Source organism: Phoenix dactylifera, unplaced genomic scaffold, assembly GCF_009389715.1.
Source record: "Phoenix dactylifera cultivar Barhee BC4 unplaced genomic scaffold, palm_55x_up_171113_PBpolish2nd_filt_p 000877F, whole genome shotgun sequence".
NCBI lineage: Eukaryota > Viridiplantae > Streptophyta > Magnoliopsida > Arecales > Arecaceae > Phoenix > Phoenix dactylifera.
The window spans coordinates 38,968-110,876 of NW_024068240.1; the positions used below are offsets into that span (position 1 = coordinate 38,968).

The 71,909-nt window shown below is 38.6% G+C and overlaps 4 protein-coding genes across 7 annotated transcripts; 2 read left to right on the plus strand and 2 right to left on the minus strand.

Annotated features, from left to right (window-relative positions):
* The first annotated feature begins 24,611 nt into the window (after positions 1-24,611).
* On the plus strand, positions 24,612-33,734 carry LOC103711400 (squamosa promoter-binding-like protein 14). Of its 3 annotated transcripts, none has more exons than XM_008797530.4 (3): positions 24,625-25,821; positions 32,676-32,812; positions 32,930-33,734. In XM_008797530.4, the coding sequence occupies exons 1-3, from the start codon at positions 25,439-25,441 to the stop codon at positions 33,523-33,525; spliced, it is 1,116 nt and encodes a 371-aa protein (XP_008795752.1). In that variant the 5' UTR covers positions 24,625-25,438; the 3' UTR covers positions 33,526-33,734. The 3 variants fall into 3 exon arrangements, with proteins under 3 accessions (XP_038976686.1, XP_008795752.1, XP_008795751.1); XM_008797529.4 differs by having other exon boundaries at positions 24,630-25,821; positions 32,927-33,734; XM_039120758.1 differs by having other exon boundaries at positions 24,612-25,821; positions 32,676-33,734.
* A 795-nt stretch (positions 33,735-34,529) lies between these two features.
* LOC103711399 (G patch domain-containing protein 11) lies at positions 34,530-39,469 on the minus strand. The gene is made up of 4 exons (XM_008797528.4): positions 39,175-39,469; positions 38,502-39,041; positions 35,692-35,757; positions 34,530-35,157 (listed from the first exon to the last, which is right to left on the minus strand). The coding sequence occupies exons 1-4, from the start codon at positions 39,265-39,267 to the stop codon at positions 35,098-35,100; spliced, it is 759 nt and encodes a 252-aa protein (XP_008795750.1). The 5' UTR covers positions 39,268-39,469; the 3' UTR covers positions 34,530-35,097.
* A 3,420-nt stretch (positions 39,470-42,889) lies between these two features.
* Positions 42,890-50,863, minus strand: LOC103711398 (CDK5RAP3-like protein). 2 transcript variants are annotated; one of them, XM_008797527.4, is made up of 10 exons: positions 50,708-50,863; positions 50,447-50,581; positions 48,293-48,387; positions 48,110-48,204; positions 47,884-48,019; positions 47,597-47,746; positions 46,864-47,433; positions 44,389-44,597; positions 44,023-44,155; positions 42,890-43,199 (listed from the first exon to the last, which is right to left on the minus strand). In XM_008797527.4, exons 1-10 carry the CDS (start codon positions 50,829-50,831, stop codon positions 43,068-43,070), a joined length of 1,779 nt encoding a protein of 592 aa, XP_008795749.3. In that variant the 5' UTR covers positions 50,832-50,863; the 3' UTR covers positions 42,890-43,067. The 2 variants fall into 2 exon arrangements, with proteins under 2 accessions (XP_008795749.3, XP_038976688.1); XM_039120760.1 differs by having other exon boundaries at positions 50,447-50,606; positions 50,708-50,825.
* Positions 50,864-64,341: 13,478 nt separating this feature from the next.
* LOC103711397 (O-fucosyltransferase 20-like) lies at positions 64,342-67,764 on the plus strand. The gene is made up of 5 exons (XM_008797526.4): positions 64,342-65,068; positions 65,458-65,626; positions 66,183-66,272; positions 66,382-66,665; positions 66,763-67,764. The coding sequence occupies exons 1-5, from the start codon at positions 64,485-64,487 to the stop codon at positions 67,250-67,252; spliced, it is 1,617 nt and encodes a 538-aa protein (XP_008795748.3). The 5' UTR covers positions 64,342-64,484; the 3' UTR covers positions 67,253-67,764.
* The last annotated feature ends 4,145 nt before the right edge of the window (positions 67,765-71,909 follow it).

Genomic DNA, 71,909 nt, shown 5'->3' on the forward strand with positions numbered 1-71,909 from the left:
TTTGCAGGTTAATCTAATGAAAGTGGGGTCCTTCAAATTGATTTGGGTTTCACCAGATTCAAGTAAAATTTCCTAGTTGCCTTTCGAGGATTTGAAAATAATTTGTAAGGCTCAATATGTGTTTTCAAGGGGCATAGGCTTTTTTAAAAGTAAGGTCCTATCTCAAACCGACAACATGAAGTGAAACAATAATAATCTAAAGATAAGCTAGTTTATAGGGAAAGGCTGAAAAATAATTATTTAAAGGAAAGATACGACCTCTTCTTGCAGATCTGAATCAGTGGATGAGTTTGGATGTCAAAATGTAGAATGCAGAACCGGAACCCGACGATTTGTAGAAAATGCTGCTGGAAGATGTGTTGCCCAAGGTGACAAGCCAAGAGGGGGGGTGAATTGGTTTCTTCTAAATTTTGGTGCTTTAAACGTTTTCTTAATTAAGTGCGGTGGATGCTTCCTTAAACTATTTGAATGATTTAAACTAGTGCAAAGATAGAAGATGATGCAAGAATAAACGTAAGCACAAGCACAACACAAACACAACAATATATAGTGGTTCGGTGCTCTCCTTAGCACCTACGTCCACTCCCCAAGCGTCCCCTTGGGAATTCACTATAATCCCGCGGATTACAGTTGGATTGTTTTCCGGGCTCACAATCCAAAAACCTATGTTGGTTTTACGGGCTCACCAACGAACCTATACACTTTGGTTTTCCGGGTTCACCAAAAACCTATGTTGGTTTTACGGGCTCACCAACGAACCTATACAATTGGTTTTACGGGTTCACCAACAACCTACGTTGGTTTTACGGGCTTACCAACAACCTATGTTGGTTTTACGGGCTTACCAACGAACCTTTACAATTAGTTTTCCGGGTTCACCAATCAACCTATTCCGTTGGTTTTGCGGGCTAACCAACCAACTTTTACAAGTAGTTTAATAAACAAAGGAAGAAGATTTAAACTCCTAGATGAGCAAATATAACAATATAATCTACAAAGAAGAGTTTAGAGAATATTTATCGCTTGATGTGACTTCTCTCTTCTTTGTCAAGGATGCTTCACTCTTCAAGGGTGGATGGAGCTCTTGATGACTCTTTGAATCTGCTCAACCACTTTCTTTTGATTCTTGAATGAAGCACTTGGATGAAGCTTGCCTTGCTAGGGTTCTCTCTTGAATGCACTTGATGTATTTTCCCAAAGCTTGCTTCCTCTAATGAATACTCCCTCTGAAATACTTTTCCAACCTCCAAATAGTCCTTTCTGACCGTTGGATTGAAGAAACTAGCCGTTTATAGCCGTTGGGAGTCCAAAAAGCATTTCTGCACAACTAGCCGTTATGTTCAGCCCGTGTTTGGGTCGGCTCAACCTGTCCTTGGGTCGACCCAACCTTCACTTGGGTCGACTCAAACATTCCTTGGGTCGACCCTCTCAGAAAACACAGAAACTTGAAATTCAGCCTTCCTTCCCTTGGGTCAGCTCAAACTTTTCTTGGGTCGACCCAACCTTGGGTCAGCTCAAACTTTTCTTGGGTCGACCCAACTTTCAGAAAATTCAGAATCTTGAATTTCAGCCTTTCTTCATTTGGGTCGACTCAACCTTTCTTTGGGTCGACTCAAGGCTTACTTGGGTCGACTCAACTTCTTCTTGGGTCGACCCTCTCAGTAAATCCAGAGAACCATTTTCTGAGTTGTTTGAGGATCTTGATGTTTGGGTCGACTCATGTTTTCCTTGGGTCGACCCAACTCACTGTTCATCTGTGCCATTTTTGCAGAAGTGTGCCAAATGATTTCTTGATGTGCCGGGGTCGACCTAATCATCCTTTGGGTCGACTCATTCCACACTTTGCTGCATCTCAAGGTTAGATTCATTCAAATGAACAAGGTCATGTATCTATTTTCAATTAACCAAATATACTGAGAGTAATGAACTTATAAATGAAGTATCAATTTAACTTATAGCATACTCTAGATAATTGCTTGTTAATCATCAAAATAACACTATCATCCTCAATCTCCCCCTTTTTGATGATTACAAAATAAAGAGTATAAGTCTATTGATACTTGTCTTTAAAATCAGTTTATAAAAGGGATTAAGTTGCTGAATTTCAGCTTTTCATATATACTTGTGAAATCTCCCCCTATATCATTCAAATGTTGCCAATTTGACTTTTTGAATTGCTCCCCCTTTCATTTATAATTCATTAGCAATGAAACTTCAAAAATTTGAGATAAACTCTGAGTTTCAGGTTATGTATCGGGGTGCGAGAGGTGCGTGCCAAATTCTGAATTTATATGTGCCAAATTCTGAACTTTGATGGAAATTTTTGATTTAGTCAATTTCATTGTTGCAAATTGCTCCCCCTTAGATGTATAAGCTTTCTTATATGATTTTCAATTTGTTTGCCCATATATTTCTCTTTTTGTTTCATAACTTCTTTACTCACTCTTTCTCACAAAGTTAATACTCTTTCTTTAAACACTATCTTTATTTCTCCCAAAATTAATACTCTTTCTTAACTTCTCAAATGAAATACTCTTTCTTTTCTTAAAGTGAATATTCTATCTTTTCTTCTCCCCCTTTATATACTCTTTTCTCCTCTTCTCCTTTATATACTCTTTCTTTACTTCTCAAATAAAATACTTTTTCTTTTCTTAAATTGATATACTCTTTCTTTTCTTCTCCCCCTTTTTGTTATCATCAAAAATATATATATGGGAAAAGATGCAATAAAGAACAAACTGCAGACTACATTGATCAAAATAGGAACATTTTCATACATTAATGCCCAAAATAAAGATAAGTACAATGTTCCTCAATCAAGATTTAAAGATGCATGATAACCACTAAATACATATGAGAACTAGATACATATCCTAGTCTCTAAACAAGATCGTGAGACTCTCTCGGATCGCTTGGCTACGGCTCTCTCGGGTCCCATTTCTCCAAGATCTTGAAGTAATCTACTGTTTGGAGATGATTGGAGAAGATTTGAGAGTGGGAAATAGGGTTTTCGGAAGAGGACAAAGGGTAAACAGTGCCCTAGATAGCTCACGGGTCCCCCTTTTAACAGTGGGGTCCCGACGTTGGGTCGACTCAAGAATTTTCTTGGGTCGACTCAACGTTGGGTCGACCCTATTCTTGGGTCGACCCAAGTGCAGAATTTTTCTTTTCTCTTCCTTTTTGCTTCTAAAAATTTTTCTTGCTTCCAATCCTTATAAATTCTTTCTGGGACAATGATACATGAGTAAGGAATCTATAGATTACAAGTTTGACTCATGTTTCATAGGTTTTTAGAAATGGGAGGAATGTATCATGAGACTGCTTGCTTCCTTTTATATCTCTTCAATAAAACGGATCACATATGCCTAATTTCCTCCTTAGCGTGCAGAATCTATCTTCACTCAAGGGTTTTGTGAATATGTCGGCTAATTGTTTTTCAGTGCATATATGCTCATATGTTTCCATTTTGCACATGATCCCTAATAAAATGATATCTTATTTCTATGTGTTTGGCTTTAGGAATGAGATATTTAGAATGTAAGCCAGAAGTGATCTCTAAATGTAGATTCCAAAGATAGTTTTGAAATCAAGTGTAGATGGAATCTTTTTCAAGTTATTTCAAGGAGTATTAAGAATAATATTCAAAGAAAGCATGAATGAAAATCCAATATCCTCCTTTTTTTTTTAATATATTAAGTATATAGCAACATGAGAGCAATCTAATTAATTTTTAGAGTATAGTATAAGAGCAGATAAAGATCAAAACTTATATACTCAAAAAATATAAGATTATGTTGAATCCTTAATTCTTAATGACTTCAAAGTTCTTTCATGATATAAAAGTATTGGAGTATAGATACCAAGACATGAATTTATGCAATGTAGGATATATAAAATTCAGGGCTTTGAAAGTTCTTTTAAACCTCTCTTAAAGACTTTCTTTTACTCCTTTAAAGATCATAGCATCAAAATCAATTAAAATGAATTGGCTCATGATTGAAACACTAAAGTGCTAGCCAATAAGAGCTCATTAGTAGATTCCAAAGTAAATTTCCAATACTAAGACAAATGGAATCCTTTTCACTTAATTTTCAAAACAAGTGATTTACCAATTAAGTACAGATAAAAATCCAACTTTCAAAAGATATTCAATGAAGCACAAAGTTTAATACCACTTTACATTTAGTATTCTTTCTCTTATCTTTAGTTGAATTTCAGATTTTAATGATAAACGTGAATAAAACTGAACCTTTATGATATCAAGAATGTAGAGTGATCTAGAATTATTCAAAATTTATAGCAATCACTCTTTTTAATCTTTTAAGAACAAGTTATGCTTCCTCTTAATCTTTGAGAAAATGTACTAAAATATTAATCAGAAAATGATTCATTTGAAGCTCAAATTCTTTCAAAAGCATTTACATTTTCTTTCTTTTAAGAATCATTTGAGTGAGCTGAAATATTTCTAGACTTGAGATCATTCACTCTTTTAATAATATATATACATATATATTTTGATGAAAGTCTTTAACAATGTAGGAGAGAAAGAAAATATATAGATGATCATTGAAGTATATGTATTTATAGAACTCAATTTCTTAATCAAGGTTTTTCAGCAATGTATGTATGAAGCACAATAAATCTTTTCAATATCAAAATAAAATCATATATTAAAAATATTTGTTTGCAATCAAGATCATCAAAAGACACATCATTCAGACCAATATTAGTACACTTTGAAGATAAGAAATGATATGTTTCAGATGCGTATCGGGGCAAGCAATCAAGGCATCAGAATTATTCTATTTTTCTTAAGCTGTAATTTTATCTAGAAATTCATATTGAGTTTAAGCTTTTATATAAAATCAGATTCTGAATTTCATAAAGATTCTCAAGGAGGCTTTCAAAGTTGTAATTTGAGATATGTATCTTCTCATTGTAGCTCATCTTAAATCATTACGATTGAAAATACATATTTCAAGAACATTAGAGCACATCCAGAATCTTTGTAATTCATATTGAATTTTGGTACAAATTGGAGGACATGATGTTCTAATGTTAGGCAAGATAAAAGATAAATCAGAATCAATTCATTTTGCCTAATTTGCAAATTCAAATTATGCTTTTCTTTTATTTTTCAAAATATATTCATTAAAACAGAATGATGTTGTTGTTGGTAATACCATGTTTCAATCAAATTTTATAGGCCTGAAGCATTACCAGTTATATTTAGGAAAGATCTTTGTTATTTGAATATTGAAGACACATAATTCAAAATATCATGTCACATGCAAAACATAATATGCATTAAGTCATAACATCATGTATTAAAACATTAAGAGCAAGCATGTCAAAGATCAAAATTTATTCTTTTCAAATAAACTCTCCCTATTTATATATAATTCTACACTGATTTTATCCTTAAGGTGTGTTTTCAAGTGATCGAAACTTCATTTGGCTTTTCACAAGCTTTTTATATACTTTCATTTATCTTGTCATTCATTTTCTTATTTTTGAATTTCTTCCTTTAACCATTTAGTGAACATTCTAATCTTCATTTCTTTTGGTATTACTTTTCTATGCTCTATACTCTATTTGCTCCCTATCCGGTGGAGTTGGAAGGGGCACGAGGTACTACCACTAGCCTCCCTCTTGTGCCGTCCCTAATATGCCCTATACCGAATAGTTGGGTCAAATAGTGTCGGGTACTACCACTAGCCTCCCCATTGACACCATCCCTATGATGAGCAATATAGAAGGTTTAAAATGTTCACTTCAAACCTTTTTTTTTTTGTAATTAATTACGGATTTTATCTCTTCCAAAGGAATGTTCATATTAGTCTCACAATTGTGCCGAATGTATTATGCTTGTTTTGCTTTTTCTTAAGATTGAAGTATTTGTCTTTACTTAGATTTTACTTCTCTTGAATAATATCCATTCTCTTTTCTTTATCTCTCTCTCTTTTTGTTATTCTCAAGTAATTTACATGAAAGAGCAGAATAAAGAAATAATCTTATATGCTGCATATGCATGTATATCATGCAAACAACATTTTCATTATGTCCAATGATTCATAGCTTATCACAAGTTATTTTGAATTAGAAATTTGAGGCATAAACTTGTGTATTTCATGGTTATGCATTATATAGGAAAAAGTAAACTTCAATTTAATCACACCATGAAACAATCATCACTAGCATGAGAATGAAGCATGATATCAAGATGATCAGCAATTAAGGGTTTAATCATGCTACCATATAATTTCAGACTATTGATTTTGCTCAACTAACTCACAAGAGAAGAGTTTAGATTACCCGTGCATTTAGCATTCTTCAAGCCAAATACCTTTTAGATTCTTTACACCCTTGGCTGAAGAAAATCTTCCTCTTTTTTTTTGTTTCCAAGAGAATGTTTATTGTATCTTTCATCGAGGTGTCCTTCAAGTTGAAATTTCTTGCTCACAAATCCTGTATCATTAGCAAAATCTTTTTCTTTTCTTGAAGGCAATTCATTAGGTTCTCTAGGATACAAAAACATTCATACAACATATTTCTTAACTAGATGACTCAACATAAGATATGACAATAATTGAATATTAAGTCACTTCACTTAAGAGATTGTCTAAATATAAGCAAGCACAAGTCACTTGAACTAAAGAGATAACTTCATTAAGTAAAATGGTTCAAGGACAAGCATGTGAGGTAATAGAAGGATTCATCAAGGTCAAATCAATTTTTTTTTTATTTTCAGAATTAATTTAGCTTAGATTCTATTTGCTTAAGATAATTATCAATAAGATATACAAGTTGAGTTTTAATCAAATTATCTTAAACAATTGTTTCTATCAAAATTCAGATTGTTACATAGAATCAAAGTGATAAACTATATTCTCAATAAAAGATCTAGTTTTAATAAGAATAATATAAATTGATCTTTCTACAACTAGTATCTTTTCATTGAATATTCTATATGCATTGTTCAAAGAGTAATATCCAAAGAAATACTTATTTTATCAGATTTGGCATATATTTCATTCTTGAGAACATAATATGTATAACTGAAAAACATGAAGGTATGCAACATTTGATTCTCTGTTTTTCATGAGTTCACATGGGGTTTTCTTTAAAAATAGATTTAATAGAAACCTTATAATATGACAAGCTGTGATGATAGTATTAATCAACTGCTATCACAAAGCATTGTCCTTACACAACAAAGGTTCTATATTTTTTTTTTATATATTTTTATAACCCCTATATGCAATAGTGTTCTTGGTGCAAGCACAATTGTATTCAATACCATTTTATCAACAAATTGGTTTTCAAGGCTGTGCCATGAATTTTCACAGTTTGCAAACCTTTTTCATTTGAAACCTTTTGTAAGTTTGTGCCAAAGCAGAAAATATTTCAATTTAAGTGCCAAGAATAAAACCAACATTAGCTTTGAGAAATCATCCATAATTACAAAATTAGAGAGCTTATCTCCTAGGTTCACAATCCTAGAGATCCAAATAAGTTCTTATGAAGAGTTTTCAAAGGCTAAAAGGTGAAAACAATATTTTCAGATTTAGAAATGATTCTAGTTTGTTTTTCTAGATGACATACATAGCAAACTTTGACCTTGCAAAGAATAATCTAAGTGAACCAATGACAAGGTCTTTTGAGATCAAGTCCATACTAGTATGAGTTGATTTTATATGCCAAAACTAGACTCTTTAATTTTGGTATTCTTAATGCATATATTTAAAAAAAAATTATACCAAGTAGACATTCTTATGTTTGTGATCAATAGAAGATAATGTCATGGATAAGACCTCTCAATCAAGCATATAGAGAATTTAAAGAGTTATTCTAAGAGTATTGATTAAGCAAGTTATCCATCAATAACTGAAGCATAATATAGAAAGATGGAGTGATTTGGATATATTTTCTTTTCATGCCAAAAGTATCACTTATATCACAGAAATGATTAATACCTGCAATTTATGTTTTAATTGGATACTAAGGCAAAGAGAATGATGATATGCAAGGATTACTAATTTCATTATTCTTTTCATTTCAATTACTTTTCTTAAGTATATTTTAAGTTTCATTCTTTAATATATGTCTAGAGCACCCAATGTCTAAATTAACATCTTTTGGTTGGAGCCTTGAGTGCTAGATACACTTACAGAAAATATTCAGATTTTTAACTTAGGAACCCAAGCTCTTTTGGGTCCTTGTAGGTTAGCTATTATTGTTCCTTTTGGAACCCATATTTTCTTAATAGCTATTTTGTCCATAGACTTGCAAATTTTAGGATTACAAGGAGTGAATTTCTGCATCATCTTGTTAAATTTAACAAACATAGATTTAACATGAGTAGTAGATAAACTTACAATTTTCTGTTTTTGCCTATTAGGTTCATCAGATAAATTAGAATCTGTTTTAGGACAGATAGTAGAGGATTTAACACACATGTCATTAAGGGATTTTTGTGTGTACCAAGATTGATATCCTAATCCATCCTTTTCAAATTCAGCTCTTTGATTATTTATCATTAAGTTCAGCTTTTCAGAGCTAATAGTAAATTTTTTAACTATAGGCTTAAATTTGTTAACTTCTTTAGTTAACCTTTCATTGTCTTTTGAAAGCAATTTGTTATTTTTCTTAAGTTTATCATAGCTTTCAGTGAGAAGTTGGTTTTTCTGATTTAGTTCTTTATTTTTCTCAATTAAGATTTTAGTTTCATTAGTATGTTTCTTAATTAGTGTTTCATAATGATTAGACAGTTTCATTTTTTCATTTACTAGGATTTTCTTTTCATTCTTCAGGTTCTTATTTTTACAAATGAGTTTCTTATGTTCTTTCATTAGATCAAGAAATGCATCATGTAACTCATTAAGTGTAAAATCATCTTCAGTTTTATCATATACTTCATATTCAGAAGAGGAGACACTTTGTGTTTCAACACATACCTCGTTCTTGTGTGCCACAAGGCATAGGTTTTCAATATCTGCTTGCCTCTCATCTTCTTCAAAGCTAATTTTTGATTTGCTAAAAATGTTAGTGCTTTCATATTTAACCTCAAGCATATTCCATATGTCTTTAGCAGTTATGCAAGAAGATATGTAATTAAATTCACTATCATCTAATGCACAAAATAGAATATTCATGGCTTTTGCATTTTGCTGAGCCCTTTCTTTATCATGATTAGTGTTTGTGTGTAGCCCATTGACTATGATACTCCATAAATCGTAGTCATGTGCTTGAATGAAAATGCGCATGCGTGCTTTCCAATATGTGTAGTTTATACCATCAAATAGTGGAGGTCTATCAATTAATTGTCCCTCACTCATAGAACATCCCACTTGGGTTGTCATGATCTTTAACTCTTGATTGTGAGATCAATGAGTACTATTAGAGCACCTTGCTCTGATACCACTTGTTGCCCAAGGTGACAAGCCAAGAGGGGGGGTGAATTGGTTTCTTCTAAATTTTGGTGCTTTAAACGTTTTCTTAATTAAGTGCGGTGGATGCTTCCTTAAACTATTTGAATGATTTAAACTAGTGCAAAGATAGAAGATGATGCAAGAATAAACGTAAGCACAAGCACAACACAAACACAACAATATATAGTGGTTCGGTGCTCTCCTTAGCACCTACGTCCACTCCCCAAGCGTCCCCTTGGGAATTCACTATAATCCCGCGGATTACAGTTGAATTGTTTTCCGGGCTCACAATCCAAAAACCTATGTTGGTTTTACGGGCTCACCAACGAACCTATACACTTTGGTTTTCCGGGTTCACCAAAAACCTATGTTGGTTTTACGGGCTCACCAACGAACCTATACAATTGGTTTTACGGGTTCACCAACAACCTACGTTGGTTTTACGGGCTTACCAACAACCTATGTTGGTTTTACGGGCTTACCAACGAACCTTTACAATTGGTTTTCCGGGTTCACCAATCAACCTATTCCGTTGGTTTTGCGGGCTAACCAACCAACCTTTACAAGTAGTTTAATAAACAAAGGAAGAAGATTTAAACTCCTAGATGAGCAAATATAACAATATAATCTACAAAGAAGAGTTTAGAGAATATTTATCGCTTGATGTGACTTCTCTCTTCTTTGTCAAGGATGCTTCACTCTTCAAGGGTGGATGGAGCTCTTGATGACTCTTTGAATCTGCTCAACCACTTTCTTTTGATTCTTGAATGAAGCACTTGGATGAAGCTTGCCTTGCTAGGGTTCTCTCTTGAATGCACTTGATGTATTTTCCCAAAGCTTGCTTCCTCTAATGAATACTCCTTCTTAAATACTTTTCCAACCTCCAAATAGTCCTTTCTGACCGTTGGATTGAAGAAACTAGCCGTTTATAGCCGTTGGGAGTCCAAAAAGCATTTCTGCACAACTAGCCGTTATGTTCAGCCCGTGTTTGGGTCGGCTCAACCTGTCCTTGGGTCGACCCAACCTTCACTTGGGTCGACTCAAACATTCCTTGGGTCGACCCTCTCAGAAAACACAGAAACTTGAAATTCAGCCTTCCTTCCCTTGGGTCAGCTCAAACTTTTCTTGGGTCGACCCAACCTTGGGTCAGCTCAAACTTTTCTTGGGTCGACCCAACTTTCAGAAAATTCAGAATCTTGAATTTCAGCCTTTCTTCATTTGGGTCGACTCAACCTTTCTTTGGGTCGACTCAAGGCTTACTTGGGTCGACTCAACTTCTTCTTGGGTCGACCCTCTCAGTAAATCCAGAGAACCATTTTCTGAGTTGTTTGAGGATCTTGATGTTTGGGTCGACTCATGTTTTCCTTGGGTCGACCCAACTCACTGTTCATCTGTGCCATTTTTGCAGAAGTGTGCCAAATGATTTCTTGATGTGCCGGGGTCGACCTAATCATCCTTTGGGTCGACTCATTCCACACTTTGCTGCATCTCAAGGTTAGATTCATTCAAATGAACAAGGTCATGTATCTATTTTCAATTAACCAAATATACTGAGAGTAATGAACTTATAAATGAAGTATCAATTTAACTTATAGCATACTCTAGATAATTGCTTGTTAATCATCAAAATAACACTATCATCCTCAAGATGGCTGACTGCAGCGTCGTTGTAGAAGTCCAACTCACGGCAGGGTCTGGATCCAGGTGCAGGGCTTGAAAGCTGGGCCCGCAAGATACTGGGCCAGAGGATTAGCTGGGTCCGCAAGACGCTGAACCGGCCCACTCACCCGAAAGATTAGCTGGGCCCGCAAGGCGCTGAACCGGCCCACTCGCCCGAATGCAGTAGAAGGGACCCGAAGCTTCTGGATGGCTTCGGTCCTTCGGATCCCTCTGTGTGATCGGGAGGGGAGTTGAGGGAGACACCGGGTGAGTCGGAAAGGGAAGGAGCGATGTCGGAGGGTGGATCCCTCGTTCTGGGGAGCGAGGGGGTCGGCGAAGGCGGAGGATGGAGTCGGCAGCGGAACTCGGAGGTGGCGGCACAGAAGAAGAAGGGGTCTTGGTGAGATGAAAGGGAGAAAAAATGGGAGAACTCGAGGGTTGAGGAAACGGAGAAGATGAAAGAGGGGGAAAGGGGAGGGTGGCGGTGTGATTGAAGCAGCGGTGCGTGGTCGCAGAGGAAAGCAGCGGCAGCGAGCGAGAAGGACCTGGCTGCGGAAGGGAGAGGCGGCTCGGCGGCAGCAACAGGGAGCGGCGACAGTGGCGGTGGAGGCGTGGCAGCGAAGCGTCGACGGCGGCAGTGGTGGCGGAACCCTAGATCTAGGGTTCTTCTCCGTCGAGCAACAGGTACGATCTGGTATCTTTCTTTTTTTTTCTCTTTTTTTTTTTTTTTTTTTTTGCTTGAACAGCACGTGCAAGTCACGTGCTGCATCTGGGGCGGTCACGTGTGAAATCACGTGCGAGGCTCACGTGAGAGTCATGTGACCCTTTTTTTTTTTTTTTTTTCTGGGGCGGATCTGGCTAATGAACTGGTAACGGGTGAGGGACTTACCCGTTAACTGGTGTTTCTGCAACCTCCCGGCGGTTTCGGGAGGTGGTACCGGGCTCTGCGGCTACGGTTGTCAAGTGGTCCCTGTGACCTGCTGCAGTGGATGGCAATTGGTTACAAACCCCCTGACTGGTTGGAGAGATCAGAGGAGAAGAAATTTCTCCTTGCTCCTTCTGGTGATAGCCGATCGAGAGGGAGGTGAACAGAGACGTAAGACTCTTCCTCTTCTTCACACTGCGCGCTGGTCGTCGGCACTCATCATGCTCCGGCGTCCGTGGTGCAAAGTCTTCCGTGAAGAACTCGTGCGGCATACGAAGCAGGGGCAGCCTGTCCATACACCAGGTCTTTGGGGATTAGGACGGCTACTGGTGTACCGAGAGGGAGTCAGGAAGGAAATAGACTGACAGGATCAGGGCGTTGGCACAGAGGCAAAGCCCTCCGTCAGATGATACTTGGATTAGCAGAGATGAGCTTCAGCGACTTGCTTCAGACCTGTTGGAGCATTACCAGACATCCGTTTCGCCAGAGGCGAACTCTTCTCCGCTGAGGGGAGTTGGTGGGGACACAAACCACCGTTTCCAGCATGTATACAGGCGTCGCCGGCGTGCATAGCACTTTGACCACCCTAGTTTTATTTTCATGCGTATTTTCATTTATTTCTTATGTATTTTCGTATTTTATTAGTTGCTGGCTTGTTTGATTGTATTTAGCTAGTGTAGTGGCCCATGATGTCGTTGGATCATGGGTAGTTACATGATCTCATTTGTGGGGATCATGGGTAGTTGTATTGGGGCTATATATGGCACCCCCTTATCTACTGTTGGGCAGAATATTTTGGATTAAAAAAGGACTTTTGCTTTGGCATCTGGTGGACTCCAGACTCCTCCCTCCTCCTTCCCCTTCTTAATTTCTTCTCTAAATTAGCTGTCCCGCATCAGAGCTTCCATGGTTCTTCTCTTTAAATATCTTCATATTTATTACTCGATTTTAAGCTCCTTGCATGTATTCATTAAGGAGTGAAAACTCAATTCTGATAATATTATTCATTACATCTTTGCTTAAGAAACATGGAGCTGTTTTATAGAACCACCATATGATGTTAACAAACAGTCAAATATATGATTCTCAACCTTTTGATTTTGTAGTCCTGTAGCTACTCTGAGTAGAAAACTGAAATATAACCAGAATCTATCAAATCAAGCACGAAAAAAATATTTATTGATGATCTAATAGGCAGTACTTTCTGTCTGAGTTGTTGACAGATTCACTGTCGATGAGCCAAAGTATCAGCTGGATGTTGTTGACCCTGTTCAACCCATAGATATCTGCCGCTATATCCCAATGCTGCTTTAGCTTTTTCTGAAGGGATTTTATTAGGTATGCCGACTTATTTCATTAAATGATAAATTGTAACTTCTAGCAAAAAAATGATAAACTGTAACTAGGAGATTAGGTCTTCTTAGTCACCTTGTAGATCTGCGGCCCTGTAGTTAGTGTTTTTTTTCAGGATCATCCAATATTAGACTGCTCCCGGAAGCCGTAATTCTTCTTCCCATAGATTGCAGATCTTTGCGCTCTCCATGGGAGTATTCACTTGGAAGATTTGACATCAACCTAGTGTAGCTCGAATGGAATCAGTTTCATCCAGTAAGGTAGGAACTTAGGGGGTGGTTGGTTGAGTGTGGATATTATTATTAGGCATCCAAAGTATTCTCCTTTGCATTTGTGCCTATGAAAGAGTGGACAGTTGTTGCTTTTCTTGCCATGATTGCTAATTTGCCACTATTTAATCCACCTAGCAGTAGGTGAAATCTGAGAAGGACCAATTGGTGGGTTGAACTAGGTGATCCATCCTAGTTTACTCCAGTTGACTATTATTTGTTAGCCACATTTATAGTGAACCAAACGTTTTCTCGTGGTCTCTGTGACTAACATTTGGAGCTAAACGAGCCTTCAGAATGCATCAACTAGGAGTCGTGGATTTATGTTTAATTATTTGATGGCCACTTGGATTTGAAAATATGTTGTTCATCAGTTTACATCGAAGTGAACGGTTGCCCGACCAAGTCATGTGGTTTTTTCCCATGCCCAAAGCGATCATCTGTTGGATCATTAATGCTGCTCGACGGATACTTTGACCCATCTCTATTATTATGCTGCATATTCCTAAGCTCAGCATATCATTAATTGTCACACTCTCTCAATCCAGATGTTGCTTCTCCCCGAAAAGAACATGCGGACACCAGTACTGGACCGTCTGTTATGCGAGGCCATGGTCGTCGCAGGAGGGCGGTTTAGCCACTTTCGTTGTGACTGAATTGATTTATTTTAGTTTTATTTTATATTGATTGGGCTTGTTTGCATATTATCATTTTAGAATTTTTATGAAATTATTTTTTTTAAAAATCTTTTTGTTATTTTTTGACTCTATATATATATATATATATATATGAGTCTGTACATTGTTTAGGATTATGCTATGATGAATGAAAATTGAGTTTCTTTCTTTCTGTCCTGGTGTGAAGCCAAGAGCAAGAGCTAGGTATGAAGCCTAGCTCTCTTCCTCCCCCTTTCTCTTTTTTTTCTCCTCTCTCCTCTCTCTTCTCACTTTCTCCCTCTTTTTCCTACCGTCATGCATTAAAGTCGACAGCAGCAAAGAAGAGAGAGAACTGAGAAATTTCCATGTGTTTGGTTGAGCTACAAAGCTGCAGGGAATGATTTGGGTATGGTTTTGTTATGTAGAAATATTTTTGTTTTCCCATATGATTGGTTCTTGAGAGGTTAGAATTGTAGCCCATCCATCGAGAGATAAGATTTGATGTTTTAATTTCTCCTATTTCTAGTAAAGATATCCTTCAGACTTCCTATATCTTTTTTTTATTTTTTATTTCAAGCAACCAAGGGAGGGTAAAAGGAAGAGAAACCGGAGGCGTCCACCAAGAAAATGCGAGCATCCATTTGCCAATTACGTAAGCAATGAGAAATTTAATCAAATATGATGGCACTTTAACTCATCAGGCATAACCTATTTCAAACCAAGGATAAGTAAGTTTCCCGTCATATTACTAGTTAAATCTAATTATATATCTCATGGAAAATTTTTTTGCGCATAACCAAATCTTATTATTATTATTATTTTTGTTAAGATAGTTATATTATAAAGCCTAAGTACAAATACCGTAAGCATTCGGCATAATCAAATCATGATGGTGCTAAGGTAGCTCCGATATGGACACCCATACTATTTTGCGAGTGTGCTCTAAGATGCCATTCAATCAACCGTACTGCTACTCTTCTTATATGCATGCTTGATCGGGCAACAAGTGAATCGATCGATGAGTCCCCCTGGTCGGCAAGGGAAGTTGGACCTCAGGGTGATCTGAGTCGGTGGACAACCATGATACCACCATCCTGGAGTCACTCTCCAAGATCATTCTATCAGCTCGTAATGTAGAAACATCGTACACCTGATCCTCCTCTCATCAACCATGACTTTGTTAAACCTTCGAAAACAGCACTTGCCAGTCCTTCAAATGGCACTTCTATCTGTTCTCTTTGCTACAAATCAGGTGGTGGTCAGGGTCTGGCCGACTGCACCATCTGACTCTGCGTTAAAGAAAAATATTGATGAGCAACACTGGAGCAAAATATACTCTTATTTCTGGGCGGAAGCTCTTAACAGTCGGGTACTCTCCTAAGCGCCACTTATATCCCTCATCTATTTCTTAGGGGAGAGGTCGAGAGAGATTTAAAGACTATTTCGGTGTCGGAAGTGCTGGATTCTCGTAAAAGCTGCAATTAAAGCCAAAAAAATTAAAGCTCCATGGACCCAAGTGGGTCAGCCAGGCATGAATTCCATCCTGAGGTTGTCCGTTGGTAGCAAAGCAAGACCATTATTCCAATTGGGTTGGTATGAACCTTGCAGAATTACCTTTAGCTTAGCCAATTGATCCGCAACCGAGCTCTTCGGACCCTAAAACATTAATTTAAGTACCTGATCTAACACCTTAAATCGAAGAAAGAAGATGGCACTGGAGGAGCGATACATACACATGAACATGAGAGGGACTATTGCTTGGCAATGATCAAGACCTGACCTTAAAAGGAGAATCCATCGGGTCAAACTGCATCCAGAATAGAGATAGTAATAATCCAACCCATTGTAGATATGATCAGGTTACCTATTTAATAAAATGATCACATTCAAATTTAGATTTTTGACCCACTTAATAAAAAAAATCAGATTCGGATTGATATATCCGACCCATCCCATTGCCACCCTTAATGGAGAACCAATTTGATCCACTTGTTGCCCTGACTTGAATTCCTTGGAATTGGATTGGTGTGAGCTGAAATTACTAGATTTCCAGCCAGTCTTTACCTTGGAAACTGTGTGGTACTTAGAGGGAAGGGACCATTTCAATCAAGTTTTGGGACCAAATGCAGGTCTTCCGCCCGCCGGGGTCCCATTACACGGAGCATGTTTCTCGTGAGAGCTCCATTTCCAACGGACAGCCGTGATGATCCATCAAAGAGGCACTTTCTTCTGATCACGACGTCCGGCTCTCGGTCCATCCGTCCATGTGATATGGTCCACGGGACCACGGCGCTGCGTGATCCGTGCATTAATTGTTCAGGGATGATGGCTGATGGACCCAATGTTTCAGACCCAACTGCGAACATTGAAGCGGCTCGTCATCATTTGGACGGCCTGACTTGGTGATTAGCTACTGTAATCCGTCAAAAGGGCCCCACAGAGATTTGTGCCGTGGAATTGGCGGTCCCAATGATCCCAGCCGAGATGGGGGTGTACTCAGGAGCGTTAGGCTTCTAGCGGGTTTGTGACCCACTGATTCGGCGTTTCTTAGAGACTTAAACGTACCGGAGAGACCGGGGGGCACCATCCCTATCATCATTTTCTTGAGTAATCTTAAAGTGTTAGCATTTCCTTTTGTATTCGATGATTACATCTATTTAATTTATGTAATTTTGGCAATCACATTATGAGCATGAGCATAAGCTGGTTGTGTTGCTAAAACAAGAGCGAGCAGGCGGTAGAAGATGGAGTTGCTTGGATAAATAAAGAGGTGCTAGTTTAGATGTGGCTTGATTTGATGAACTCAAAAGAGTTGGAGGAAAAATTTTGAATCTCATTGGGTCAGGTGCTGTCTGGCCAATTTGTAACCTAATCCTTCGGCATATTTAATAATAATTTTTTTTTTTACATTTTTTCTTTGTATCTCGATAAAGTATCTTTTATTTAAATCTGGCTTGAAAAAAATTATTTATTTTTCCATTGAATGAGCAGCAGTATAAGTAAGATATCTTTTTAAAATAATCATTGAATTAATAATATTTATTTTCAAATAGATCTAATTTATGCTAAACCATTACAAATGCCATCTTTGAAGCCATTTCCCGCCTGACTAATGCCGAGAATATATCATAAAAAACGCCGAGCAAAAATATAATTTGCTTGTATTTAAATTTTAAATTCTAAAATTCTTTTATTAAAAAAAGGAATTTAAGAGAAAAGGAAATGGGACCGCGCGCGATGAAGGGGGGCTTCTGCCGAGAAAAGTAAACAAAGGGAAATCTACTGACGACCCGTGACCCACAGCCCCATGGTGCTCTGAATGGAGACCGCGGCGCTTTTTGCCCGTTCATGGACTGACGCCTCACGGCGCCGTGCCTGCTCCAAAATAATGCAAGGAGAGAGATTTCTAGCATTTTAAACCCAAGTGGGACCATTTTTTAACCCACCGATGCACTACTGGTACAGGGCATCTTGGTTGTCCTCCTTGGGTGCTGTTTCCCGATTGGACTGACGGGGCGTTGAAAGCAATGGCGAGAGAGACCTGATGGTAGAAACTTCAGTCTCAGCAAAACGGGATGCTGCATAGAGAAGAGAAGCCAAGCCCCCTTCGCGCGCCGAGTACGTAGTATGGGACACCTGCATCTTTACATATTTGAGCAAGGAATATATAAAGTAGAAATCATCATAAAAAGATTTATATATAAAGCAATAGCAAGAGTCTCTCTCATTGGTGATATTTCTATAAACATTGAGTTAAACAACAAATGTGATTTTTGCTAGAGTTTTAACTTAAAAAAAATTCAAATAAATAAATAAATTATTTTTATTTTTTAAATTTTAGATAGTTTAAAAATTTTAAAATTCTTATCATTTTTTTTCATACGCTTTTTTCCAGAAGAGTCGTACTCTTCTGAAAAGAACGTTAGTTTGGATTTTTGTAGGAATGAGATGCTTCTGAAATATCGCATCTTATCGGTCATCAGACAGTTTATAATAGGCTTTGGGTCCAGTATTTTAGATTACTCATTCCGCATTACTATTTCTTTGTTTTTGAGACGAGATAGAATTCTTCTCTCTTTTATTCTTTTCTTTTTTCTAAGCTTTTTTTTTGATTTTTTTTTTTTTAATCTAGGCATATGAAGGATTCGGTCAGATCAAGCTCCTCCAGCAATCATGCTCGTTAGAGAAGGATCGAGCTAAACCGAATTATTGTACCTCGGGGACGGAATCGTCACAGACCTACACGTAAGGAGCGAATCACGTTCTTAGGGCAATATATATCATATATCTCGATCCAGGCAAGCTCTTTTTATTTTTTTAATTTTATTCTAATATATTATTTTTTATAATATTTTTATAAAATAAAGATATAGTAGTTTTTAGACAAAAAAATTTCAACATTTTACCCTAAATTTTTTTATTATTATATGGATAAAAGCTTCATGATGCATATAAGGTTGCCAAGCAAGAGAAGTAATCACAAATCATTTTTTTTTCCTGAATTTTGGCTCTCACTTGTAGCAAACAAGTCATGCTAGAGCTTGAGATTGGCTAGATTAAACCTGAAATATAAATATATAAATAATCAATACAAATCATATCTTATTTTTTTAATTATCATTTTACAAGAATTAAATAAAAATATTTTGTTTATGGGAATAAAATATTAATAGGATAGGCATCTGAAAAAATCTAAATGAAACTTTTGAGAGATTTAAAATTTTTCTAATACCTCTTAAAAGAACTATTTACGAATAACTCTGATTTGGGTCTCTATTAAACGAAATCCAGTTTGAGCTAGCCTTTGCTTGCTCGTATTTGGCTAGTTTATACTGCTATATCCATAATTAAATGGAGTAAAACAAAATTTTCTTTTTTTAGAAAAAAGGGTTAGCCTGGAGGCATTTACGGTGTGGTACGATGATGAATGGATTCAAGAGGAAAAAGAGAACGGAAGGAAGAATATAGATTGGCATGAAAGAAAAGTCAGTTGGTATTAATTTAGAAGAATTTTCTACAGACTCCCCTTTGTAGCGACCAAATTCCATTTTGTCGATCATTTAGGCACTCAGAAGTATATGGAAAAAAGAAGAGTATTCATCACATTTCCCATGTCCTTGAATCCCATCCAATCATGTTTATGTATAGTTGAATTACATGCTTTTTGATTAACTCCTTCAAAAAGAAGTTAGCGTTTTAAAATCATTGGTTGAGTATTCAAATTCAAAATCCAAGCTACTCAATATGACTTACATTACAGAAAAATATCTAAATCAAAATTCATATTTAGATGTATGGTTTAATAGCATGATACTATATTTTACTATGATTTAATAATCAAAGTCTGATGAATTTAAATCTACCCATATTTTAAGATATATAAATCACGATCTATAAAGTAGATTTTTAATTTATATGTTTTGTCGTATATTTTATTGTACTAGTACAATTGTGTTGTGGCTGAAATCTGGCTTGAGGAAGCCAAGAAGACATCGGCCGGGGATGGAGAAAGAGGGCCACCTTCGGTGCTCCGGGGTACCTCCGAGAAGACGCCGGCTGGGACGGAGAAAGAGGGCCACCTCCTACGCTCCAGGGTACCTGCACAAAGCCTTAGCCGGAGATTATGGCAAAGACCCTCCGATGGCTAAGTTAGCCGGACCTTTTTAGGGGTTTCTTAGTGCTTTTGATGGCCTCTTGTCGCTTAAGAATGCTTGTAATAACTTATAACAGCCTGTAAAAGCTTACCGAGGGTCTTTTCCTACCTTCTTTTTATAGGGTGAGGGTGACGGTCGTTACCTGAAATCTCGAGCTGAGCTGTGATTAGCTGGCCAATAGCTGGAGACGGCGTGTGTTGGCAGGTGTGGCAAGGTATGGCCTTTGACAAGTGTGGCAGGGTATGGCCCTTGACAGCAAGCATGGCTGGGGCAGCAAAGCATGATTCTTGATTGGCATGTCATGGCGTGACTAGCAAGCAATGGTTCGTAGAAAGGAGCTGGCCAGGTTGGAATGTTTGGCCACATGTGTGGGTGTGGGCGGGCGCGCAGGTGCAGCTGCGGGCAAGGTCGAGCAGGCTTGGAGGCCGCGGCATGTGCTTGGCGAGGTTGGCTCGGCCTTCGGCAAGCTGAGGTCGGCTTGGCCTCTGGTCGAGGTCGGCTCGACCTTTGGCAGGCTGAGATTGGCCTGGCCCTTGGCAGGACCGAGGTCTGACTTGCTCGGCTCTGAGGTCTGCTCGGCTGGAATTGGGTGGCTCCATACTGAAATAGGACGATCCATTTTGCCTCCTGAACATTGGTTTTTCAAATCATTAAAAAAATATTAACTTCTTTTGTCAAGAGTTAACACAAAGGATGGAGTCCAATTCACATACGCATACTTACATACAAATATATATGTTCATATATATAGAGAGAGGATAGAATATATCCTCTCGATTGCAACATCAATTACAAAGCATCCAAATCGAACTTTCAGATCTTGATTTGTATTATTACAATTATCTGGAGACAAAGAATCATATATTTTAGTAGTTTCTAACCTATGCATCATATTGATACAAAAATAATACTAGTCTGCTAAAATACATGACAAAGCATTTAACTTGACGATCCATATTATTAATTTATTTACAAGTATCATACTAAATATAATAAATTTTAATGCTTAGATATTGTACTAAAACAAGGTCTAATAATATCTTAACAGTTTAAATTTGTACCACTTGTACATAGGTAAAAGATCACCGCTAAAATTTACAATTTTTGATTTCTATAGATTTTTAGTAGTATAGATCTTGATCAACTGTTTTTGATTTGAATGCTCCATTATTGATTTTGAAATTAAAAAAAATGGATACTCTTCTTTAAATAGAAGGATAGGCAATCTATTTTTTTATATATAGGAGATGGACTATATTCCTCTTATAAAGAATAAGTATGTACTTTTCTCCATTTTAAAATTAATAATAGAGCACGTAAATTAAAGATCCATATTATTAAAAATGCTTAAAAATAAAAAAAAAATTACACATGTTGGTGGTCTCCAAACTATATGTTATATGGATACAAAAATGAACAGTTCTTATTGTGCTAATATGCTAAAATACATGATAAAATATTTAAATCAAATCTACCTTAATTATGATGATATTCATATCATCAAGCATGTGTGAAACAAAAATTAATTGATTTCAATGCTCAGATCATGCGAAACATGACCTTGTATCATTTTAACCATTTATTTTTACATCTACTTGATACATAGGTTAGAAAATACATATTTTTTGGTCTCCATGCATTTTCAATGATATATATTATAATTAACATTGTGAATATTCGATTTGGACATCTTATTATTGTTTTTAGAATTGAGAGCAGCTACCCTCTCCTCTTGAGAGAAGTATAGTCTATCTATATAGAGAGACTTGTGTGCACTATATTCGATGTTAAAAAAGAAAAAAAATCCTTGTTAAACCTAGGCATTTAGTAATGATTTACATTTGTCATGACTTTTCCTACTTCAAGCTTGTTTCTTTTTGAGTTTGGTGTAATGAAAAGGATGAGACATAGAGTTCACATGTTGTTTTCGTTTGTTTGGCTTGCTTTGGAGTGAGAAACTTTGCTACACCTCATGATATAGTGACTGTTGCCTTCATTCTTTTCTATATGGATGGGCATCTCTTTGGACTGGACTTGACCTATAAAGCTATAATATAATTGATACCTAGATCATATTAGGTGTCAAATTTTCATCCTATTCTTATATTCAATTGGCTACTTCTAGGTGTATTGTATCTTGCTCGGTTAGATAAGATTGGTTCGAATTAAGTGTTGTGGTTATACGTTATCTAAAATTTAAGCAACTTAGCTTGCTCCCAAATCCAGCTCTACTACCGATCTATGCAAGATTTTGGCATATATCCTATGTATGCTAACGCAATGGCAAAGACAAGCACATACAATTTTCGTCCACGGTAGACTAACTGACGATTTCCATTTTCTTGCATCAATTCTCAGCCAGTGGAGAGTTATTTGATTTGTGGCGACCTGAGGCTGCAAGTTTAAGCTCTTCAAATGTTGATAAGCTTCATCATGGTTTATTGGTTAACTTGCAAGCTGCCAACGAAAAGCAAAGGGAGAGTGATACCCAACATCCATTAGTTAAAACATTAGTTCCAGAAAAAAAAAAATATTTAGACTAGTTTCATAGGTCAATTTATGAACGGGTCTTTGCTTTTGAAACAAAAAAAACTGAGCTCAAAATAATCTGTAGCTGTTGTCTCTTTTGTTTTGTTACTTCAAACTAATTTGGAAACATGACCAAGGCGAGCATCTCCCCTTGAACATGCAAAAGAACGGACAAGTTGTAGGAAATAATTTTGCAACCATCGGTTCTACGTACTACGATTGCCTATAACGAGTCGTTGAGGGCCAAGAAAGAACAAAGAGCTTCTATTCCAACTAATTATTTGACTTCAAACCCCAAGTTGCTTATAATTAATTAGGATATATTCTAGCTACCATCTTCCTAACCTTGATTATCCAAAACTCTAATCATTGAATTAAAAATGAGCAAACTGTTTTGCTTCATGGTGGCCCATATTACAAGCGATGGAACCACCTCTAATTTTTCTCATATAATCTCGTGCTTTCTTCTGCTCCAAAAAAAAGCAATTGTTCAGGGACCACAATATCTTTTGAAGCAACAATACAGAAGCACCCAGAGATCTTATCTTAGGATGCACTTTAAGAGTCATTTGGGACCATTACCTAACCATTCAGATACAATAAAAGCTGAGTTTATTGTCAATGATTTAAAATTTTGCTTGGCATTATGATCGCTTTTATATTTCTCTACAAACTAGTGAAATACCACAAGGAGACCGATGCTAATTAAGATAGCATCTGCATAGAATTTTTGTTATTTCATCTTACATATCTATCGGTTAGTTCATTTTTCTTCTTGGATTTTTGTAAACTATAGCTACATCAGATGGGCCCTAATTAAATAATCACAACTAATGCCAATAAAGATTACGTTTTACTAAACTTAAGCTGACATGACAACATCAATTAAACCAATAACCTGGCACTACTATCTTGAAGATGCCTGATTGAATTTTTTTTTTTTTTTTTTGTGTAGAAGTGCTGTTTAAAAAGTCATTTTATCCTTAATTGAGGGGCTTGTGTTATCCACGAAAACCTTGTCATATGCTGTAAAGCTTTCTACTTTCTTTAAGCTTTTCTTAGTTAAATATATCCTACGAATAACGTAGTACCTAACTTAGATTTGTTAATATGATCATGTGTCATTTTCCCACCCAAGCAACTTAAGTTGTCAGGGAACTACAACTGTACTTCGGAAGATAAATGGTACAGCTAGCGAGTTGTTATCTCGTTGCAGATGAACGTTGGAGGTCAGAAAGTTTTGACCCATAGCTTACTATTTAAAAGCATAACAAAGAAATAACAGTAAAAGGACCTCTCTGTTGCCTCAGGTTTTCGAAGCTAACAGACCCTAAAATGAAAAACTATATTAAAATTTTGAAGGTCGCTTACACTCATTCCAAATTTAGAATGTAAAGGGGAGCCACATCCTGAGTAAATAAATGTACTCAGCCGAAAGTAGCTCAAAACTTTTCTCCATGGATCACATACTAAATAGCCATTTCCTCATGCTCCTTAGCTAACTTGGCGCCTGTACTTGGCACTGACCTAGTTGTTTTCTTTCATTCTTTTTTATTAGCCCTTTTGTCAGTCTATCTTTATGATTGCATTACTTCATCAGTAACAAAAAATCAACCCCCTGAAGTCTTAGAGTACTTAACCTTGCACCAAGTCCTAACTACTTCCATATTTAATAAACCTCCGCCTAACACCCCTTTGCCTAGCCCAATGAGGAATCAAACCCTTCCCTTCCAAAAACTATAGCCTTCAACCCTTGACAGCCGCTTTTGAGATTGAGATGCGATGTACTCAAACTGTATACTTTGGGAATAAGAATACTAGAGTAGATGATAGAATAGAAAAAGTTAATGCCTAGCAGAATCATTATACCACAACTTGTTTCTTTTCTTTTTAAATTACAATCCCGAAGCAATTTCTAATTGGTGTTCTTCTTATCTATATGTTAAAAAAAAAAAAAGTTAGACATAAAACATGATTCGGTGCTTGACATAAATAAATTTGATTAGAATGTATATTTTTAATTTACACTGGATTTGAAAGGAAAAAAAAAAAGGCATAACCTCTTTAGTAATTACATAAAAGATATAGGGGCAGCCTTGGGAGGAAGTTCCTCACCATCAAATCAAGTCATTGGTTTTGCTAGATTTTGTAGCCAATTTCCAAGAAGTTTCGTCCCCGCTCTCGAGAGCCCAAGGCCCCATGAGAATAAGTGCTCGGGCAATCCAAGGCTCACTCGAAAAGATTCTCACCCAATAAAAATCCCTATCCTCACACAACTCCACGTTAAAATCTTTTTAAGAGCTCCCCATCTTGTCAAGGTGGAGCAGAGAGAGATCTACCAGAAGCCACATTTCCAAGACTGCCGCACACCAAAACCCAAGCGAGAAGAAGAGAAAAGCCCCCTCAATCCTAAAGCAAAAACGCCTCGTATAATCCCCGTACCAAATCAGAATTACCTCGAGTTCAAGGTGATCTTTTTATGCATAAAACGGAAGGAAGGGAAGAAGCCGGCTGAGGTGCAGCTCAAGAAAAGCTCCATGACCTTATCAGTTAAAACTTTAAAAAATCCCACAATCTCTATTACGGTGCGAGCCGGTATAAAAGAAGACCCAGAATCTGAGACACTTCGGCAAGGAAAGGGCAGTCCATTGCCAGAAAAAAAAGAAAGAAAAAAAAGAAAGAAAAAAAGGTTTTTTAGATATTTTAAGCATGTTCCGCCATTACGTCCTCCCTCTCCCCCTCGCTGAGAAAAGTACCATGCCCAATATGGCATGGCCCAGATGTCAGGTGTCGGCTTTATGCTAGTAAAATAGTGCACCACAGGGAGAGCAGCAGCGGCTAAAGGAACCCACCTTCCTTTGTTTTACATTTTCCAAACTTGTTTTAAAGACACCCACTTCCCTAACCGGCCCCTCCCCTGTCTCACAGAGTCCATGGAGGGGCTGTAGAGAGGTGTGGAGAAATGGAGTCGGGATCGAGCTCTCCGGCGGTCTCCGGGGCCGGCGGTGCCGGCGACTCCCTCCACGGGCTCAAGTTCGGCAAAAAGATCTACTTTGAGGACGGGGCCGGGGGCGGCGGCGGCGGCGGCGGCGGGAGCTCCTCCTCCTCCTCCTCCTCCTCCAAGGCTCAGGAACCCGCGGCGCCGCCGCCGCCGCCGGCGAGGAAGGGGAAGGGGGCGGGGCAGGGGGGGCAGGGGCCGCCCAGGTGTCAGGTGGAGGGGTGCAAGGCGGATCTGACGGGTGCTAAGGCTTACTACTGCCGGCACAAGGTCTGCGGTATGCACTCCAAGGCTCCCAAGGTCATCGTGGGAGGGCTCGAGCAGAGGTTCTGCCAGCAGTGCAGCAGGTATCTGTTGTTTAGATGTTGGATTCTTGGTTTCTTGACTGCTTGGTCTATTTAGGGGCTTCTCGGGGCTTTGGGTGGCTTTGGAGGGGAAAAGCTGAGTTCTTTTTGGATTTTCCTCCCTTTTGAGGTCGAGATTTGTCAAAAGTGTGGGAGTACTGGTGGATGTGTTTATGATTGTGACCATCACTTGGAGATTTGTGGTTTTGGATGGTTGTTTTTTTTGTTATTGGGTTGGGCGATTTCTCATGGACTTAGATTTGATGATGAAAACTTTTGGACTTTGCTTGGTGTGTGTATATATATATATACATATATATATTTCTCCATCCATGATGGCATTTTATTTGTTTTATTTAAACAAGGATTTTTTTTTTCATTGTATAATTTTTTTGCTTGCATGCTTGCTTGAAAAAAAATTATAGGTTTGTTTTTGACCATCAGTTTGTTTTTCTTATTTTGGATTAGCCAAAAATTTGTGCTTTAGTTAGGTCTCTCTTCTTGATTTAATGTCAAGGTTTTTATTGTTCATGGGGTTGGGAGTTTGTGTTTAAACTTTTTTTTAAAAAAATGTTGATCTGCAGGGTTTGTGTGGTGTGTTTGACTGTCGTAGTTAGGTTTAGATCTCTCTTATTGTTGTTGCAAGTAGATGGCTTCTTTACTGTTTATAGTTAAGGGCTCTGTTTTAAACTGGATTTAATATGGGATGGTGTGCGCTGTCTGGTATGTCAGATTGCCATGGATGTAGGTATTTTTGAGTCTGTATGCATTGTTGCGCTTTAAAAAGAGGTTAGATTTCTGGTTGAAAAATTCAGACACTTCTTCACTTCGGTATGTTTAATTGCCTTGAAACTTGTATGATTAATTGTGTTTCTGCTGTTGATATTTGAGTGTTCAAGGTTTTGGCTGCTAGAATTAAGACTTCTACTTAATTTTTGTTGTGATATTCTTGTGGCTGTAGATGTGCTTAGAGTAGCTTAATTTATATACGTTTCATGGGATGCAACTTTCATGCTTTTTATCAATGATGCTTGAGGAGGAGTATGTATGTGTCTGTATATATATATTTATCTATTTCAGATTGGGAGGGGCTCTAACCCCACCTTCTACCCTATGCCCACAATCCTCTCCACCCGAGCCGAACGCCCAGGTCCTGGGTGGACCAAGCCTAATGCTTGCGGAACCAAGGTAACGGGTTCCGAAAGGAGGGTCTACACACTTGATAATCAAAGCCCTGCCCCTTGCCTTAAGTGGCAAATCGTAGTACCATGCAAACTAAAGATCGGTGGTTCAGAAAAGAATTTGACAAGTCAATTTTTATATATTTGATATTCCTTTTATTTTTGACTTTGTTATAGAATGTTTCTGCTATTTTTACTTTTATAGTGGTTTAACATGGATGGTTTCAGAGGTTAACCTTGTAATGTCTAATGGAATTTTCTAATATTTGCATCAGTTATTGTTGTAACTGTCCAATGGAACTAGCTGAATGTTTGGTTTTGATGAAGAAATAGGTTTGGCATTCTGTGGCTTATGTTGAATTTGCTTTTTCTTCTGTCCCTATGGTGCGAGGTGTTTTCTATTTCTAAAAGATCTGCTTATTGGGTTATTGTTGTTTGATAAAGATGCTAAGGCAGTTGAATGCTGAAGCTAGGAAAAATAAGACTTGAGAAAACAAGGAAAACTTTGGGAGTTGAGAGTTAGCCTTTCAAAGAAGTTCAATTCATGGGTTCGTGCAATGATGTTGTGTGAATGCGTTTTCTTTACTTTCACCGATATGAATTAAAAAAAAACTAGGCTCAACTAGTTGGGGTTCATGCTCTCCTATGAATGATATATAAATTTGGATGTGAAGCTTAAGATGAGGCTCATCTTTTCAGATGACTTCCACATATAGATGTTGCCACAAGATTTTGGGATGCCAATGAGCATCGCTGCCAACAAATTAAGAGGGAGGCTATAGATAGTAGATCAACTTGCAAGCGATGGTCACATGACAAATTGTGAACTCTTAAAACATTTATGGACTTAGTTTATTGACGTATCATTTTTGCCCATCAATTTCTTATGCAGTCAGAGAGATTTATTCATCTCACGTCAACTATAGATTGTTTGACATTGAATTTAGTTACTTGAGAGTTGAGACCAATTCTCTATAGTGTTTCTTTTCTATCATTTTTACATATATTTATGTACCAAAAAAAATTACATTTATTCAAAAAGCAATTTGTTTTAGTTCTTAATGCCATGAAGTCAACTAGAATAGTTACTTTAATGCTTAGGCAGCTTGCAGAAATATCTTTAGATAAATAGACAAAGTCTATGCAATGACATTATTTATATGTAGAAAGTATGTACCATGATAGGTTATTTGGTGGATGTTAAAGAAGAAAGCTAAACAAAAGGAGGTTTCCCCATAGTTCTAAACCCTAAGAAGTATTTGCTCATATTTAGTTCTATATTTTGTGAAGTCATGTGAAATATGAGTTTTTTAGTGCTCCACTGGTTTATGAAAGCATCTGCAATTTTAAAAGATGGAAGAATAATGAGATATTAAGTATGAGTATGGCGGACATCTTTTAGTTGTGGTTGCCAGCCACATGGGATGTTGATTTAAATTACCATAGGGCTGTTGATTCTTGTGGCTGTGAGGGATCAAAACACTGAATGGTTCATTTCAGTCATAAATATGCCCAAATAGTTCAGTGTGCCATTGACACACATTATGCCATCAACATACTGACATGTTCGGTAGCAGGTGTATAACACTGGGCATGCATTGGTGGGAATTTAAATAAAAGGAAGGCTTTCAGAACGGGTATTAAAAACAAAAGCACTTGAGGATGCCCTAGGGTGATGACATTGTTTAGATGGTGAAATTAATTGAGACCACACTAAGGGGTAGGAGGTGGGAGCAGACTTAAACCTTCATCATGATTCAGGACTAGAGAAGGCAAAAAGGGCAGAATATGGCGATTAGGGTTGGAAGGGTTAGATTATAAAGGTAGGAACACAGATAATTCAAATTGGTAGCCTTGTCTGTATCAGATCCATAAGGATTCCGATACTTGTAGAATAATTCAAGGATACATGTCAAATATTTGAAATATCTTATTTTTCAGATCTAATTATGCTTCAGATGCATCCTAGCTAAGCCTGAGATATTTCCATGATTTCTCGAAGGTTGAGTGGGAGAGCTTTATTTCATTTATGTTTCAAGATGTGTTGGGCTTTTAATGATAAATGGTTAATTTGGAGCTTGTGGTGTTGATATTATTGTATGGAGTATGGATTATGGTCTGTTCGATTTGAATGATAACTAGTGATGACTGCATTGTTTTGATAAGCTACCATAATGTATAAAAGTTATTATATGTTTTGAAACATCTATATTTATTCATTGTTGTATCCTAGTTATATCGTAATCTGCTTTTCCAAGACTTGTCATAATGGTGATTCTGTATCGTGTCAAATATGCATCTCATATCTGTGTATTCTTCATAGTCAGTAAGAGGGATCCTAAGCAAAAGCAGAGGGACTAACAAACTTTAACCTGCACTGCTAACACAAATTGACTGAATCTTCTTTCAATTAGGTATACCTTTGGGTTGGCACTTTGCAGGTCATGTTAAGGGTAACAGCATCATACTCTTTTCAACATGTTGAGCTTGAGTTGTTTATTTAAAGTGTAACTGGGAGCAAGGACAAAATATATACACCTAAAGGGTGAAGGTGCTTGAAAGAGTAAAGATGGGTCCAAAGCTAGCACTCATGAAGAGCAGGGGAGGTACAGTTGATTGAAAATCTAAGGTTAGCATGTATTTGAACCAAAATTTTTCATGCACAGAAGTACGAATGAGTATGGGTTTAAATGGATTTCGACTTTGTGTGTGTACGTGTGTGTGTGTGTGGAACTGTATGGAGGGGCGGAGAACAGAATCGCACTGCCAACTTATGGAGCATGATTAATTTTGATGAAGAGGAGAGCACAATTGATTAAAAATATTAAAGTTATCGTGGATTTGAATCAAAACTCTTCATGAAATGAGTGCATGAATTTAGATGGAGTTTGATTCTCTCTCTCTCTCTCTCTCTCTCTCTCTGTGTGTGTGCGCGCGCGTGTGTGGACTTGTACACAAGGGTGAATAACAGAATCACATTGCCAGATTATAGAGCACAATCAGTGTTGATGACGAGAACCACCATCTTTCTGGATCCGCTAACAACTAGCTTTGTTCTATGACTATAATGTAATGCTTTGCTTTGTTGGGTTGATTGACTACTTTTTGGTGTTCAGCACTTGTAAAAGTAAAAAGCAACAGAGAAACATCCATTAGTTAGATGTCTATAGTTTGTGTATGTATACTATAATTGGAATAGGTGATAAATCATTGTTTGTAATGAAATATCTGATGAACCAACATCGTACTCTTTGTTCATAGAAGTCACGCATCCTGAATATTATGGAATGAACACTTCTGTACAGCCTTCCCTGGGCAACATAGCATGCGCTATTTAGCTTAGTGATGATCAAGTAAAGCATGATTCAGTGTACTAATTATGTGAACCTTTTGTAGCATGTATAGTATTCGATTCACTAACGCAACTATACTGCTTAATTTATATTTTGCTTTGACCAACATTCAAAACATTATTCTGTGCATAACATAAATTCATTTCTTTGTTTCCAGTTTGATGCATAGATGAGTCATTGTCACACTACGTATTAAGATAAGAACATGCTTAAGTTAAGCCACAAATTACGTATCTAGTAGCCTACAAGAAGTTGACTCCCATCATAGAGACATTTGAAAAGCAAAATGAGCATTCTATTTTGATTTCAATGAGAAACTCAACATCAAAAACAGTGCAAGACATTTTCTAATCAGGTTTCATATTTGAATATGCTGACAATGAATATATTGAATGAATACTTATTTCTTTTACTAGCTAGATACCAGTGCTAGATACATTTTTTCACATGTATCATTATAAATTTTTTCACATGCATCATTATAAATGCAGAACCTTTTTGAATCTTCCTTATACAGAATCTTGCTTTCTGGGAGAGAACCTAGAACTCCATAGATCAAAGCTCAGAGAACAAGATAGTTTCTTTTGTTCTTTTGCCATCTTGGTATTATCAAGTTAACAAAACATATGTACCAGAAAAAAGCATGCTGAACAAAATCCACAAAATGGATATATCTCCTTGACTTTGAGCCAGTATGGATCTATATCCTGATGGATCATTTGCATCAGAAAAGCATCTCTTGTGTTAATTAGTTTTGTCATATTCTAGCTCAATCTGCAAAAATGTTTTGTAGATTGTCTTGGATGAATGTTCTTTTAGAAAGCTATAAGACTGTTGACATTGTAAAGCTCAAAATATTGAGAAATGAATATGATCCAAGAAAATACAACTGGCATAGCATAAATGAGTATGTTTAGATGGATGTATAGTAAAACTATGAAGGGTATGCGTTGTTAATAAGAATTGTAGGAATTAAATTGATTAAGAACAATGTGATGGAGAACTGACTGTGATGGGATGGGACAAAAAAATCAACGAAATTCTCAAATCTTTGTTCAAGGATTTAGGAAGAAGAGAAAAAGACCAAAGCCAACATGGATGGAAGTTGGGTAACCCAAGGAGTCTAATGCATGGGGTCTAAAGGAGGCCAAATTTTCGCATTACTAATTTAGGAGACTTTTTAGTTCCATTTGGTAAGTTAGTTTTTGTACAAGGTTTTTATTCTTTACGTAAACATGTAATGGGAGATATCAGTTCACAACAAACTTAGATAAAACACGAGAGGTCTCTCCTCTTTTCTCTGTGGTGAACTATCCGGGCCTGTCCCCTAGAATGTGATAACTGTTTAATTAGTCTTGGTGAGAATGGCAGGAACCTTGTATCGAATTTCTGAGACATTTATTTGGGGTGATTATTTCTTTGTCATATCTTCTCTGCTGGTTATTATTCTTTTCCTTTTTTTTAATACAAAAACCTTGAAAAAATTTTCTATAAAAGCCTGGATTCCTAAATCTTAACCCTAACCCTGTTATTTCCGCAAGTCCCATTGTTTTTTTTTTGCCTTTATTTTTAATTTAATAATCAATTAGTCGTCTTCCTGAAAATTCCTGCAGCTTGTGACTTTGATCACTATTACAACCCTACATTGACCCATATGATATTGTCACCAACAAAATTAATACCCAATCGGCTTTTTTGAACCTATCCTTTGTTGATTTTGTTCATCAAACTTTTATATCCATTACAGGTGGTACTCTCTTTGTTTACCTGCATCGGTCATACCAAGGTTTCTGTACAATGCAACCAGTATCATGCTAGGCATATCTAGTTCCGAGTAGTTTTCACTGAAGTCTAAGAAGGTTTTCTGCATTATTCACTATAACTAACATTGAACTTTACCTATTCATGTATGGTCACAGAGCTCCATGGAATTGATGTATTATTGTTAAAAGGGCTCTAAAATCAAGAAGATTATGATCTGCATAAAATATTTACCTTGCTCCAAGGAAGCTCTTGCAATGTTGGTATCCAGTGACAATGCTGACATCAAAAAGTCTGCCTGCTGAAGTCCTTCAAATCACTATTAGGACTTGGGAAATCAACAACTGTTTTGCAGTGCTGCCTCCTCCTACCTTTGGTTATAAGTACTGTTAGTTTAATATTCTCCTGTGATGAGTATATCAGCTCACATAATTTGCTCTGATTTATTTTAGCTCACTATGTTGCATCTGATGCATCCCAGAAATGTCCAGCCATAGTTGCATATAAGCAATATTTCATTCACGACTCTCATGATCACTTAACCCATCTTGAACAACAACAGGTTCCACCAGTTACCTGAATTTGATCAAGGAAAACGCAGTTGCCGCAGACGTCTGGCAGGCCACAACGAGCGGCGAAGGAAGCCACCTCCCGGGCCGCTGTTGTCGCGCTATGGCCGCCTGGCCACCTCCTTCCATGGTCCTTTTTTTTTTTTTACAATCATCTTTCTTTTTAAAGCTTCAGGCCTTTTAGATGCTGTCCTTCTGTTTCTTCCAAGAGACCATGATTTCATGCAATTCTACACTGTTGCAGAAGACCCCAGCAGGTTCAGAAGCTTTCTTATGGACTTCGGCTATCCCCGTCTTCCAAGTAATGCAAGAGATGTGTGGCCGACCATTAGGGCTGGCGATCGGGTGGCTAGCAACCAATGGCAGGGGGGTTTAGACCCTCCAACTAGTGCAGTTATGGTGCAGGGCCCCCACCAATACTTGCAGGGTTCTGCAGCGGGGGGGCTCTTCTCTTCAGCAGAGGTTCCGCCGGGTGAGTGTCTTTCGGGAGTCTCTGACTCCAGCTGTGCTCTCTCTCTTCTGTCAACTCAGCCATGGGGCAGCAATTCTACCAGAAACAGAGCTCCAGTGATCCCAGCAAGCAGTAGCTTTGATGGTGTCCCGACAGCTCAGTCAGTCGCCAACGATTACATGAACAGTCCCTGGGGTCTCAGGGGGCATGGAGGTAGGAGCAGCTCACATGAAATCCATCACGACATAGGACTAGGACCGGTCACCGAGGCCGGTAGTAGTCAGTTTTCAGGCGAACTTGAGTTAGCTCTGCAGGGGAATGGCCAATGCCTGGACCACGGCTCAGACAGAGCATACGACGGTTCAGGACATGTGATGCACTGGTCTCTGTAGACCGGTGGATCTATTCTGTTCCAAAATTGTGGATCGTGTGACCGTTTTGTTATCTCCAATGTTTTGGATATCGATGACATTGGCTAAATCTCTATGGTGGTCTTTTGTAAGATCTTTCAGAACTTAAACTCATCCATTTGCTCTGTTTTGAACCTAGACCATTAAAAGCACTAGTGTGTTGGAGGTGTTTTTGGTTAATGTTTCAACTTCATGGTGGTGTCTTTTTCTTATGGATGTTAGCGTAGGTGATATCAATTTTCTTTTCGTGGCTAACGTTTTTCATGGAATCATGGGTCGGCCATTGCAAAATAGAGGAGGCATAATCCTACTCATTTAACGTTTGGCTTCAAACGAAGTTTGAGGTGATTTTCTATGTTTTGATTATAATTTCTGGGGTTCTGTGGTCGTACCAATAACTTATGTTGCTTGCCCAGATGATATGGGACATATTACTTTTAACTTTTTGCATCAGACATTTTTGGATGTACATGACAACCTTGTTTGCCATTTGTGCTGTATCTTATCATATACAAAGACTCCATTTGTAGATAATATTAGATACTGCTATGTACAATGTATATTTTGAAAACAAAGAAAGATCTAATCATTTGAAAGTCGAATTCGTGGAAAACTGGAAATATGAAGTCCAATCTGTTTGGAAGTTACATAAAAGAAGTGACTAAAAGGAGATAGCGCATATCGTTAGCATGGACTAGAAAATTAATGAGATAATTAACAAATTTACAGAATATAAAAAACATATTTTAACTGCAAAACTATTATCTTTATATGTAGCATAAATGCTCAAAAGCATAAGATGATCTCCGTTTTTATCTCTCATGTTTTTATGCATCAACGATAACATCTCCCTGTGAAGAAATCCACCAAATTCTTTTTGGAGGTTTTTTTTGTTGTTGTTGTTGGATCCCCTAATATTGTCAGTTTGACAGCTTTCTCTGTGAAACAAATAACAAAACATGACAGTGCATTCTAAGGCCACAAGCAGCAGACAATTCGAAATGTTCGAAATGGTATCTGTTTAATTGCAAAAAATTTTAGAAATGAGAAGCATGTAACAACTTGTTAGATTACGTCTCATGTATAGGTAAACAGAGATTGACACCTAGCTTGCGTTCTAGCTTGGTCCTGGTTCTATTGGTGCTCCAGCAGCAATTGAATCCCTGTCAAGGCTATTACATCTGGTGAGGCCATGATTTCCATCTGTCCACAGCTGAAGGATGATCAGGCTTATTGTAGCCGTAAATATATTACCTTTATCCATGCAAGCTACAGGCTTCTTGGTTGACAGATTAAACCACCTCTGTTTCGTCATGAGTGTGGAGATCTACTTTATGACATCAACTGACATAATATGCACAGAATTTAGATCTACCATCTGCTTAAGGGTGATGACCTCATGCATTGCCTGTCAATCTTTGGATCCTCTGGGTTCTTGTAAACAGTCAAGTCCGTTCCGGGATTTCTTTTGGCATATCTAGTGTGCAGCCATCCTCATAAGATGTGAACATACAACATCACATGTATGAGTCCAAGCTGCCAAAAGATTCGCTTTCAGTGGTCCTCTTCGTCAGGTCCAGGACAATCAATTGCAAGTGCCTCTGCTGATTCAAACTGGAGGGGGGGAAGAATGATTAATCAAAATCAAGGACACAGCAGTAATGTATAATACAGTTTTAGATTATTGACTTTTTAGTGAAGCAGATCATACATCAACTATGTGAAAAATGACAGAAATGATATGCATATCCTTAAAATTTATTATCAATACCACCGAGCACTTGCTCGAATGGTCTTCCCTCTTGTCGTTTGGGCAAGAGAATTGGGGTTCGATTCCAGGGGTACCGACCCTTGCTGCAACCCCTGATTAACCTGTTTCGACAGCTTTGACTCAGTCTGCTTGAGGGCCTAGGCTCTAGTCTAGGTAGGGTGTGGTGGGTACAGGTGGCGGGTGGGGATTAGCCCCTCCTGGTCTCAAAAAATAAAAGGGGAAAAAAAACAGTTATGGCCATCAATTAGCAACTAGATTACCATCAAAGGAACGCCACATGCGGCAGTTTAAATGTGAACAGATCACTATTTGCCACAGCATAGATTGCATAGTACTAATTCTGATAAAAAAAGAGCCTTTTAAAATGCCCTACTCACCTTACATCCACAATAGAGACAGTAATGATGTTCATCCCGCAGCTTCATCAATATATCATGCAAATCCTGCAAGAAAGGTTGGTATCTATCACTTGTCAAGCATGCATGCAAATCAATCTCATAGATCAAACAATACGACAAAATTCCCAAGGCAAAAGATTAAATCAGGATTGAACTTCTACATAAAGAGGATACTATGCGACATTACACAGAATTTACATAACTGTCACAGGCAAAACAATGATGGTCTGAGGCTTTATATAAACTTCGATTTATATTAATTTTACAGGATTAGATATAGACCTGAAAATGTTAATTACACATCTTATTATCTTCCATATACAGTAACACAAAGCAATACCATATCATCTCATGCTTTAGCACATTGCAGGGTTGATAGATGATATATTGAACAATCTTTGACACATGAACATGGAATACTAGCGATAAGCATGCTCTAGTTAAACTGCACTATATGACTTGCACTGCAAATTCATTACCTTGTCTACCAGCTTCATGTGTTTCAAAGCTACCATTGGTATCCTATCTGTATATTCTACAAGTAATTCATCTGAAAAATGGTAACTGTAAAATGGAGATATGCCTCTATTGATAGGATTAGGCTTACATTTTGGAATAAATTCAGATTTTGATGCTTACTTCTATATCTGCTTTGATGGTGAGATCTATGCATTTGAAAGCATTACAATCAAGGTCCTGTTAAAATAAACATGAATAACCACTATGACCCACTACAATTGGTGAAGGCAGGATGACAGCCTCCCAGAAGATCTAAATCTCATGTAATGCCCATGGAGCTGGATTTGGCCCTTCATAGAAATAAGGCATGGTGACAGCCACCACCTAAAAACTTGCTCATTCCTCACTGTTGTCCCATTTTCTAAGACATTTCATGAATCTATTTGTGAAAGATGACTTGATTCGTTCATCTGTTCAAGAGAAAAAATTTGTTTCCTACTTATTATCCCATGGGACCCCCTCCCAAAAAAGGTCAAAAAGTGCAATTCCTGGTTCTACCCCAGTCAATTAGATTGTAAAATGTAAAATTTCACTCAATCCCCATTTATCTCGTAAGAAAAGCAGATGATAACAAAAAAAACAAAGACATCAATTTTCTCCCTCTTTTCTTTCTTCTCCCCTTGATTCTTGAGAATCAGGATGAGGATGCCCCTATATAACCAAACTGAAAAAAGATATTCTTAGCTTTGGACAACAAAACATGGACTCACCTTGATCAAACATTATCTATTTTCTTTGATTTTAGAATTTAAACATATCATACCAAACAACTTTATGGATGCTAATAAGTCCATGATCATAATATGCCTGGTATTCATAAGGTTAGGAAGACATGTAGACATTGGACATATTAACTTCCATTGACCTCAAACATGATTCAGATAATTCAATAGTTGACATATTACTTACCCCATCTTCTGAAACCATTATAGGCTTATAATTGAATAATGGTCAGTACTATGGCCAAGACAAAAGGTATGATCTTTTTTTAAAAAAAAATAATGTTGCTAAAGTATAATACTCATTAGTGTAAACTAAATAAAGATACTGATCTATGATAATAATAATGTGCTATGAATATTGGTAATTTAAACATATTGCTTAAAATGAATTTCAAATGCCAAAAGTAATATATTAATACTAAATGTTGAAATTATAGTACTGTTAACTGATGGACAACATGACCATTATCCTAACAGTTGTAATATATGCAACGGTTGTTATTTATAGTGCCATTGTGTTGGAATAACATCATAAAGGAGCTGAATCCATTTTCATGACCCTAATTATTATATTAAAAAATGTAATATATGCAACTATTGTTATTTATAGTGCCAATAAATATTCTAATAACAACATGAAGAAGCCAAATCCAATTTCATGACCCTGATAACCAATTTAATGTCTTTATATCAAAATACCTACACAGCAAAGCATGTGAATCAGCTGGTATTGACAAAAATGCCTTTTGATGTTGTCAGTACTTAACCAAACTGCAAAATATCACATCAGAATGTTCCAATATTTAATTAGTTCATTACCACTTAAATTAATTGTTGAAAGGACCTTTACGTTATATCACATGCAGCCTCAATATATTTAGTCAAGATTTTTCCCTGACTGTAGATAGCATTCACAAATCTCTATATTCATATTAGTTGCAAGTCAATTATGTAAAATGCTTTTAAAAATCATTATTCTGATTAAACCATATGATTAGAGGTTGGTCGATAGTTATGATGTACTTGGCATTCCAAAATAGAAGGGAGGTTGGTCAATAGTAGTTATGTTGTGTTTGGCATTCCAAAATAGAAGGAACAAAACCAAAAATCAATCATAAATGACATCAGCTCATTCTTTTTAGATGAATTTAACTTCTTCACCGAACTTCCTCGTGTTCATTTTCTACATCTTTGAAACACCATAATTGCTGCTTTGATGTCTGCTCAACATCAGTGAGAATTATGTTGCAACTTGTTTTAACTGGGTTCCCCCTGCCTCGAACATTCTTGATCGCAATCACCAAGTAAATCAAACGGCCCAATGGCTATCCAGAAACATGACACTCAGTTATCTCTAATTGCCTATATTTTCAGGCTAAGTACATATCTTCTTAAAAAAAATTATCTTGGAGTTGTGAACCTGATTGGAGCACTACAAATAAAGATAATATTTGATCTCTACATTTTGGATGGGAGATATCTATATAAGTAGATAACATATTTGCTGATATATTTTTAAAATATATATAAAGAAAGCTAGGAAATTACCTCTTCGGTGATTTCTTCCTCCTCCTCCTCCTCCTCCTCCTTTCCCTCATCTCCATCCTCCTTAGGCGGTTCAACGACCTCCCTGTTCTCCAGCTGCGCCAATGCTGCCTCCGCCTTCCGGTAATCCCCGACGATCCGCCGGCTCCTCCACTGCGTCTTCTGCCTGGATCCGAACTCCGCCATCAGCTCCTCCTCCCTCCACCGTTTCCACTCCGCCGCGGCTCTATCCCTCCTCGCTGCCTCCTCCTGCGGCGAGATGACACCGATCCCAGCCCGGGACCGCCGGATCTCGAGCCCCACAGGCTCGGCCTGCCCGGCCCCGCCCTTCCCCAGCACCGACCCGGGGGTGTACCCCATCTGGCGCAGCATCTTGAACCCCACGTTCGTCTCCGGGATCGCTGCCTCTAGCCCAGCCATCGTCTGCTCGTCCTCCTCCCGCTGCTTTCGCTCCCTCTCAAGCCTCCGCTGCTCCTGCCAGCTTATACCCTTCGGTCTCTTCGGCTTCGGGGCCTGCGGCGATTCGATATTGGGCCCAAACTTCTGCAGAATTTGGGAAATTAGCGCTAGAATTCACCATAAAACTTCGCAACGAAGGGAAAATAGGGTTTCGGCGGGTGAGCTGCGAGGTTTTCGGAGCAAGAATTGGCGCGTTGGGATTAGGGTTAGGGTTTACCTTCTTCTTGGAAGAGGAGTCTTCAGGAGGGATGAAGAGGGAGAGATCGCCCATGTAGTCGTCATCTTCTCCGCCGCCGTCTGTGCCCGCCATTGATGTGCGAGAGAAAAAGGATTTGCACGTGAGATGGGAACCGTGCGGGGAAATGGATGGAGCGAACGGGAAAAATGGCGGTCGCCTATAAAACTAAAGCCGGCACTTTCATTGCCGACTTGATTTGGTGCTCAACTCCGCACAAGTCATTTTCTTAAGAAAACAAAATAGTATTTACGCATTAACTATTTAACTAGGGGCCTCAGAACAAGTTTCCCTTGACGTAGCGAGCATATAAAGTGAAGAGCCGGCTGCCGTTGCCGACTTATCTAAACTTGTTTTTGTGAGGATTTATTTTTAATTAAGACTCCCCTCTGGGCGTATAAATAAATTTCCCAGCAACTCGGTGTAGTAAGCTTCTACTCCCTTCTCCCGTTGCTTGGGTCCTTCTCTTTTGTCTCGTTTTTCCCATCCTTCTTTAGGTTTTCTTTGTTGTCACATGCCATTTTTACTTTCTTATAGCAATCTCTTAAGATGAATAGAGTAATAATCATCTCTTTTATTTGCTGACAGTTACAAATTGCATTTTCTTGTAGGGATTCTGTGAAGGATCCAGTTAAAGCTAGACACTAAGTTCATTACAGTTGTGTTAAATGATGTCTAATCTTTCCATTTAAGATAACCTCTTAGAGATTACTGTCGCTTTGATTCAATGTTTCATGCTGTTCAGCAATTTTGAATTTCCCCCCTGCATGCTTGCAAATGATGCTGTTGAGAAGTGTTTTCATATTTGATGATCCTGCATTGATTGAATTTTGATTATCATCCCTTCTCTAATTATGAATTTACTGGAACAATCTTTTAGTAGGGCCGGTTTTGTTGTAGTTCAAGATGAATCTGGAGTTGTTAAAAGGTTACAGTGGATTATGGTCAATCTTTTACTTTTCCTGCTGCTTTAGATGTTGCAGTATCTTTCTGATTTGTGGCTTATCTTGATGGTTATTTCCTTTCTGCTTAGTAACCAAAGATTGTGAATTCGAATCTTGGATAGTACATCCTCAAAACTTTGTAGTTGGATAGTTAAAATGCAGAAGTTTCATTTTCTTTCTCTGAAAAGGATCTGGAAGTATATTTTATTCTAGTACATTGAATGATTAGTGTGCATGATCTAGTTTTCATAAAATTAGAGGTAATGCGAAATTGGTGGTTTTTTTGAAATTGCCTTCTTGATACAATACATAGAAGTAGTCTAACTTCAGCCAAGTTAGTATTTTTTTCCTAAATACTGTCCTTGGCACACCAATGTCACATCAGGTTTGGCACTTTGGCGGGCCTTTCGTAGCTCTTTCTAAAATCAATGATGTATCTCTTATTAAATCAATGACCGGTCTCATAATGACAACTCATGTGTAGTTATTAAAGGTTGTCCTCCAATTCTACTTTTTTTTTTTTCAAAGCCTAGCGATAAGGCTCTTTTATTTTTATTTTTTTTTTGTCCCCCTCCAGTTACATTGAGTACCTTTCGGAAGAGATTGTGATAAATATATAAGAACGATTTTAGTGCATTGTTGAAAAATATTAATGGTTCTACATTTATCATGTAGGTAATTTAAATCGGCATGCAAAAGGGGAGGAAAAAAAAAATGTTTGTGCTGGTTATTGATAAGCCAATCACCTTCTACACTGCTCTTCCCATAATCAGTGTTATGAGAATGACCAAGTTTCTGATTCAGATCATCAAGTTTATGAATTGAAGTGTGAGTCTGGTATCAAAGAACTGATATGACTCAATTAAGAACAAGATTGACGCAGACCTCTTCAGTATGGTAAAAAGATCAATCCGATTTGGAATGAGCAATTCTCATCAGGTCATGGAATTCTAGATCAATGTTGGCGGGTATTGTTAAACATGGCTCCAGAAAATCCTTGACCAGCAGGCGTAACCTATGAGACTCGTAATATTGTATCTCAGTTGAAAAATCTAGGTAGATAGCTCTGCTGCACCCTCTCCATATGATATTCTACTAAATTTTGTTCTTGCTATTTTTTGTCTGAATAGCAGTATACGTGGTAAATACTGCAATAACCAACATCCAAACCAATGGTCCAGTATCATAGAATGCATTGTGTTGGAAATGGTCATGCATGTCATTCGAATGATAAAAGAATGCTAGATCCATCCAGGGATGGTAGCTATAATATTGCTTTGATGCACCATTAAACAAGTAAATGTAATTATAACATGTCATGTAGAAAATTTGCAAGACTTTAAGTTAATATTTATTTTTTGAAATGTATGTTGCATGTCCCAAAAAATATGCTGCAGGCTGAAGGAAAAGTTTGCATTGATAAGTTAGTCTTACCCAAATCATAGCACCAGGAATTAAACAAGTTTTCAACTACTTAAACAACCTTTGCTATATGTGCAAAAATATTTTTTTATGAATTTGCTGATATTATGAGGAAAGCGCCTGCACCATATCAACATTTACATATTTGGGTGCCATAAACTGGGTTCCCTAGCAGGCTCACCAACTAGTTTTTCTAACTTGGATTGGCATAATTAATTGTTATGGGTTTGAGGCAACTCTTGGCCCATCTTTTAAACTTTGAAATAGGTGGCAACAACTTAATGGGTTCATGAATAATTTCAAGATAAGGTTAGGGATTGAAGCAATGGTGATGTAGCAATAAATTTTTATCATTGTTGTGAGGTAGCTCCAGCTATCCATTTTATGATTTTGTTCCCTAACATTTTCTCCTATGCAGACTTGGTATTTGATCGGTTCATTCATATGTCTAGGAAGATGCTGACATTATGGAGGACGTTGACTTGGACGCTTGCAGGTTTTCCATCTCATGGACTCTAGAATCCTGCCTGGTAAGTTGAACCTACTACAGGGATGCGTTCAAGCTAAAATCCAAAAGGGGATTGCCGCAGCTTATGAATGAATATAGAACAATTTTGGTAGCCAATAATCTCCATTCCAATTACAAATAGAAGTGCAAGAAAACTTGTAGAAGTCCTATGTTTATAATTTGTATATGATTACCTTAGGTTATCGATAATATTATCATCAAACAGATTCTAGCGCAAAAGGAAAAAAGAAAAAAACTCATATAATTACAGATGGCAGCCTAAGTGGTGAAATCAATAGAGAAGGTATTACGTATAGGAACCTTATCAACTAACTCATCCAATGGTATGGATTCAGTCATCACCTTTTCTTTCCTATTTTGATTAGACCAATTTGCAGAACGTGGACAGGCTCGAAACCCAGTGAACCACCATAGCGTGTAAGTTGCAAATCATAATCCTTTCAGCTGAGATAATTAAGAGTATCCCACTGTAAGCTCGAGTAAATTTTTCTTGATAAATTTAATCATGTATATAGAACGTTAAGACAGAAAATTGCTAAAATAACGAATAACTCTTAACGGACAACTTTTACAAGGAAGAAGGATAGTTCGTTAGTTTTACATTGTTCTTCGAATGTGAAAATAGGCCTTTTTCATATTAATAACGAGGGATGATGTCCCACCAGCCAGCTAAACTCTTAAAGAAGTTTAAATTAGTAATTCTTGCTGATATCGATCAGTAACAATCATCAATATTTCCTCTGAAATGCCTCGACTGGTCAATGTCTCACAATGCATTGACTATTCTTGTGCAACGGGACTATTTACAGCTTGACAAGGAGGAATAATTGCATAAACCAATAAGGAATTTTGGTTAGTGGTGAACAATACAATACCCAGTGCAAAAGCTGGATTTAATCTATATTAACCATTATATATCAAAAATGCAATTTCTTTTTATGGTATGATTAATTTCCACATAGTTCACTACTTTCACCATTTTATGAACTGATGCTGGTACTCAACAATGCATTGATTTCTCCAATTATGTTGACCGGTCGTCCGTCGAACATAGATGATAATGTTGTCTCGCACAGCTTCTTCAGTTCCCTTGTTTGTGCAATTGCTGCTTCCTGGAGAGAAGAAGTTCCACAATTATTTCAGCAGAAAACAAAATCATTTTTATAGCAACAATTTGCAAATTACCTTTCACTATCCATACCACCTTCTGAGGTTACAAATCCAAAAAGAAAAGAAATACATCAAGGGATCATATCAGCATTTCGAGACTCAGGTTCTTCATAAAGAAAGAGAGAGTTTTATGGACTAAAGCCTGAAGCCAAACACCTAAAGCATGAGAGGTGAGGTGCGCACAGTTTGCATTTACAGCTGCAGCATAACTGCATCAGGATACAATTATGTACTAGATGCAATTGTATCTATAACTAAAATTGCATTCACTGCCCCTAACTCTAAATGCTTTTAATGATCTTATGTGTTCTTACCAACGACCCGTGCCAACAGTGAAGCTTTCAAACAAAATGACTTGAAAGTATTGATGAAATTGCATTGTCTTCCAAAGTTAATGATATGATATGCATGCGTCTTATCTTTTCATCTTAGATAATACTGGAAGCAAAAGATCTGTTACCATCCTATGCATCTGGAACATGCCAGAGGTTAGCTGATGACAGGCAAAGCTTACATAGCATGTCTCAGATGGACAATATTCAGGGAGTGTCATTTCCTGCACCCTCCCAAATGAGAATCAATTTCTCACTTTGTGGTGTGAGGATGATGCCGATGATGGTAATGATGATTGTAATTTGTTCAAATACTTATACTGATAGTTGACAGACATGCCCTCTTCATCAAAGGGAAATTGCTAGTCGAACAAATCGCTGACTATATTTGGAAAATACAAATATTCACCAAAATGGGAATATTCTCACTCACTTGTTTGGGCCAAGATGATGATAACGCATTGTGCAGCTCCATGCGTCTCACTGATAAATCATCCAAGCTCTCTCGTAGTTTTACTTCGTGATGCTTCTTTTCCTCCACTGTCAACACCAATCTGTCTAGAAATCTGGTTTCCCAAAAGAAGTGATTGGTCAGGTATCAGACTAAAAACTGCATTTGATGCAGGGTGAAGAAGTTGAAGAGTCGTCATTGATAACTAAAGCGTAAAAGTCTTCATGGAAAGACTAACATGTCGAGGTATTCAAGAATGGCAAATGCAACTGTGGGAAATGATGACAACATGTGAAGGAAGAGATAAACATGTTGAAGGCGAAGAGCTTAATAAGACCAACTATTTACCTTTTGGAGTTCAGAATCATAATCAAGTCACGTGTTTTTCGGTTTGTAAGCATGGAAATGGCCAAAGATACCTCCACTAGCATTGCCTCTACTGCATCAGAAGCATACTGTTGCAGCACAAAAGGAGCCACCGCCTGAACTTGATGTTGTAACGAGGAAGTGTCTTCACTCCTCATCTCCACTAACCGCTGATTCAAAAATGATTTGATCTGATGAAAAGGCACATGATACATTAGAGATTGAACTCTGGTGGAAGCAAAATAACATATAACCAATGACTCAATAGTTTGAAGGTCAACACCATACAAAAGACGTTACAATTCTCTACAAAATAAGCAGCCATTGGTGAACCTATATAAATTAAAGCACCAAGGTATGAACAATGAGAACAGAGACTGAAGATAGAAACAAAACAATACATATCAATTATCAAGAAAGTCTACTTGATCAACAAAAGGGAAACTTTTAGCAACGAACATTAGCATAGATTTTGCGTAGATTTGGAGAAAGTTTGACAATCAATAACAAGACACGACTATAAATAAATACCTTTAACAACATTAACAACACATACAGTTACAAGATACAAGAGCTTAAAATAAATAACTTATGTTCACCAAATAAATGACTATAAATAAATAAATAAAAGATGTTCAGGTACATATGCGTGTATGTTACATCGGTTGATGATATTAACATGTGGTTCGAGAGAATATTGACTGGATTTTGGCACTATTTTTAAAAACGAACCAGATTTGGCTGGTTCAACCAATTATCGGAAACCAGTCGCCTGTCTGGTCCAGTTCAAAGGTTTCATAACCCCACCTGTGCCCTGTAGTTCAATCTTGTCCATTTCCATTCTAGCCTTTCTCCCTGTCGTCCAGCTAGCCATAGCAGCCTTCACTGCCTCCTACTCCAAGTACGAGATGCAACAGTGAGACCCTAATTCGAATGCCACTGCCTTCCTCGCCATTGACATGCAGATCTACTTTGCCTCCGTGGCCACTCCCAAGTCCCATCCTCTCCGCCCTCTGCTCCACCATCACCCTCTACCTTGCCGTTGGCATCCCCATCATGTTCACCCGTCACCTCTCTCGCCGACTACACCATGCTCAGCAGCTGATGGGCCTGCAACCTCATCCTTGAAGGCACCCCAGAGTCCACAGCCAGGGAAGCCTTCCATGGTTAGCTGGATGCCACCATTCATGCGATGGAGGTAGAGGAAATTTTGCATGGGATGAACATGGTGGAGGTGGTCATCACCGAGGTGATGACCAAGCTCTACTATGAGACCACAGCCAAGGAGGCCTTCGTCGGGGGGTTTCGGGTCTCCTTCTCCACCAATGCCACTACAACATTGAAAGAGACCTCCATGAGCACCGTGATGATTGGCCTAGCCGATTGGACCAGTCAGATCGATTGACCCGGTAATCGGATAGCTTGCCAGTTTACTATCCAATTTGGTTTTAAAACCCTTGGATTTTGGAGGAATTTTTTAAAGGATGCGGAAAACTAAATCCTAGAGTCACTTAATAACAAAGATAAAAAAGGTTGAAGGCTATGATAAAAACTGATGGACAATATAGTCAAGAGTTAAGAGTTGAAATGAAAAGCAGATACGTTATGGTTTCTCTCAACTTGGTAGCATGGAATCATGAGAAATTCTGCATTCTATATCATGTCAAATACATCTGTAAGTGGTAGGAATTCTGTATACTCTATCACAAGCGTGATCCATACTCCCATCATAGGGTCTAAGGGTCCTTGTTGATAGAAACTGGCCAGTTTGTGACAAAGCCAGTCTCTTTCTTGGTTATATAGGATACCTGGCAACTATATCAGCATCTTATGTTAGTCTATGTATAAGATTTAATTACAACTCAAACTTGTGAGGGGTTTGCATCCTTGAATACAGTTTTCTGTTTGGTGATAACTTACCCAATAACATTTCAAATAAAAAGGTTTGTCCTAGAACTGTCAAAGGGCATTAGCTCAGATGCCTACTTTATAGAGGATACTCTGGATCACTAGTCATTGTACTTAGAAATAGATACACTGCTTAATAACGGTGATGCTGATCTTTTACATGCTTTCAATTAAATTAGCATATGCAGTATTCACAATTTACAGAGAAACATACATGAAGGACTGAAGAAAAGGGATTAAAACTTTATCGCATACTTTCCTTCGGAATGCTGAGAAACTTATACGCATCCATACAAATATATATTTACACAAAAACAAGCACGTCTATACATGCATATATATCTACGCATGAAGTGAGTTTATATATGCATCATCATGTATGTACATATATGCTGGTGTGGGTATTTGCACAAATGGGTATATGCATGGATGTGTATGCATGAATGCATGCATATGCATGGATGTGTATGCATGAGTGCACGCATATACATGTGCATGCATACATACATCTATGTATTTATCCAAATATATATGAACTTCACAAAATACCTCAAACAGATCATCAAGTATCTTATTCCTGTATTCAGTCTCCAAAAATTGGCTTCTCTCTACAACTAAACTTTGCTGATGTGGTGATTCAGCTGGACTTAATAGTTGACTTTCCTTGCCTGCATCTGCTGTAACATCAAGCACATCCACTTGAGGTTTTTCAATGCCCATATCCCAACATATTTCTGACTCAGAAGTTCCAGAGGCCACACCCTCCATTCTATTTAACAGCATGTGATCAGATGCCACGCTGTCAGCATTTTCAGACCCCTTTAAATCTATATTAGAATCAATTATTTCATAAGAACCAAAATCATTGCCAGATTCTTCAGGTTGTTCCACAGCACCAATATCCCAATCGATTTGTGTATCATCTACCAAAATGTTCCAGTCAATACCATCCGTGGCAAGATTGGTATCAGGTAGCTGCTTTCCTGTCACAGGATAAGTTGAGTCTGGCTTCGACACATCATTCAGAGAATTTTGGACCACTGGAGAAACAGACACATTAAGAGAGGGAGGATTTTCAAGAAGGTGCCTCAGATTTTGTAGCACATCACTTGGGATTTTCTGCAGTCACAACAACATAAAATTAATCACGCATAACACCGCCAAGCACAAAGTGCATGTCAACTACTAATCTGCAATATAAAAGGTGTACTGGAATGTGAGCTCCCGCCCATAGCAATGAAGCATTTAAGTAATCAATATTCAGCCGTTGTTATAAACATACCTCTTTCTCGGTGTGAGCATCTCTGACAAAGTTTCTATAATACTCCATGGCCCTTAAAATGAGATCACTATTAAGGACTTGCAATAATTTGCTGAATGTGGATGGAAGAGACTTTGCTGTCTCCAAAAGCTCTAATCTCACATTTTTCCCCTATAAAAGTCAAGTAAAAGTTGTTTAACCTATCTTTAACAACCCAAAGAACATAACCAATTACAGAGTGCAGAACATGGCCATATTGGATGACAAGAGACAGCCATGTCCAAAAGCTGCCATTAAGGAATGCATACCTGCAATCCAAGCTCTTGACAAGCTTCAGAATATTTAGCTGCAGAGAGAGCAGCATTTCTCTTGATATCAGCCTCCTTACGATCAAGTTCTGCTAGTTGTTGCTGAATCTTCTGCACCTGCTTTTTCTGGTAGGGACTTCACCCAGCATGATGATCAGTGAAATTAGTTATAGTGCATTGATTATACTCCAAACTTACCAAACTCTGGCATGAAAATAAAACATACATTTCATAGTTAACATTCTGAACCATTATCTGAGCAGCCTCTCCAAGAAAGATATGGTCCTTCTCAAAGGAGCGCACTATGTTTTCCCATTCACCCTGCCATAAGATCAATCACGAAAAAGGTTTACCAAAAGAACTGGAAAAACTCAATCAAAAAGTGGAATTCGGGTTTCAGTGATCTTACAGCAGAACCTGATAAGCGTCCAAAAATATTACGACTTTCTGTAGTTGAATTCAAGAGAATATTGTATATTTTCTTTGCTTCCATGTACCCAATAACTGAAAATATAATGTAGGTATTTAAAAAAAAGAAGTTTTAGAAATTTATAATAAATAGAACAAAATACGCAAGACTTAGATGACCACATATGTTAACATCTTTTCTGGGAAAATCAGTTAACGTATATCTCAAGCATAAAAAAATAAGAGAAGAATAGAGGAAACCCAGCTGTAAAATAGCAGAGGCAATGGTATTTGAAAAGAATGTAATGAATAAATCAAAAGAAAAACACAAGTCGGAAGTTCCTCAATGTACCAGTGCTAACAAGAAAATCAAGAGGTATGATTGCCATGCATCCCACAAGACTGTGTCGCTCATATTTGTTAAGAAATTTATCATAATATCAAATTCTGTCCTCATAAACTATGGTTTTCAGGGACTCTGGTTATCCCTCTATCTACATATCCAGACACATGCCACATGGTGGTGCCAAACTTTCTAATCCTCTATGATGATGTGACGAATACAGCAGAAAAAAAAATCTCCTAGGGAAGGTTAAAAAGTTTCATTTTTGGGATGATACACTTGTAATCAATGCTCAATTTCCTCACAAGTCTACATTCTCTACCAAGACTGCCAAACATAAGATTCCCACAATGACCCTTCAAAAGAAGGCTTGCACCAAAGTATTCCATATTGTTTCTTTTCAGCAAAGTATCGCCACCCAATATAAGAAACGAGCAGGAGGAAAAGCACCCAAAGCACCTAAAAGAGGACAACATCCAACATCTAGTTCAAGGAAGTAAAAGAGCGCAGATACCCATCCCCACAGGTAGCCATTGCACAAGTTTTATATGCAAGGAAATAACACACCAAACCTTCTTGCGAAACTCGGTAGAACAGTATCTTCATCAGAGATTAGGCCTTGTCCAGAACCTATCATAGAAAATTAGCTTGCACCTTCGGCATCTTTATAGCAACATGCCCTAAGTCCATCAAATACATAATAGAGAAATTCATCAACTCAACGTCAACAAAATAGCTCCTTCTTAACACCATCTACCTAACAATATCAGTTCATCAACTAGCTTCAAGGCAACAAACAACAAATTAGGACAGTAGACAAACAATTCTCAGCCTTTGATCCCGACACTCTGCATTAGATCCTATTACACTAAAAATAGCTCATAAACCTATTCACAGTAGGCTTGTTCATTCAGCTACAAACATAATAAACTATGAAAAAGGTTTGAATTATGTTACTTACTATGCAAAGTAACACGAGGAACAGGAACAAGGGTAAATGTTCAGAAACTTAATCATAGTCAGTCGAGCCAAATTGCATTCAGTTTCAGCAATTCAAAATGGTTTCAACTCCAACTGAACCAGATTTGGTAAAACATTGTTCAACAAATTTAAAAAAAATAGGGGGAATTTAAAAAAAAATTACAACATATTAGATTACATGATACTGTCTGAATTTTTGCATATGTTTTGTCTATTGGGCTGTCTGAAACCTACTGAAAACTCTCAAATAACAAATAACAACCACCGCCACCAAAAACTTGCAAAATTCAAATAAAATTCTACGAACAAATTTAGCTTAAATGTATGGATAATGATCGTATATATATGCATGTATGTATGACAAAATTCAACAAAACACATCAGTTTCAGCTGAGAGGAAGCAAAATTGGCCGAAGTCTACCATAATTCTGAAGCTCTGGTCAACTTCAAACAATTGTTTTCATTTCAGCCAAGACATATTGTACTGATCTAGCTACATATGTGGACTGATGTCACTAGGATCTTATAAAATATGGTACTAATACATCGAGCAAGATTTCTTAATCTCATTTTACTATGTTATCATTGCTTCTTCCAAATACCATAATTGATTTGAATACGCAAAGATCTTCTTCCCAGCACTACAAGTGTCAATCCCGAACTTACCTGTTACTCCATCCCCACCCCATATTTGAGTGACAGGAGTGTTCAAGTTTTCAAGCTACGGCATCCCATGCTATCTTCAAAAATCCTTACGCAATCGATTGAATCATCATTAAAAAGTTAAAAGGAAAAACTAAATATAACAGCTCTAGCTCAGAAAGGAATTACCTTCGGGATCTAGGGTTTGGAGGAAGGGATCGAGATCCCTGGGCAGCGACGTGAAGGCGGACGAGATCCGAGATCTGATCGAGCTCAGCCGCTTCCTCCAATCCTGCGGTATCTTCTTCCGATCCACCAGCCATTCTTCCCCCCACCCAAAAGAAACACACTAAGGAATCAATCACTACTCCAAGGAAAAATCGACAGAAAAGCGTTCAAGATTTCTATTAAAAAAATTATAAAAAGGGGAAATAGAGATGCAGTCGAAACCTCCGAGACGAGCGAAGGCGATGTCGATGGGGAGGTTTCGAATATCCGCAGGGTCATGCATGCCTTCTTCGATAACAAGCGATGGGCAAACAGAGCTCCACTCTCTTCTCACGGCGCACAACATATTATAAACAAATACAAAAAAGAAAAGAAAAAGGAAAGACCCTCTCAAGTGCCGATACCGCAAGCCGAACCGAGGCCCAATTCCGACCGGTCGGAAGGCCGAAATTGGACCTGACCGCCCGGATCTCAGCACACGGTTGCTCGTCTGGTCCCAAGATTCTAGTTCGTCACAATCCGGTCCAAGCATCATTTTTGAAGTTCAAATAATTTCAGGCTGGGTCAGCCCAACAGGCTATCACAAATGTCGACCTAGAGCCCAGTCAGAGCAATAGAGAGAGAGAGAACAAGAGAGGAGTGGAAGGGGAAACATTAAGTGGGTCTTTGAAACCGGTTCAGGTTGTATGTTTTACAGCAATGAATGATTAATCTTTTTTTTTTTGAAACATCAACCGTTGGATTGCACCTTACACAGATTTTAAAGCCCTCCAATCTTTTCTTCCATCCATCTGCATGGTTCTTGAAATAGATGTTGCACAATCTAACAGTTGATGTCGCAAAAGAAGATGAATCATTCTTTCGCACAAAAGATACAATCCGAGCAGGCAGAAATCCTTGCTGCCTTCACCAAGTACTGTGTTACATCCGCAGAAGGCTACCGCCCGCTGTGTAGTTCATTGCTATGACACTCTTTGAACCATTTCAAAAGAAAAAATAAAATGCCAAGAGCTCCATTCTTTTGTTGTTACCATTCCATTAATACATTCTCATTAGGATCATCATTGAATTTCTCCAAACAAACCACTAAATCTAAAACTCTTTTGCTTGAAAGCAAACATTATAGCCGTGGGATCTGACTCCTTGAGCTTGATTATATGATCACTTGAATTGTGATTAGTTTTATATCTGTATATAGGAATTAAACAATGGATTGCAGCATGCTGTTGCCAAGAGAAATGAAACAGGCCGTTATCTAGTTAGCAAATATTGACTTGCAGAAAATTGACTTACCCACATGGAATCTACATATAGAGCTTCAGTCCACCCTATTGGTTGATTGTTGGGTGTAGCTTTAAATTTGATAGTGATATAATGCATTTGTGCAATTTAACCAAATGCCCATACCTTGTGGGCCTTTGTCTACGTAAATTCATAGAGAGTACTCTTTGGGAAAATTTGGGCTCACTAGAACAGCTCATGATAGGGGCTTTGAATGGGCTGCCCAGTACTGTTGCTAGAACTGTTATAGTAATTGGCCCAAGATTTGGTATTTTAACGAAGTGGAACGGGTTCCAGTGGCTGTTGTACCATAATTCATAAGTCCTCGGCAAGACCAGCCGTCGCAGAAGTTTCCAGACTCCCAGGCTCCTTTTATTTTCTTTTTTTTCCCTTTCTAATAAGTATTAAAATATGGGCAAAGCTCATCTACAAGGTTTTAAATCTCGATTTAGGTAAACACCTTAGGTTGGACAGTTCGATCAATAAAAACTTCATTTTCTTGCTCAATAAATACGTGAGACTTCTTCATAGCTTCACCCAAATTAATTGGCAAGATGATTTATTATCTACTTTTAAAATCGAAGAATCAAATATAATCCTGAAAGAATTTTGAAATGGTAGCCTGTTCCGAGGAGTTTAAACCTGTGCCTGACCCTTGTGGAAAAAGAAATAAGACGCTCTCCTGATCTAAAAGAGTATCACTTTCCTCTAGCTGTTGATGCCAATAAGCTTATCCAGAGATATGCAAACACAGATTACACACGCAACCTCAAGCAAGTTGGGGGTTTATCTTTCAGTGCAAAAGAATGGTTCATCTTCCTTCGCTCGAATCCACCATTGGATCATCTATTTGTCACTTTGAGATCTGTGCAAGTGGAGAATGACATGGATCGGAGTGCTTTGAGATTTTGTAGGATGAGTGATCCAATAGCGAGTTCGCATGAAGGAAAGTGTATCCTTCTTTGAGGGAAAAATATAACCCTCATTCATCATAAATGGCAGCCAGTATGCATCTTGAGCTAGGTTGGATAGCGCAACCAAATAAAAAATATATATATTTTTGTAGTACAGCAATACTCACCTATATCCTTGTAGACAGCTTTGATCAGCTTAATCTTTATGGCTGACTCTGAATGAATAGTTTTCTAATACCCATTTTGGCGGCCTTTTATATCCTATACTACGTGCACGATATGACGACGCACCAAGCTAATCATCTCATCTCATTCCTATGGGCCTTATTTATCATGCGCTCATTTTGGATTGCCGCAATCTCGGATTGTTCTTACAATGCACCACATCAATGGTGCAAGTGGTGTAGGATATAATTTCTCCATCTTGGCAGGTGAACACCCATTTTAACCTAGCCCATTCCAAGCCAAGGACCATAAAATGTCAATGTATAGCAGATCCAATCATATGGCTTTTACGCCAGATGACCGGAAGATGAAATCTTAGGCAAAAGCATGTGGGCGTAAAGAAGCCCTACGCGACAATCCCATGCGTCAAAGGTAGGGGGGGCCCCAAAAGAACCCAGGGGGGCAACCCCTGACGGCTTGCATGTGGTCAAAGGAACTGGGCACATGGGGGGATGCTAATGAACGGAGAACTACCGCATGTTCCATGTTCACTCATCCTAATGTGCCTCCAAGCACTAGAATCTTACCTCATGTCTCCTTTCCCTTCCCAAAATGACAACAAATGTTTTTTTTTGTTTGGATGGAAATGGAAGGAGGGAGTTACCTCCCTCTCCCCCCAAGACTTCATTAAAAGAGAATGTAAAATTAAGGGACAGTTACATTGGAGTTACAGGGCATTCCGAGTTAGGACTGAAACAGCATAAGATAGACTTCTTCTTGGTATGGAGCACCCAATAATTGAACACCATTATAGGTGCATTTAACATGCATTTCTCTATTTCATTCCATCAAATTCTCATACCACTCGGGGAATTAGAATAATAACATACGGCCAATTATTTTAGCTATTACATGGTTAGTAAACAAAAGATAGAGGAATTGGAAGAAAAAGCTAAAGTTGGGAGTCTCTCTTTGGCACAAGAATCTACGATTTAGGGAGAGATTTGGTGGTCTCTTTTCGTTATAAAAAATCAAAAAAAAATTGACTTTCTCTATGATAGACACTCAATTGAGTATCACAAGGTCCCAGGTCCACCATACAGTTCCACTCCTAAATTTTCCAACAAAAAGCTAGCACAAGTTAATTCCATGCTTCTCTATTTTTTTTTCTGTTAGGACAGGCGATTCACGCTATTCTATCACGAATACATTCCAAAAAAAATCGAAAAGTAAAATATTCTAGAGTGCCCCGAGTATTAGTGCCAAGTTGGTCCGCGGCACATCGTCAACATGCTCTGCTACATAGAAGGTCACCCAATCACGCTCTTTTCGTTCTCCTCTTCCTCCGTACGGTCCATAGACACGGTAATGTTGCGGACGCCTGCCTTCAGGGTTTGAACAGGTTTTGATCTCTAGGAAACGAGTGGTGCTTTACAAGTTTTTCGCATAGGGTCGTTAATAGGCTTGACGTTGGAAGGGTCACAAGAGAAAGGAAAGGGGGGGCTTTCCTTATATTTGGCAGGAAAGTTCGTACTTCGTACATATCTGAGGGCTTTTTGAATTCCGACTAACAAAACTTTATACGCTTTGGATATCGGAGTCTTCATGCCTTTTTTTTGTTCCATTGTTGCATGACGCAGGTGGGCACAATCCGTGCCGACTTCTCTTGCCTTCAGTTTTGGTTTGGGCAGCACTTTGGTTGATACGCATATATTGCAAGCCAATCAGTTGCAGTCTTGTTCTATCTCTTCAAATTTCACTGAGGACCCGACCCAGGTTATGGTTTGGGTTTAGCCTAATTTGATCGGTTGGTTCGATCCAATGTTACTCGAACACCTGGTGCGGGTGTTATATGTCAAAGTGTCGAGAACTACTTGACACGAGAACCTTTTAAAAACCAGAATTAGAAAGACGTGTCCTAAGATCAATTTTGATGGATCGGTGCTGAATGGAGGCACTAAGGGTGGAGCGGATTTCGTTATTAGGAGCCCAAACTTCATATTCGTGGCAGCGGAAGGCTGTCAATTATTTGACTGTACGGTTCCTGGTGTGGAGCTGAGGGCTGCCTGGGTGGATCTTCGATATGCTCAGCGTGTGCTCTCAGCTGGTTCAGTCATCTTGGAGGGTGACTCGGCTACGGTCATCAGCTGGATCCAGGGAGGCCGAGGGTCACTGCTAGTGACCATCCTTTGCTTCGCAATATCTGGACGATGATCAGGGACGAAGGGATTGTCCAAACGAAGCATGTGTTTAGAGAAGCTAATGGGGCTGCAGATTAGGTGGCCACCTACGTGACTAACCATTCCGATAGCACCTTGTGGATGAGGGTTAAATCAGTTATTTCATCTTATTCAGTCAATTGGTCGCTTCAGTATATATGTTAAATCAGTTTTCCTTAAGCATAATATAGATAATTCCGAAAAAAAATGTAGTTAACAAATAATTCACATTTTCTTCTCCAACCCCTTTAACCCACTAATAATAATTCAATCTATTTGTAAGGTGAGTGGTTGAAAAAAGGAAAAAGATTGACCGACATACACTAGATAAACCATTCGATGCAGAAACCTCGAGAAGACCAAAATCCAAAACTCGCTGCAAAGAAAAGAAAGATTTATGAGAATTTATATGAGTGTGTGTTTAGTCCCATATCGGTTATGCATTGGATAGATCTTGGGTACTTAGAATAGGACCAAAAAACCTAAATAACATCTTTCGGCTAATCTTTTTGGGTGAGATCATAGGTTATGACAAATGGTATAAGAGCGGATCCAGCTCATGGCCTATGTAGACTAGAGAACACTGCAGTACGAGTCCATTGGGGCTGACCACGAGCTAGTCATGGTGTTTGTAATTGATTTGAATGGATTTGAATCTTTAGTCTGGCGAGAACGCCAGGGCTACTAAGTGAAGATTCGTGCAGGTATGTGTTTAGTCCAACATCGATTATACACTAGGTAAATCTTGAATATTTATACAATACTAAAAAATTTAAATAACATTTTCTGGTCGGTCTTTTTTTATGAAGTCCTGGGTTGTAATATAACCATGAAGAAATTGCCCACCGTCATCATCTTTGCATTATACAAATTCTCGTACAAGAAGATTATATCACAGGCCACATTGTCGAGAAAAAATGTTAAATAAAAAAAAGTGCTCAACTTTATAGATGAATCATCAAAAGCATTTACAACGGCATTCAATGATGAATGCAATTGCCGTGGTGCCTCAACAACTTGACACTCGTTTGCTCGTTGCTCGGACATCTAATATATAAACTTTCTTTTTGATGCTGTTACAATTTATATGCTAAGTTGTACTGGAAGTTTTATAAAGAAGCCCCCAGTATATACAACACATTGGCGATCAGGTTAACTTAGCCATGGACATGGGTCCGGCCTGGACCTCCTAGACCCCAAAATTTCAGTTTATTGGATTGCCTCGACAACAAAATCTAATATAAATGGGCATGCGCATCCCTAATTTCTGCAGATATTGGAGTATCCATTTGAAAAAACTTGCACTATTTTCTGTTTCTTCCAATTGTTCGCCACCTAGGAATGTTAAACAGGTGAAGTAAACATTGAGTGTATGTTTCCTCTCCATTATAGCCCAAATTATGTGGCTCCAATTATAGGCAATGCCAGTTTGTCCAACAGCCATCTACATCGGACAAGCTAAATTGAGTTAAGACCAGTTTTTTCAGTCATGTTATATACTTTCTCCCATATAACTACTAATTTATGGGTCCAGTTCTTGTATGATAATTCACTGATTGCTTGAATAATGTTAGAATGTGAAAAAGAACAAAGCCGGAAGGCATGCCTCTCCTCCCATCTATTCCTCCCTCTCCTAGCTTGGAGGAACTCAAGCAAGAAGGAACAAATTTTGCATGGTTGAAAAAGTGGAGCAAGATGTTTCTATAAGGACCCGTGCAGACGTATGTTTAGTCTCACATCGGTTATCCGCTGGGTAGATCTTAGGTACTTATACAGGATCAAGGAATCCAAATAATACCTTCCGGCTAGCCATTTTGGGTGAGGTCCTGGGTTGTTTGAATGGTATCAGAGCGGACCTCACTCATAATCTATGTGGACTAGGGGATACTATAGCACGGATCTATTGGAGCTGACCACGGGCTGATCGTGGTATTTGTTATTAGATTCGAATGGATTTGAACCCTTAGTCTGACAAGGATGTCAGGACTTGAACGGGGGAAGTATGTGAGTACCCGTGCGGACGTGTGTTTAGTCCCACATCGGTTATTCGCTGGGTTGATCTTGGGTACTTATATAAGATCAAGGAATCCAAATAATACCTTCCGGCTAGCCATTTTGGGTGAGGTCCTGGGTTGTTACAGTTTCAAAGTCAATTCGGTATCGCTTGCTGAACTTCATGCGGCTTGGAAAAGGAATATGTGCTGCCACCAGGGAATTGGGAAGCAAGAGTTTAATTTTGGAGGAGTCTTTCATGTAGTAACATGATGGATTCAAAAGGTCTTGTTGGTAGTATCTTCGTCCTGTGCACGCCAAATATCTCGTGCATGTAGCAATTCGATAATATGAATCTTCATCGCATTGGATATGAGCGATTAAATCATGAAGAAGCCATGACTCATAGGCTATATTAGAGATTGGCTTCTTTATTCTTCCATTATTTGAAGTTGTAGCGATCATTGGAGGTGGAGGTAAGGTCATGTCATCTACAAAATCCTATAATCGGTTAGCTATTAAGAGAGATTGAATGTTGAATACATGCCTTGTAGCTAATAAAATTATCCTGAAGTTGAACAGCGGTCGAAGACAGAGTGGGGAGGATGCTTTGAAGATAGCTAAGGTTGAAGACTCCAATATCATGTGGGAAAAAAATTATTTTTATCTCAATTTTATGAGGTGATAATAATGTATATTTATAGTTGAGTATATACAAAAAATTACGACTAAAATGATATAGAAAGAAATAACAAATGGATATATAAGATCAATTCTAAATTTATGCTATTCAAAATTTAAAATTCAAAATTTTTCAAATCATGGATTTTAATATATGGCTGAGATGAAAACACTACGTACCAACAGATCTCTACAAATCGGAATCATAATCCCTTGCTGAACGACATTGCTCGGATTATCTCCATATGTGATTATTTTTCAGCACAATATGTGTCTCGAAAGGCAACCACGCAGCACATCGATCGGCATCTATACATAGTCCTCTGAATTTTGGTGTCTTTGATGTCTAGCCCCCAGACTTGCAAATGGATGCAGCTGGTTTCATATATGTTCTGAGTTATTATGTATATCCATTCCTTTTTTTGTTTGTTCCTTCCACTTGAGTATGTTTTCGTTTGTATCCTAAGGAAAGAAAGAGAGAGGGGGAAGGACCACAACTAGTTGACATAAGAAACAAGGAAGACAGTCAACTTCCAATTAATCATCACTTCGTGGCAGGTCATGGAATTGATCAGCGGGTTAAAGATCGAGGCAAAGTAGCATACGGCATGTGGCATGAACTCTTTTATCCGTGGAAGATTATGGAGCATCTCATGGTGGAATGAGCTCCATCATGTGCTTCTTCTCCATAATATACATAGAAACAAACAAAAAGGAAAAGAAGAGCCTAACTACTCTTATTCTGGATGTCGACATGCTGTGCCGTGTACGTGGAGCTGGACCATCGCTTTAATGAGGAGACTCTTAAGTGTCCACTAACACCCCATCTTATTCCAGAATATAAATCAAATAAGAAAAAAGGGAGAAGGTGACTTGCTGGTGCACCAAACGCTATCTTTTTTCCTTTGCTTCCTCTCCAACGGAACCGAAATGAGAAAAAGGCCCCATGATGCTTACCTCTCACCAACTCGGGATAAGAGCTCCTGAACCACCCATGCATTATCTATTCGCATGCATGCATGAAAAGAGAGTAGGTTCTCTTGCTAATCATCAGTTGAGAAATAACTATTTAATGTTTCTATGCTTTTGTATATATGTGCATGTTAATTTTCGTTACTAGGGGTGTATATATATATGTGATAACATCTTCTAGGATGATTACTTGCACCTAAATATTTCTCATAAAATGACCATAGCTTCAATCTGCTTCCTGTTTATGACTTGTTCTATTCCAATTCCTGTGATAAAAAGTATGAGACAAATGAACCATATTTTCTGAAAATGAGAATAGTCCAACAAAAACTAATCAAGTGCAAATGTAAGCAGGTCAGGTCATGGCAGCTTAAACTCTATGGGATCGTCTTAGGTCATTCTTTCGTGCCAACGAATATGGGTTTAATCTAGATGGCACCAACGTTAAAGCTAGTCAAGAATTCGCAACTAGCCTGGTCACATAATTTGAATTAGTCAAGAATTGACTAAGCCCGTCCACCTTGATTATCCCCCACCTAGTCGTAAATTCAACTTGACTAACATGACTAACGTAAAACTAAGTCGAATTGCCTTAACCTCTAAGAAAAGTAACGACTTAGAATAAGTCTAGGTGACAACCTAAAATATGTTTGATGAAAAGCTAGGTCAAGAAGGTTGATTAAGACATGTAACTATGCAGATAAATTTTGATCCCTACGCTTATATATTCAAAGGCTCTAGTGAGAAGTGTATGGTCATAAATAAATCCAAATTTAAACTTAAACAATTGGAAAAAAAATTGCACCTAAGCTGAGTACTCTAGATCTCAAACAGCACATCTCCACCCATGTTTCCTTCTTCAGACAGCCCATGAACATTTTATTTGAACAAAATAGAAAAGCTAATTGTTATGCAACCTGAATTCCACTTTTTTAAGGAGATCAGGAGGGGAAGACCCCCTCCTAGAATTTATTAAAGAAAAGGAAAAACAAAAAAATAAGTCCAGGAGACCACTGTCTACCCAACCAAGGACCTAAATACCACATCTCAAGCGCTATCCAATCTTTTTTTTTTTTTTTTTTTTGAGGAAAAAGCCCAATCTAATCTCCATCTGAGTTTTCTTTTTAGATCGGCGAGTAATTAACCACAATCCTAAACAGCATAAAAAGCTTTCTTTGGGGCATCTGAATAGATCCTCACGTTGGGACTAAATATCACAAATCTGAGTCCCATGTACGAATCCGCAATCTAAACTAGATGCAGATCGATCAAATGCATGGTGGTCTAATAACCGAGCATGAAAATTTTCAACTGAAAAATTAGGTCCAATGTCATTTTCATTCTTAGCACTCTGACATCTAACTTGAGCTCATTCATATGCTGAATTCAGCACGCCATAATGGCAATCCAATCATGACAAATAGTTGGATTTGGTATTACAATCACCAAGGAATGCATCGAGCATCAGCCATCACGTGGTCCTGTCTAAATATTTGTCCATTTTGAGCATTTCATCACCGACAAACTATTTATTTTTATATTTGACACTTCATGAGCGGAGCTGAGGGGCCCTCGGCCGGCTTTAGCTACGCTCGACACACTCCGAGAATTGGCGCCATCTTGGTTGGAAATGACTCTATTACGGCGATTGGCTAGATTCAAGGACAAGAAAGAGAGGTGTGCGCATATCTCCTGCCCCAAGACATAAAGTTTGGCGAGAGGATGCATCTTCTATTAGTATAATTTTTGGGATCACGTAACAATCTTTATCGTACATAACAACTTGCATCAGTTAGTAATATTTTTTATTGTTAGTGTAATCATATATCGGCCTATATTATTTTCTTTGCATGGATTCTGTACACAGTATATATAATCCTTGAGATATACCGAATATGATGGAACAGAGAAATAAAATTATTTTTCTCTCTCTTTTTCTTTTGTTTTTTTTCTTTTTCTGCAAATATTTTAACATGGTATCGGAGCCACCAATCACGTAATCTGCTACCATCATTTCTTCCGTCTTTGTTATGGTTGTCGTTGCTATATCAAGAAGCTTTGAAGACCCTGATTGCCGATCTATCGATCTCTATTTCTGAGTAAATCAACATCCAAAAATCCTCTATTTTTTAGTAGATCCGTATATTCTCTGTTTTTCCGCAGATCCTTTATTTTCTAATGAATCAATATTGATCTCATTAGTAGATCTACATATTCTCTATTTCTGGTAGATTACTATCCAAAGATTTTTTGTTTTCTATGGATTCACAGCTCCTCTCTACCGCTTTCCTCCTTGGCTTCAGATCTTAGGTTGTCTCTCCTCACCGTCACCCAATCCCTTTATCTCCATCTCCGATATTATTTATTGCCTTCAGTTCCATTACCATCCAGTTCGAGGTCTCTTACTCCTTTTCCATGTTGTCTCTGCCTACGAGAATCATCGACCTTCGGTTGCCTTCTCTCCGAGCTTTGTTCTTACTGCAACTATTATCTTTTATGTTTTTTCTCGCTGCCACATCATCAAACAAGTCAATCAGCCACATCGACAGACATGTCAGTTTGTCACGTCAGTTAGATACATCCGTTTGCTATATCGATTTTTGAGTTATTATATCAACTTTTAATTTGCTACATTAGCTTTTGAGCTGCTATAATAGCTCGTGTACTGCCACATAAGGCCCTATGCTGCTACGCCAGCTTTTGATCTATATCAACTTTTAGTCTATTACGTCAGCTTCTGAGCTACTAATCCAGTTCTTCATTTAGTACATTAGTTATTCGATACATTTGTGATGCAGTTTTCAAACTCAAGTTGACACCTATAGTAGCATTTTGAGTTTGAAGGAGATGTTAATATAATTTTAGGGATCACGTAATAACCTGCATCATGCATAATATTTTTTTTATTAGCGTGATTCTGTATCAATTTATATTATTTTCTTTGTATGGAGTCTGGACATAAGTATATATAACCCCTAAAATATACCGAATACGACGAAATAAAAAAAATAAAATTATTATTATTATTATTTTACAAATATTTTAAAAACTTTTTTGGAGTGAGACATATTTACTGGCAAAATGAATGGGGCAGCGGGTTGCATAATCTCCTTTGTGGCTGACTATTTCGGTTAATTATAGTGCTACAACGTATAATATTTGCAATGTGCTAGCAATAATAGTGGGCTACTGCGCATATCTAAACAATTACTGATGCAGGAGAAGACAAGGAGATGGTGACGTCATTGGAGTATGGGTGTGGCCAGCCTCCTCGTAGCCTTTGCTTTCTAAAATCCTAGTAGTTGGGCGCCTCCAAGAACGTGTTTGGTTCGCATAAATTTTTTTTTAAAAATAAATTATTTTTTAAATATTTTTTAAAAAATATAATTTTATTATATATAATTAATAATAAAAAAGATGTACTTTCTAGAATAGTTGATATTTGATTGATCATATATTTTTCAAAAAAAATAAAATATTTATTATATTTTTAATAAAAAAGATCTTATTCATAAATTTTAATAGTCGAATGATATTTTTAAAAAAATATACTAATTCTCAAAAATAGCTTTTTTATGCTTCCATAATTTTTTTATATAAAATATAAAATTTTTATTTTCATAAAAATTAATCAAATAAAATATATTTTTATTTTTTTTCCGACCATATTTTTTTCTCTTCTTTTACGACGAGCCTAACGAGTGGTAAATAAGCAAACAGGGTTTCTTGCCATGCCGGGGACGAAGATGACACCCTGTCCCGGCCGTTGGCTGGTTTGTGCCACCAAACGCGAGAAAAGTGGCGTGGGGGAAACGCTGACGCGCTCCTCCGGTTGGCCAAGCCAAAAGGTGCTTCCAGACGCCGCTTTCTGATTGGGGCTTCTGGCCCACCCCCGGACAAAAAGAAGCAAGCTGTGGGTATCGTTCTCATTCTCTGAAACGTTTGGTGCAGCCAAAAGGATGCGTGTCGGCGAGAGCAAGCGTGATTCCACGGCATCAAAATTTATATAATTCTAGCTAAAATTTAACCCACGTGCAATGTCTGTGAATGAAAAAATAGGTAATGTTACCCAAGTTTTGTTAATATTTTTAAATTTTTTTATTATTGTAACGTGATATATACATACGGCTATTTTTGGATAGGGAAATTTTTTATTATTTTCCAGCGTTTTAAAGAAAATGATGACTAAATTGAGGGAGAAAGTTATTTAAGAATAGAGGTGTTTGTGAATGGAGTATAATTATGTTGCATGAGGATATTATCTTAAGGATTTTTAAGTGGATGTGTCATGGCGTTCGCTCTAAGACTCTTTTAAAATCATATATGCACTCGAATCAAATATAGATGCAATATAATTCAATATTGTAGTTTGCAAATCTTTTATAATATATTGATTTCCCACTTGGTTATAAGGACAGAAGTTGCGAAAAAAAAGTTCCGAGAATAAATATAAAAACAATTTGATGAAGCTTCAAAGTTTCAACTAGAATGGCAACCCGGATCTCACCAAGCCAAAATCTAATCAAACGGCGCACGAGTTATTTATTTATTATGATGTCATCCTTTGGCTATGACTGTTTCCCACACATTTCGTTGCCCTTGTAACTTACCTAACACGTTTTAGAGTCTCTTAAAGTAGGCGCCTTTATTGATCTACTTTATTTTATTTTATTTTATTTTTTCGTCCCCCATCAACGACGTGCAAAAGGAGAAGCCCACTGTAAAAGACCCGTCAACCTACGTGTGGTAAGCCCGTATTGCCATCGAAAGTTCCACCTCTCCCAGCTAAAGCGGTTCCCACAAACATCAAGCGGATAACTACACTGATAAACTTCCACGTGCCCCAACTACATCCAATAAAACGTTGCCACTTAATCAGGCTGGTTGAAGTGAAATGCCAGCTAAGAGAAACTTCCAGAAAGAAAAAGAGCAAGATGTCGGAATGTAGTCACAGATATTACTATGCGACCGGCGGTACGGTGTCTCGGAGCAAAAACCATCTCATCCGTCCCTTCGCGTGGCTCTCAGATCTGTGCCCCCGCATAGAAGTTATTACGCTGACAATCCCGTATCTTATAGTTGCCATAAAATCGAAGTGGATCGGTCCAATTCGAAAGTTCACAAGGATGCCCTTCGTCACATCCAGCGCCAGCTGGCAAGTCAAGCATTTCTCCTCGTCTGACAGAAGTGCCACTGACGCAACACCATCCAAGAGTCCACCGAACCAACGGCCGGGGATGGCCGATGCTCACGAATAATTCCATCATTTTTTTTTTTGCTTTTTTTTTTCAACGGATGGGGACATCGGGAGGGAGCCGCATGCGCACAGCCACCATCGGCAATGTCAAAATCAATATCCAACGATCTCGACCGTCAAACACGGTAGGCCAGGAGTCTATCTGATGGTCCATGGTCCAAGGACCATCAGCCAGTAGAATTTAGCTCACTCCATGAGGGACCCACTCCCCACGGAAGCGATCTACCATCTTACGGATGAAGGACGCACGCGTCGGATTCCTGTCCAGTACAAGGGCAATGCCGTCATTTGAAATATGAGGGTATTTTAGTAATTCAAAGAAGAATCGAGCCGGAAATGTGCTACTTTTCCTCTCTGTTTTTTTTTTCTCATGCCGAGTAATTAAATCCATCAACGTATGCGCTCCCCGCGTTCCCGCCGTCGGACGCCCATTTACCGTGTTAAAACCCCCTCGTCTCTTTCTCTCTCCAACAACTCTGCTCGAAAAGAAGAGAGAGAAAGCTTCGAGCTCCCCCCTAATGGCGAGATTGAAGACGAAGCAGCTCTCGTACATCGCGGTCCCCTCTCAGATCATCCACTCCCTGTCCTCCTCTACTGTCCAGAACCTGCTTCTCTCCCCAAAGAAGGCCTCGCGGTCGGGGAACCGCCTGTTCTCCCTCACCGTAAGCCCAAGGTTTTTTCTTTCGTTCCTCTTTCTCTTCGCTCTGGTCGGAACGCTACGGATTGGGTTCCGCCTCAACCTGCTCCTCCCCTTGCCCCCCATGCCCTGCTCCACCTTCGGCGAGGTGGCCGCGGCGACGGCGGCACGGATGGCTGATTCGGCGCTGCCGATCGCGGCGGCGGGAGGAGGGGAGTGGAGGGAGGAGTTCTGGAAGCAGCCGGAGGGGATGGGGTACCGCCCGTGCCTGCAATTCGGAGACGAGTACCGTCGGGAGAGCGTGGCGGTGCGGACGAACCGGAGGAAGTACCTCATGGTGGTGGTCTCCGGCGGGGTTAACCAGCAGCGGAACCAGATCGTCGACGCGGTGGTCATCGCCCGGATCCTCGGCGCCGCCCTCGTCGTCCCAATTCTCCAGGTCAACGTCATCTGGGGAGACGAAAGGTACTATCATCGTCGCCGGAATCCCAATTGAAGCCTAAATTCTAAATCACTCGTCTTTCCGTTCCTCGTCTTCCTTCTATCCCCTCTCGAATCGAACTTCTATCCAAAAATAGAAGTGCTTAGATATTTTTCTCCATATATTTGGGAAAAGAATCTAGTGCTTTTTCCGCCTTAAATTCGATGATTTTTTGGATAATTCGCCAAATCTAGCATTTGGAAACAGCGTTTCCATTTCCAGTCATTGATGAGTCAATTGTTGCTAAAGTTCTGTTCATGGTTTAAGAGACACTTTTTGTGCTCGGCATCGGCTCACCGCTGTAAGCTTACCGATGGAAAGATTTGTTTGGTGAGAGATCTAACATTTTCGTTGTCGTGCGTGTTCTGGGCAGCGAGTTCTCGGATATATTCGATTTGGAGCATTTCAAGAGCGTTCTTGCGGACGACATCCGGGTTGTGTCGTCGCTGCCGTCGACACATATAATGACGAGGCCAGTGGAGGAGAAGCGGACGCCGCTCCATGTTTCACCACGTTGGATTCGGTCGAGGTATCTCAAGAGGGTGAGTCCTGCTATTACTCATATTGCAATGTGATATTGTTTGATTAAAACCAATTTTAAAACTTCGGCCAAACGCATTGTTTAAGTCCGGAAGATATTAGTTGGCAAGGAACTGCATTATTTAATATCTTATTGAATTAGAGAAGCTGTCTGAACTAATGTTTAATCCTTAGTTTCTAGTTGGTGATCACTATTGCTGAGGAATTGTATTATTCTGTAGCCTATGGAACTTGTTGGCTGTCGTTCTTCTTCAACCACCAACATACAATTAGCAGTCGATACGATCAAAAGAATCGCATTGTCCATTAGATAATTAGCATCAAAGAGGTTTTTGTACTGATATCTAATAAATGGGGAATCCGTAACAAAAGAGTTGCAATAATTGGATTGTCGTGATGATCTTGTTTCTACACCATTTCTTAAAAGTTTAGCAGAAAGATTTCACTGTATTCTATTAGTGTGTTGATTTAGTTTATGTATGATGGAGGCCTTAGAAGGAATTTGGGTTACATGGATAACAGAACTGGTCATTTATATTCTGTGTTCTCCCTTTGCAGCTGAAAAGAGAAGGGGTTTTGCTTCTGCGGGGCTTGGATTCCAGGCTGTCAAAAGACCTTCCGCCTGATCTCCAAAAGCTCCGATGCAAGGTAATCAGAGTCTCCAAGGCTTTTGTTTTCTTTGCTAGGTTTAATCCGCTTTAAACTGCCCATTGTAATCGAACATATAATTATTTGCGGTTCCTCAAAATGATTCTAGGTCGCATTTCAAGCGTTGAGGTTTTCGGCCCCCATACTGGAGTTGGGCAACAAGCTCGCCGCGAGGATGCGGAGCCAGGGGGCATACCTTGCACTACATCTGCGAATGGAGAAGGATGTATGGGTGAGAACTGGTTGCCTTCCTGGCTTGAGCCGTGAGTATGATGAGATCATTCAAGAAGAAAGGAAGCGCAGACCAGAGCTCCTCACTGCAAGGTCCAACATGACCCACCATCAGCGCAAGCTCGCTGGCCTCTGTCCATTAAATGCACAAGAAGTCACCAGGTAAGGGCTGCGTGCATTTTGTTGGAGCTAGCACAAACCCATACTTGTATCTTGACTATCTAACGTGAGATTCTTGTCAAAATTTGTCGTCTATCAGATTGCTTAAAGCACTGGAAGCCCCGAGAGATGCGAGGATATACTGGGCTGGAGGGGAACCATTTGGGGGACCAGCTGCCTTGCAGCCGCTAACCAGAGAGTTCCCACATTTCTACAGCAAGGAGAATCTATCCCTGGCTGGTGAACTGGAACCATTTGCCAATAAGGCTTCTCTTCTTGCTGCTGTCGACTACATAGTTGGCGAGCGGAGCGATGTCTTCATGCCTTCCCATGGGGGGAATATGGGACATCTGATGCAGGGGCACAGGGCATTTGCAGGGCACAAGAAGTTCATAACCCCAAACAAGCGGCAGATGCTCCCTTACTTCCTCGACACCTCACTTCCGGAATCCGAGTTTAAACGAATCATAAAAGAACTGCATAAGGGATCCCTGGGGCAGCCAGAATTCAGGAAGCTTGGGAGGGATGTCACAGCCTACCCGGTTCCTGAGTGCATGTGTAACAGTACAAACACGGGCTCATCAATTTAGCCAGAGTTTGAAGAATCTTCTATCTTCATGGGTCTAAATTGCATTGGAGCACTGTCCAGAGACATTGCCCTCCAGTTTTCACTGAGCAGCCGAAGAATTGGGGGCTGATATCAGAATATGATGGCTTCCTACTGATCTGGGAGCCAAAGTTTGCCATGGAGGCCAGTGTTTGAGGGCTGCCTCTCCATCCGAAAACAGAGTTCACCTTATATATACAGAAGCGTAAAGATGCACATATACACAGCTCAAGATGAATTCACACACAGAGCCCCCTTTTTCCTGTATGTATATTGATGTTGTTATTTATTCTTTTTCCAATATGGTTATTCATTATATTTTGGCAATCAATTATGGGGATGATTGTTTTGATTCTTTGTTGTGCTTATAGAATGTATCTACGTACTAGTCATGTGTATACTTCCAGTTTCTAATGGGAGAGATCATAGATGATTCATTGTACCACACTTTTGGCTTAAAGTGAAAAGCTTTCCGTGCATTTTTCCTCAGTTTAATTTCCTTCTTTTCTGGACTAGGAGGGGCTATTCTCTATTCTCTATTTTCTATTCCCCATGCATCCTATTCAGGCTGAAGCCCAAGCCTCTCGGCAAACTGAGCCACTCCTTGTGGAAGTTGGTGCTTAGCATAAAAGCAAGAGTCGAAATAAGGGCATGTGCCCTGTGAAATTGAATCTCATCTATTCGGTGGTGCTCTTATTCAATTTTACACGTAGAATATATGACATATAGCTTGGAATTTTAGTTTATACACATTTGTTAATGTTGTGGCCACCTTTGAACACTTGCAGCAAATGTGTTTGGTAAAATTACAGTCTTCGGTGACTGAGACTCCCCTAATGTCAAAATTTATGTTGAGCCAACCACAATTCGGTTGTGTAATCCCGTAATATAGCCTGTAGGGTTACAAATATACACTCTCAAGTTGATAGTCATGAAATCTAGAGCGGCACAACACAAATTTAAAAGGATATTTTGGATTTCTCTTTTCAGTTAAACTGTCATTCTTTAACATTTATTAAGGCTAAATCAATCAAAGAGGTGTAACTCTCTGGTTGTTTTTTTTTTTTTAGCTAAATAACTCTCTGGTTGTTCAGAGCGGGGGCTTTGGGATAATTTCAGACTGAGAGTGCTATTCTCTCACCTGTATCCGGTTAGGTTTTGCTAGTTGAGCTATCTTGTTTTGGGAGAAACTATGTCCTAGATCCAATCTATAGTTCAACTATAGACTGGACCAATAATATCCTGCCATGTGTCCATTGCTCAATGGGTACTTATTTCATAATAAGGTAGTGGAGGAAAAGTTAGAATGGAGCCAGCTCGGCTGGTTTGGTTGGTGTACCCTGTCTCCTTTTTATTCCCTGACCATCCGGGTGTCTCCTCTTTGTTTTTTGCCATTGCCCGATGGGTGCCTATTTCATAAGCCCAATCCAATGATTTGGTAGGAAAAGACTACATGAAGTGTAACTGTACAAGAAAGCTAATCAAGGTGTTATGGATGTCAGCTGAAAGTTTGGAAAGCTATACGCTCTGAAGGCATATCCTGAAAGACCAAAGAAAAGGAAGAAGCCCGTTACAATGATCTCCCTCCTCTCATCTAGTCCGAGACTTAAAGAGTACAAGATCGGAGCTCGCCCTGTACACGGGCCCACCGCTTCATGGAATCTTTTCCCACCAAATGAAGTCTCCATTTGGGAGCTCTGGCTTTCTCCATGCACATGTTGGACAACGAAGCCCTGAAGGAATACCCAATCGAGAGAATGTCCGTACGTAAATTTAGATCCAAAGCTCTGCAAATATTGCTACCTTTTTGTGCTATAATTGGCAGAGACAAAGTATATACCAATTATTTTAGTGCTTATAAAGAACATGTTTCAAATATAAAATGAAGAAATTTCCAAAAGAACATAGATTTAGTGGCTGACAGCTAAGCTATAATACACATGAGCAGCGTGCACTCATCATGTTCAAACTTACAAACGCACCGTTTTCAAATGTATATGCTAGCGGCGAGATCTTTGCACCCTAAAGTATGGTACAATCATAGCTACTCATCATATTATTCATCTTGAAGATGTACGGTCTCTGTTAACTTTTTGATGTGGTGTGTATCATATTAAAAACTACGTAGATATCTTTCAAAATAAATTAAAGCTGTTCGTTTTTAAGATAGATATTCGACGATGAACCATAGTGATATAGGATTTTGAGATACAAAAATGGTACCATAGAGGATTCGAACTTATTTGGAATTCTCATTCCACTGATCCGAGGCCACCTAATCAATAATGGTCGTGATACTTGGTCTAGGCCCCCTGGACGGTCCAGTGTAGGCCACAATGGCTCAGACTCGATGAAAAGGCTGTCCTTGAAGAAGAGGTAGTCCTTCATGAAGCGGGTAACCTTGCAGTGCATCTTTTGCACGAACGTGCACGCGTGCCATATATGAGATAGATACTCGGCGGCGATCCATGCATGCAAAGTTCGTTCTTTTTCTTTTTCTTTTTTTTTTTTTTAAGTATGAATACAGCCGATAAAGTTAGAGAGAAAAAAAAAAAAAAGAAAAAGGCTACAAAGAGATTTCGGCACAGACACTTGGTCTGCTTAGATAAACCGTTCAAGTAATAAGCAGCAAAGAAGGCAACCCAGTTAGCAGCACAATTTGCCTCCTGATAAACATGTGTAGTAACGTAGGAACCACACTCTTCCAGTAGTCGGCGAATAACGTGAAGCAGTGGCTGCTCCTCAATCGCGCACCTCCGACTTCGAACCCACTCGATGACAGTAGTCAAGTCCTCTTTCAATAGGATATAGTCCGCACCCAGCACCCGTCGCGCATAAGTGACACCCTCCTATGCTGCTTGGACGTCGACGCACACAACGGATGTGTCGAAGATCCGTTGCCCCCTACTACCACCAATCTGGTATCGTGGTCTCTGATAACAAATTCCACACCTCCGCAACTCTCTCCCTCGTCTACACTGTCGTCAAAGTTCATCTTGAAAAAACCGAGTGGTCGAGGCACCCAGAAAACAAAAACGGTCCTGAATGCTGTAGTAGCAGAATGATTGCCCCAGTTTTTTCTAGCTAACCCAACAGGCGAAACCTCCGTGATACCGAGAAACTCTGCCGCATACAGTAGAGCTCTGTCCAGCACTGCCCTTAGGTAAGAGCTACTATCTTCGAAGACTCGGGCATTCCTATCCAGCCAACAGTGGTAAGCTAGGTAAGCAACATGTGTCCCCCTCTCCTCAATTCCGAGACCTCCTATAGAGACCTCCAAGAAGTCTACAAAGTTCTCGATGGACAACCACACCTGCCGATGGTTGGGGTGGGCCGAGCATGCAAAGTTCTTTGCGGTGGAAAAAATGCACCACAAAGGATCCAAACTCAGTTACTGACTCAGTAGTGCTCTAGAAGTCTAAAACTCTTATGAGAATTGCGAGGAGGTTGATTTGTTCGAAAATTAATCGTTTTCCCATGAGGTTTAAAACCACGAGCATGGTGGTGTTGATGAATAATGTCCCAACAAAAGGAAACGCAGCAACCAGATATGAGTTCAAAGTCTTGGCAAAGCTCTGGCCGAAATTGTCATCTACTTCACTTGGGAGAGGGCTTCATCCCTGGGAACACGTACACAAAGCTGCTCCTTGTTTCGGTCGAAGGGTCTAAGAAATCTATCCAATTAGGCTACATGCGTTGGTCTATCAAAGCAAGCTAGAAATTGGGCCCATGTTAAGTTAATTTTGCGTTAGGTGGTTCAAAGACTGAAGTTACCAGACCTTCTTGTAACACATATTGAAATCCTTATTTGTATAGCTAAATCATTTGTTACTAAATAGGTTATTTGCTCTCTATTTTGAACAAGACCACTCGTATATGATACATACCTAGGCCTCAAATCCAAGAATCTCGGAAGTTGAACCGAGTCAACGCAGACAGCCTAGAGAAAATATGATGAGTTTATCATGAAATTACTTCATGTGTACGAAACTACATTTGTGGGATGCAATCATGCTGAGGTCTACTTTCGCATGATTTATACCTCTTTATGCCTCTCAAGTGTCAAGACTCAAATAAAAGAAGAACAACTTCGTCTAGCATGCTAGAAACCCAAGGACTATTTTCACACAAATCGTACCTCCTTATAAGATTTAAGCCATTTTCCTAAAGAAAAAGATAGACAGCTCTAATTAGATATAATGCCAGAAATCTATCCTTCTTGTGGACTTCATATGAGATAACTCCTTCAAAATTTTGTGGCCGTATAAAAGCCCAAGATTATATAAGAAGATGGCATCATGGTCGGCGGACATGGTTTTGTTCAATATGCGAAAGCTTCCACTTTGGCATCTATGTGCACGGATCCATGCAGATGTGTGTTTAGTCCCGTATCAGTTATGCACCGAATAAATCTTAAGTACTTATATATAGTCAATAAACTTGAATTATACCTTTTAGCTAGCTCTTCTAGGTAAGATCTTGAGTTATTATAAAATAGTATCCGAGCGGACCCAATCTATAGCCCATATGGACTAGGGAATATTGTAGCATGGGCCTATTTGGATTGACCATAGGTTTATCACGATGTTTGTTATTAAATTTGAATGGATTTGAACCCTTAATCTGACAAAGATACTAAG

Coding starts and splice junctions, on each gene's coding strand:
- LOC103711400 (XM_039120758.1), top strand. CDS start 25,439: ATGGAGTCGGGATCGAGCTCTCCGGCGGTCTCCGGGGCCGGCGGTGCC. Junction 25,822..32,675: donor TTCTGCCAGCAGTGCAGCAG/GTATCTGTTGTT, acceptor GAACAACAACAG/GTTCCACCAGTTACCTGAAT.
- LOC103711399 (XM_008797528.4), bottom strand. CDS start 39,267: ATGGCGGGCACAGACGGCGGCGGAGAAGATGACGACTACATGGGCGAT. Junction 39,042..39,174: donor ACTCCTCTTCCAAGAAGAAG/GTAAACCCTAAC, acceptor CAAATTCTGCAG/AAGTTTGGGCCCAATATCGA. Junction 35,158..35,691: donor GTCTCTATTGTGGATGTAAG/GTGAGTAGGGCA, acceptor CCCCCCCTCCAG/TTTGAATCAGCAGAGGCACT.
- LOC103711398 (XM_008797527.4), bottom strand. CDS start 50,831: ATGTTGTGCGCCGTGAGAAGAGAGTGGAGCTCTGTTTGCCCATCGCTT. Junction 50,582..50,707: donor CGCCTTCGCTCGTCTCGGAG/GTTTCGACTGCA, acceptor GGTGGGGGGAAG/AATGGCTGGTGGATCGGAAG. Junction 47,434..47,596: donor ATGCTCACACCGAGAAAGAG/GTATGTTTATAA, acceptor TTGTGACTGCAG/AAAATCCCAAGTGATGTGCT.
- LOC103711397 (XM_008797526.4), top strand. CDS start 64,485: ATGGCGAGATTGAAGACGAAGCAGCTCTCGTACATCGCGGTCCCCTCT. Junction 65,627..66,182: donor GGTCGAGGTATCTCAAGAGG/GTGAGTCCTGCT, acceptor CTCCCTTTGCAG/CTGAAAAGAGAAGGGGTTTT. Junction 66,666..66,762: donor AATGCACAAGAAGTCACCAG/GTAAGGGCTGCG, acceptor GTCGTCTATCAG/ATTGCTTAAAGCACTGGAAG.